Genomic DNA, 72,089 nt, shown 5'->3' with positions numbered 1-72,089 from the left:
CAAAGCCTGAGAGAAAGGCCCAGTGGGGAGTAGCTGCCACTCCAGCCCAGCAGGGTCAGAGTCCTCTCATATGGAAAGGCTGCATGGTAAACACTAAACAGTCAAATCTAGATGAACACAGAGACATGCACTTACTAAGCAGGCACAGGTCCTTTTCGACCTTCAGGGCCTGGCCTATACATAAAGCGTCTCAGCGTAGGAGTGCTGACTTAGGATCAGCCTCCCCCGTCCATATTAACATATCCATTATAATGTAAAAGTAAAAACTGATCCTAGATCAGCACTCCTACTCTGAGATGACAAAGTGTATAAGCTACGACTCCTACCTCCTCGGTCTGAACCTGCGAGGGAAAGCTACAACAGCCCTCCGCCGAGGCTCTCCGACTGTGCTGCTGGACACGCCGTTTGATGCTCGAGTTGTCGTTGACTAAAAAGGAAACAAAAGAGAACACGGAAAGGAAAAATATGACTTATCTGTCATATACAGTGTGCAGTAACAACTGGTTGAGAACCAGCCTCATTTTCAACACAAACAAAAATTGCCAGAGTGGAAAAAATTACCATTGGGGAAAAGTTTCACACGGATGCAGTGTTCCAATGTTCCAAGGTCACCTTAATATTTCACTGTGCAGGAGTTGGTTGGCCAGGCACAGTGTGCTTTATTAGCCTGACTGCCTGTGTGTGCTGCTTTCCTCCCCATGCTCATTTGTGACCGCCAGGCTCCCTCTCTCTCCTTCCTCTCAGAGGAGCTTTGCGGGCGGATTAATCTGCGAGGCCTGCTGTAATCCCCCTCTGGCAGACACAGGCAGGAGGCTCAGCCCAGATCTGCTGCCCCGCAGACCCTACAGCCTTCACTGCCAGAGAGTGAGGCTGCAAAGCCACATCCAGACACCCTCTACCACCTAGATACTTTTACATTTGTGTCACAAACATTATATATCGAAAATCATGATGTTGGCTGCATGAATTGTCCACTAGAGCTGTTGCCAGAGAATTGAACGTTCTTTTCTCTACCATAAGCCACCTCCACATTGTTTTATGTAATTTGGCAGTACGTCCAACCGGCATCACAACGTATAACCACCCTACCACAGGATCTCAACATCAGTCTTCCCCTGCGGGATCCTCTGAGACCAGCCACCCAGACAGCTGATGAATCTGTGGGTTTGCACAACCCGAAGAATTTCTGAACAAACTGCCAGAAACCATTTCATGGAAGCTCATCTGCGTGCTCGTCATCCTCACCAGTGTCTTGACCGGACCGCAGTTTGGCATCATAGCCGAGTTCAGTGGGCAAATGCTCACCTTTGATTGCCACTGGCATGCTGCAGAAGTGTGCTCTTCACGGATTAATCCTGGTTTCAACTGTAACGGATGGCAGACTGAGTGTATGGCATCATGTGGGCGAGTGGTTTTCTAATGTCAATGTTGTGAACAGAGTGCCCCACGGTGGCGGTTGGGTTATGATATGGGCAGGCATAAGCTAAGGACAACAAACACAACTGCATTTTATCAATGGCTACTTGAATGCACAGAGATACCGTGCCGAGATCCTGAGGCCCATTGTCGTGCCATTCCTCCGCTGCCATTCCCGCATGTTTCAACAGGATAATGCACGACCCCATGTAGCAAGGATCTGTTGTAGTAAACATGTCACCCATTGAGCATGTTTGAAATGCTCTGGATTGACGTTTACGACAGCGTGATCCAGTTCCCGCCAATATCAATGGTGATACAGGAAAGGGCCTTCCCCAAACTGTTGCCACAAAGTTGGAAGCATAGAATTGTCTAGAATGTCATTGTATATTGTAGCGTTAAGATCTCTTCACTGGAACTAAGGGAGCTAGCACGACCCATGAAAGACAGCCCCAGACCATTATGCCTCATCCACCAAACTTTACAGTTGTCACTATGCAGTCAGGCAGGTAGTGAATCTCCTGGCATCCGCCAAACCCAGATACATCCGTCGGACTGCCAGATGGTGAAGAGTGATTCATCACTCCAGAGAATGCATTTCCACTGCTCCAGAGTCCAATGATGGCGAGCTTTACACGACTCCAGCCAACACTTGGCATTGCGCATGGTGATCTTAGCCTTGTGTGCAGCTGCTCGGCCAGGGAAACCCATTTCACGAAGCACCGACTAAAAGTTACTGTGCGGACGTTGCTTGAAGAGGCAGTTTGGAACTCTGTAGTGAGAGTTGCAACTGATGAAAGACATTTTTTACGCGCTGCGCCCATCAACACTCGGTGGTCCCGTTCTGTGAGCTTGTGTGGACTACCACTTTGCGGCTAAGGCGTTATTGCTCCCGTACGTTTCCTCTTCACAATAACAGCACTTACAGTCGACCGGGGCAGCTCTAGCAGGGCAGAAATTTGATGAAATTACTTGTTGGAAAGGTGGCATCCAATAACGGTACCACGTTAAAAGTCATTGAGCTCTTCATTAAGGTCATTCTACTGCCAATGTTTGTCTATGGAGATTGCATGGTTGTGTACTCAATTATTTTTTTAAAATCTTATCAGCAACAGGTGGGGCTGAAATAGCAAAACTCCACTAACTTGAAGGGGTGTTTGCATACTTTTGTATATACAGTGCATTCGGAAAATAATGCGACCCCTTGACTTTTTCCAACAAAAAAAATCGTTACAGCCTTGTTCTAAAAATGGATTCAAGGATGTATTTGTTTATTATCTACACACAACCCATAATGACAAAGCAAAAACTGGTTTTTAGAAAGTTTTGCTCATTTATTAAAAGTAAAAACCCGAAATGCTTAATTTACATAAGTATTCAGAGCCTTTCCTATGAGACTCGAAATTGAGTTCAAGTGCATCTTGTTCCATTGATCATCATTCAGATGTTTCTACAACTTGACTGGAGTCACCTGTGGTGTATTCAATTGATTGGACATGATTTAGAGAAGGCACACACCTTGTCTATATAAGGTCCCACAATTATAAGTGCATGTCAGAGCAAAAACCAAACCATGAGGTTGAAGAAAGTGTCCGTAGAGCTCCGAGACAGGATTGTGTCGAGACACAGATCTGGTAAAGGGTACAAAAGAAATTCTGCAACATTGAAGGTCCCCAAGAACACAGTGGCCTCCATCATTCGTAAATGGAAAAGTTTGGAACCACCAAGACTCTTCCAAGAGCTGGCTGCTCTGCCAAACTGAGAAATCGGGGGAGAAGGGCCTTGGTCAGGGAAGTGACCAAGAACCCGATGGTCACTCTGACAGAGCTCTAGAGTTCCTCTGTGGAGATGGGAGAACCTCCCAGAAGAACAACCATCTCTGCAGCACTCCACCAATCAGGCCTTTATGGTAGAGTGGGTAGACGGAAGCCACTTCTCAGTAAAAGGCACAACAGCCCGCCAGGAGTTTGCCAAAAGGCACCGAAAGGGCTCTCAGACCATGAGAAACAAAATTCTCTGGTCTGATGAAACCAAGATTAAACTCTTTGGCCTGAATGCCAATCACCACACCTGGAAGAAACCTAGCACCATCCCTACAGTGAAGCATGGTGGTGGTGGCAGCATCATGCTGTGGGGATGTTTTTCAGTGGCAGGGACAGGGAGACTAGTCAGGATCGAGGGAAAGAAGAACTGAGCAAAGTACAGAGAGATCCTTGACGTAAACCTGCTCCAGAGCACTCAGGACCTCAGACTGGGGCGAACGTTCACCTTCCAACAGGACAACGACCTTAAGCACACAGCCAAAACAGTCTCTGAATGGCCTTGAGTGGCCCAGCCAGAGCCTGGACTTGAACCTGATCGAACATCTCTGTAGAGACCTGAAAATAGCTGTGCAGCAACGCTCCCCATCAAACCTGACAGCACTTGAGAGGAACTACAGTGAAGAATGGGAGAAACTCCCCAAATACAGGTTTGCCAAGATTGTAGTGTCATACCCAAGAAGACTCGCTGCCAAAGATGCTTCAACAAAGTACTGAGTAAAGGGTCTGAATACTTACGTAAATGTAATATTTCACTACATTTTTTTTTACATTAGCAAAAATGTTCAAACCTGTTTTTGCCTTGACATAGGGTTTTCTGTGTAGATTGAGGGGAAAAAAACAATTTTATCAATTTTAGAATAAGGTTGCATCGTAACAAAATGTGGAAGATGTCAAGGGGTCTGAATACACTATATCTGTGACCAACAGATGCTTATCTGTATACCAAGTCATCCATAGATTAGGGCCTAATCAATTTATTTAAACTGACCGATTTCCTTATATGAACTGTAACTCAGTAAAATCATAGAAATTGACTATATTTTTGTTCAGTGTCGCTACTTAATTGTTTGAAACCTGAACATTTTACTACATATTATGGAGACATGTTTAATCTTGCTTCAAAGTAGCCTAGGCAAATTCCGACCATATCCGTGGAGGCAATTATTTTATACAGACATCCATATGCTATTGGTTTTTTACTTTCTTTTGTTGTCCAGTGGCCAAATGCACATCCGAGCGTAGCCTACTGCCTTGTGCGTATTGCTGCGCTAAAAAAAGTTAAGAAATTATAGTTTATCAACATTTTAAGCTAAATGTTCTGATATGTTGCAGATTCATTGCTTCAACTTTTTTTGTTTGTTAATGTTGCCTAGGCTTACTGGTTATATGAATTTGGGATCTATCGTCCCATAGCCTTGTTTGTTTCTCGACAAGCTGACCAATAGAATAGGTAGACTTTTCTACAACGGGGGATAGTAGATTGGCATAGGCTCATATGCGGCACGTCTTCAAGGCTAGGGGAAGCTAAGCCTTCCCTTAGTAAACTGAATTAAATTGGCAAAATTATATAGCCTAATTAGCCTACTCCTGTCGATACATAAATAAAGACCATATGTCAAAATAGGTTACTAAAGCATGATTTGGTCACAGAGGATCATTAGCTTCTCCTAGCCGTAAAAAAAGAGACACTTTTTGGATTTTTAAGAATCGCATTGCCTACAGTCGGGAGGAAAGGCAACCCGCACAATTTTGGCAGCGTACACTGCAAATACCAAATAGATGGTTGTTGAGTTGTGACTGTCAGTGAAAAGTACAGACGCCCAGCCAGGCATATCACAATATTTCTACATTCAATCACAAGAAAACATAGCCATTTGCTTTCCAAACTATTGCTGTAAAGAAATGACAATGAAAAGACTAATCTGTCTTTTAGTTGAGAGAACAACAGGCCTATAGCCTATCATATTGGAACCAGCGGAGAGCAATAGCCATATCCCTGGTGCACACTGCACATTTTCACTCTATCATTGTTGGGTCAGTGCCACTTAAAAGTTTGTTTTTGGACAATAATTACCTCCTCCAGTTTAGATGGACTTCATATTCTAGTTGTGTATCCCCTTCTCATAGGCCTATTATATGGACAAGAAATGTTTTGATTGTCAGTGTTAGAGTAGGCTACCCTGTCATTTGTTTTATTTAACAAGATTCTGCTAATGTCTCCAGTCATATAAAGTTCAGTAGAATCGCAAGAAATGTGTTTCACGTGCAAAGAAAAAAGAAACGTACACGATATGGCCGATAGCCCAGGCCCCTACGCTATACGCGCTCAGCCATCCATTGAACGGTCTTTTTTTGTCAATAATGACAGAGTTATATTATTACCCTAAATTTTGACTATCCAATCTACTCATCACATTACGAATAGTAGGCTCTCTTACATAAGTCTGCAAATGTGATGATGCATGGAATGCTTTATTATAAAAGGTGCATTTGTATGGTGAAACGTTATTCTCCAAACTTGAAACTGCCATTCCGGCCAAAACATAAGCTAGCGATTTTGCTACTCGTTACTCATTTTGTCATCTTGAGGAAAATATAAATGTGGACAGTTCTTCGAACATCATCAAAGACACATCATTGCATCCTCGACTTGCATATTCCGGGAAGATTATCTACCATAATCTAAAATGTGACTTCTGTCATTCTCAGAACGGTGATTGGACACCCTAATCAGGTTATGCACCCAATGCACATGGGTCCGGTACATTACTCAAATGTCCTGTAAATTGAAATGCTGCCGGTCAAATGTCCGGCGCCACATTTTCATAACGGAAACCCTGAAATACAGTGAATGTAAGGGCACAGTGAATGTACCTGGGCTCTCTGGACAGGTGAGAATGATGCTCTCTACTTCTACTGGCTGGATCTGCTGCTGGGTGGTGCTGTACTCTTTTCTGCGGGAAAAAGGGCACAGTTTGGTCAGAAGCACAGCCATATATCTAGATATGTCTAAATCTATGGCTCTGGTCAGAAGCACAGGCAAACAAATACTTTGTTTGTCAACAGCCATAAATGAGGTAAACAACTCAAATCCGCAGTGGATCATTGGAGATAAGCAAAATATGCAATATGAAGTGTAGGAGCGCTAATGAAGCTATTTCACAATGGAGTAAGGCTATGATGAAACACATGACATGGGATATTCCATGCAAACAGACTTCAGTCAGTGCCCTACAGATCCAGACCAAAGGTGGGTGGATGCAGGTTGAGCAGGGTATTAAGTTAGCTAAAAAATTACAAATGCACATAGGCACAGGCACTACTGCTTTGACTACAGCATGACATGAAATGCAAAGTCAGAACAGGACAAAGAGATCAGACCATTCAGCTCACTACAAGTGGTTGCAGCACAAAGCATGGCTGAGAAAATCCACTGGGTTCAATGTCTTACCTTTCCTTTAAGTCAAGGTTGCTTAAGAAAGGAAAATGGAGAGAGTAAGTCTCGTCTACCAATACAATCAAGTCTAACACAATAATGGTGATGATCCGTGAATAAATGGGCTGCACCTCCAACTTGATGGCAATTAGCCAAACGGAATTGATCAAACCCTTACATAAAAAGGGAGAGTAACATGTTCTCTCGTCGATCGACTGGTAATGCAGCCCTACCCGGCAACTTGGGAGAAATCAAGCGTTCCGGCATACAAAACCACAGAGTCGCTTTCAATGCTTTGTTATGCAGTATGACTAGAGTGTGACTTCCGTGAGGGCTCATACCTTTGGACAGGTTTCCTCATTGCAGCAGGAACATGGTGGGTGTGCTGAAAGTGTCTCCCCTGTAGAACGACCCCTTGAGGCGTTGTTGGGCTACCGATTAAATAGTCTGTTCTGTTCGGCATTGGTGACGTCGTTGCTACCGGGTATGGGATTTCACTAGAGAGGAAAGCAGAGAAACAACATCCGCCGGGTTTCACTGAATACAGGTCGAATTGGTTCATTATGATATTTGCCATTGTCATCAAAACGTTCCAACTTGGACAGGAGAGATACTAGCAACAATGATGTGCCATACCTTAGCCTCTTGCCAGTTCCTAGTTTGTTTAGAGCCCTTATGTGATTATTTGTATTTGGCCTGTTTTCGTATGTTTTCAGGGGATCCGCAGAAGAGAAGTGCCTAAGAGCAGGGGACTGGTGGAGAGAGAGACAACAAAGAAGAGAATTAACAAAGAGGATCTGATTACATAAAGTATGTTGCAGTGCATTTAGAGAGCATACAGCATACATGCTGAGAGCATACAGTATATGCCTGAGTGATGCTGCATTAAACGCTGATACAACCCGGTAAAGTTATGGCAAAAACAGCACTGAGCTGATGTTCTTATTCACTGCTCAGTTGATACAAGAGAAACAGGTTTGGAATATTTAGTAATAATACCCCAAAATAATATCAAATTCACAATAAATTTCATCGGATTAAATGTTCTGTGGATTTTAACAGTGCAGTTTGCATCAAAATGTCACAACATTAACTTTTCACCAGCAGCAGCGCAAAACATTTTACTGGTACAAAGCTGGAGTCCTCTGGATGGCTTTGCCATACAAGATTTGACAGAGCAGGAGAGAAAGAAAAAGAAAGGAGAGAAAGAAAGAATTAGACAGAAAATAATAAGGACATATAAAAAGGGAGAGGTGAGACAGAACGGCAGAGGGCACCAACAGGACAGAGCAGAAAGCCTGTAGCCTGCTGCGAGCAACAATGCCATAAATGTGAGTAACGCAGAGGGGTGCAAGATAAGGCTTTCCTTAGTGAGGGAGGTAGCCTACAGTACCTTCTGCCCCTCTGGGGATGAGTGCTGCTGTCCATCCATCTCCTTCGTGGTCACCACTGATGTGCAGCTTAGGAAAAAAGAAGAGAAAAAGGGGTGGAAGAGCGTGGTTAGATAATGCCTTGGTTTTATGTCCACTTAGCTCAAACCATTGGATAAACATATTGGGTACTTCCTTAAGTTACTGGATTACATCAATTATTGAATTACAATGTCATATGATGTCATATATAACCGCATGATTCTGTGATACATGTAGTTTTACAGTAACATCACTGTCAGTTTGTATCCCTGGTGTAAAACACTTCTGCAGTCTACACACTTCTATTACAAAACAGACTCTGCATGTGCATGTGGCCATATCTGTATATTAAGCTGGTGGCAGGAGGCTCTCAGGTGGGAATACTAATAAACAGAACAGAAAGAATCTTTGGGTCTGTCAGTCTGGTGGATACGGCGGGTGGCAGGGTGAAATTGATGCAATGCAGCGATGCTGAGTGCTGAAATGAGGTCCGGAGGAGAAATGCTTACTCATGTCTCCTCTCCTCTTCACTGCCTTCAGAAAGAGAAAAGCTCCAGTTCTGCTTGTACCCTCCATCTCGCCTGGCCTCTGATCTATCCAGAGCTTGAATATAATAAACCACAACTTGCATGAGTTCAGTTATACGACGGGAAAGTGAGGGCATCAGTTGAAACGATCATGTGCACTTCTAGGAGTTGCAGTAATCATTTCAACACTGCTTGTATTAGCACCACATGCATAATTCAAATCATCAAAGAGAACTTGGATTCATGAGTAATCCTAAAACTAGATAATGAATCTGATGTTAAGATGAAGCCAAATAGCCTCAACCTAAAGTCAAGTCAACAAAGAAATAACTGAAAACCCCTTTTATGTTCTTTGATGAATAAAGCTTAAATCGTGTCTGCGATAAAACTGTAAGCAGAGGAGACACAGCGGCAGCTGACAACAGAGCAGGTGTTTGCCAAGGAGCTACTCCCCCCTCTCTGTGGACGACAAGACTAATTTCCTATGGTGACTCTCATCATAAATGTGTAACAGGCTTAGAGGCGTAGCACCATGCTGCTCGAAAATGAGACACGGTGGAGTCGTAATATCTCACGACAATCACAATAGCTGGTTTAGAGACGACAAAAACAGATTTTGGATGGCGGTATTTCACAAAAAGTTATTTGCATGATGCTTTGAGTAGGTGTGTTTTGTGCAATCACATAACTGTAGGCCTCTCCATATCAACATCTGAGGATAGACATTTCACCACTGTAGGAAACCATTTCAAGGAAGCACTTAAAATGTTTTCCAATAAATACTATGTGGCACAGCAGCAGGGTACGCAGTGAAGCTGTGGATGTGGCAGTTAGCCAAAGGGTCTATATTTTGCTGTCAAAAACTGTCACTAAGTGTTTAGGCTAACAGTTAGATCCGGTATAGATACATTTCTTAGTACACCAACTGTAGCCTAGATAATTAGGTCATGGCTTGACCACTGAGCTCATTCCATTTTCACCCGACTAGCTATGATTTGATTTCTTAACACTGTAGGCTATCCTTACAGTGTTATGAAATCAAGGCTTCCCCCCTACATGTGTTAGCCCACCTTCTTCATAACACCATCAGTAGTCTAAATGAATGAGGCTGGTCAGTCATAGATAGGCACAGCAGTTGAAGGATTGCTTTGAGTCTGGCTCAGTGGTTCAAACCCATGGCTCAATGACAGTCACTGCAGCTTTGTTCCCTTCTCAACACTGTGGGCACTGTTGCCAGACAGACTGCAGCAAGACAGCCCATGCTAGGTACAGCAAGATATTTCCCACTTAGCTGACCCACTGTAGGCACTTAAAGTTATTTATAATTGAAGATTTTCATGTTTATTTTTGCGTTTTCTAGAATTACAATTAGACTCCCTTTAGAATCTGTCTATAAAGCTAGTAATTTAGTATAGAAATAACTAATAAACAAAGTTATTCCAGGGGTTGCCTTTATCAATATGCCTTTGGGTTGCATACTGTCCTCATTAACTACTTCCTTGCTCCAGTCTGTGGCACAGGCAATGACTAACTTAGGCCTATTACTTAATTGGTCATGACTACGAGTGTTAACCGCAAAATATATTTAAAGTGTTGGTCTTGTTAAGAGTTATGTGCAGATGATATACCGTAGCTATACCTATAGCCTCAACTCCCCCACCCCCAACACACTGAATTTGGAGACACCACATTCCACACTGGCATGGTGCTTACAGAAGTGTTCCCTTCCTTGTTTTTGAGCTAGTTAGCACTTTGATATAAGCATGCATATTATAACGCATATGGTTTGTCCTTATTGGGTTGCTGGCTATTTACATGAACACCATCAGACTAGCTACTTTGTTATGCGCTGTCTGAAATGGAAACTGACAACCCTTCTCTGAGCTTTAAGACCTTGAAAAGCAGAAATAATGTATTGTTTATAACTAACGTCAACTTGATTGCTAACCAACAAATAACGTTAGGTTGATCCACTGTTAAATATTATCAAATGAAAAACAAAAGGACATGTAAAAGTATAGCTGACATGAAGGCCTGTCAACAATTATGTCTATGTAGCTAACGTTAGCCAGCTAGGCCTTGCTGTCTGACTGTTCAATCTTGACCATTATCTACAGTACATACGTCCACAAGTAAGTTACAACTTCACCCCACGGCACAGCAAGCTATAATTTATGTAAACAAATTACTCCTGTAAAATACTGCGCAAACTTATGTCAGTAAAACCGTGTCCCATTTCCTACATTTGAGGGTAGTTAGTTTAGCTAGTAGGTAGTCAGCTAGCTTCTAGGTAGCTAGTCAGACATACACGGGCTAGCTAGCTTAGTAGCTAGCATAACTACAGACGGCGTTCAGTAAAGCAACGTGACTTGGATAATTCCATTTTAATCGTGCCTATTATGTCGTTTTTGTTTCTGAAATGTCCATTCACGGTGAACAATGTAGCTTCAGATGTAAGTTATGTGAATAAATGTTAGCCAGCTAGTTCCGCAGGGAATAGCTCACTTTAGCTCGCTAGCTAATTGCTAGCGCTCTCGAACAGGATTGAAACCAAATTTGAGGCACGCGCGCTGGATCCGACGTCTTATTTAGAGACACGGGAATGCGATCGCTAACAAACATTGCCGCCTTGCCTTTACAATTAGCTAGGGTTTTTTTTAAGTCTCACTTTACCTTCAAAAAAGCTTATGTTGTGTGCCATGTTTAGTCCATGTTCCCTTTCTCTTTCAGATGGTGTTTGCTGCTCACCAGCGACCCAATCTCGCAGAGGGCTCGCGAGTTGGCTTTTGTGGTTCTACGCACAACGCAGAATGTGTCAATTACCTTTTTTTCAGCCAACAAACAGTTAAGTTGCCAAATGTACGGTAATGGTCTCAGAATAATTGTGCTAGCTCTACCACACATTGTGCCCATTCGATTGTTACAAAGTACCTAGCTAGTTGTAAATGGGGCAAGAATAATTTGTTCGAAAAGCCCAACGTTATTGATTTGCCTATTACTCAGCGGTGCTAGGTAAAAACATTTATCAAAACAGTACATGTGGGTCTACTTCGGCACCTCTGCTGCTGTTGCCTCATTGTAGTATTATTGACCTGTGAATGTAAGGGTTGGCTAAACAACTGCAAGTAAGTTGAACCACGGTTACAATCATATAATGTGATAAGCTGCTTGAAACTAAGTGCTTATGTGCGAAGTGACAAAATATGATGTATTGACGAAGACAAGAAAAAAGCTATCTTCCCATCCCTACTATTCAGCAGTGTTCGCATAACTGATTTCATTCAGAAATACCACCTCCCTAAATTCCCATTCCCAAACCACAGAGAACTGCTAGGTGGCGACAACTCTCCAGTAGAAGCTGAACCATCTCTGAGTACAACACCCTCTCATCATGTCACATAGCCGACTCACTTCTCAGTGCTGTATTGTTGCTCTGAATGAAATCATTATACCCCAGAATAAAAGAGCTGCTGTACAAATATATGTAATAACTTTCCATTTCTTTTTTTTTAAGTATGCATTTATCTTAAATAATCAGATACACATTTGTAAAGTGGCATGCCCTGAAATGCCTCCTGGTTGTTGTAATTGGATGCAGCCATTTCTCCAATGCATAGGCCTACTATATCATATGCTCCCACTGTAAAAACCCAAAGTCAAGTAGCCTATTCATTGTCTCCACCGAAACTCCATTATGGTAAAGCCAGTGGCATGAAAACACAATTAAATATTCATAGCCTAACAGCCTGTACCATTGACGTGTGATATTAACTGAAAGGGTCCTATGTTCCCCATAATACAAAACAGATGAGGGCTTTCATACATAAGGCTAAATAGACTAATGTAAAGGGGGGGTCTCCTTATTTAATGCACAAATCTCAGCTAATGTGTTATTACTGAAGCTCCACTACTACTAACGGATGATTAATGATTTCCCGAAACAAATTTTGTGTGTTGCAAAATCTAACTCCACTGCTCTAGCCAGCTCCGCACAAGCTAGACATTACACATATCGGAAACATTATGTTACATTATGTTGCAGCTCAATAGGATATTATTTTGTTTGGCACGTTATGGTGCGCTAATGACATTAGCATGAAATCGCTCACCAGAAGAACTGCAAAACAGATGTTGCATAATTTATATTTTGCAATAAAGAGGACAGAGATCTAGCCTTTAATGGAAGTCACAAAACATCTGTTTCCAGACACCTAGAACGAACCGTGTAAATGTGTAAATAATTTGATACAATTTTCCTTTGCCAAATGTGACACGCTACAGATGCTGAACCCATCTCTTGTGAAGATAGATATATGTAATCTACAGAGGGCAAAATATCATTATGAACCTCTGAATACCCATGGGGGAAAAACCTAATATCTAAAACAAGTGTTGAACCTCATCCAAATACGTAGGATTCAGTACAGTGTATCCAATGTTGCTTTGATTTTACTTGCCAATAAAAAATGACATGGACCTTGATTTTACAAGCACATTTTTTAAAAACCTTTATTTAACTAGGCAAGTCAGTTAAGAACAAATTCTTATTTTCAATGACAGCCTAGGAACAGTGAATTAACTGCCTGTTCAGGGGCAGAACGACAGATGTGTACCTTGTCAGCTCGGGGATTTGAACTTACAACCTTGCGGTTACTAGTCCAACGCTGGATTGTGTATGTGTGCCAATCAGAGGGTTACAAGCACATTTAAACACCTCCCCAAAATAGGTCTGGGTTGCTATGTGACAGAGAGCTGCCTTGCTGCCTATTTGCTCATCCTGCCTTACCGTGGATGAGTCTGTTGAGGGCCGTATCAAATTCTACACTTAGCATTTCTCACAATGGAACACACCAATGTATCTATTAGCTAGATTGAATGACAGAGCTTATTTCAATGCACCTTGCAGTTTGATTTGGCTTGATTACAAAGAGATCGTGGAGAGTTATACACATACATTTCTAAATGTATTGTCAATGGTAACGACATGAATCGCTCACTGTATTTCTTTGATTGATCAGAGGAACTGTACAGTTGCAAATGATAAGATCTTGAGCAAAGGTATTGGGTCCATACAAAAAGCGAAGGGCTCTTACGTTGGATAAGGTAGACCAATATTTTGAAAATTACTTCAAAAGGCACTGACTTGATCAGTATCTTAGTAACCCCAGATGAAATGCCCAACAGAGAGGTCCTGACCATGATAACCATCTCGGAGCATTAGGGAGCAGAGAGAAGGAGAGGCCCTGACTCAATTGTCAGTAATGTGCAGTGCTTTGGTTTCCGGCTCCCTGTGCATTAGGAGAGAATGGAAGACTGTAACCATAGACACAGTTATGATCACACCATCACCCTTTGAGTTCCAGAAAGATTTAAAAGAATTATACAATAAACTTTCAGTTGTCATTTTACTGTTGTTATGGTACATGTCAGGATGAAGATCGAATGTGGACATAATAATTAGGAAGGATATTAGGATAGAATTGTAGGGAAACAGCCCCCCTTTTGCCCTCAGAACAGCCTCATTTTGTCGGGGCGTGGACTCTACCATACCCAGTTCAAAGGCATTTTTTGTCTTGCCCATTCACCCTCTGATTGGCACACATACACAATCCATGTCTCAATTGTCTCAAGGCTTAAAAATCCTTCATTAACTTGTCTCCTCCCCTTTATCTACACTGATTGAAGTGGATTTAACAAGTGTCATCAGTAAGGGATCATAGTTTTCACCTGGATTCACGTGGTCAGTCTATGTTATGGAAAGAGCAGATGTTCATATTGTTTTGTATACTCAGTGTATGTCATCTACACAGAAGAATTATCTCTAACCACTAGATTACTTAATAAAATACTTAGACTTTGAAACAGTTTGGTCACTTTCACAGCCATGTCTCAAGTGACTCATGTTATCCACAAGTGCAACACTGAATCTTAATGACCACCATCAGCTCTGGGCTAAAAATATAGAAGGATCCATGTTTTAAAACAACAACATCTCCTCTCACACCAACTTTATGACTTCATTGGGGCGTGTGGTTCAAGTATAATGAGTTGTGCATTAATAAGACCTCTGTGTGAACATATACTGTACATCTGTTTCTGAGGTATTGAATAGCATTAGGGGCTGCGTCCCAAATGGAACCTTATTCCCAATGTAGTGCACTACTTTTGACCAGAACCCTATGGGCCCTGGTCAAAAGTAGTGCACTACATAGGAAATAGGTTGCCATTTGGGAGACAGACAGACTAGATACCATATTTCAACAAGGAGACCTAGCAACTTAGCACCTGTCTGAAGTTCCAGCTTTCATGTGTCATTATAGAACCGACTTGATTGATTGACCTTTAGGCTAGTTTTATTGGAAAGAGTTGACAAAAGGTTGGGATTACTCCTTTCTATATCAATGGTGACTGGTAATTCTGCTGGAGTTACTCTCACAACGAAGGCTTATGTTTCTTAAATGCCATCACTTTAAAGAAAGACGTGTTGTTCAAGTGGCTCCGGTGCGAGAGCCATTGTCAATTACAGCGTGAACAAGGTCATACAACCTTAGACAATGACATTTACAACACTTTGGTGTCAACAGAGCCTGTTTGTTAAGGCTAGATGTCACGCTTGTAACACTACCGCAGCAGAAGTCTCACAGGAGTGTATCACTGCTTCTCATTTGTAATGCTTTGTTTTGACTTGGTTTTATTGGGAACAAATGTTCTCACATTTATGGCTCTCAATAAATCATTTTTGTTTGAAAAGGTTAACTTGGCCCCTGTACAGTATCAGTGGTCTAATCCTTCTAGGAAAAAAATGCTGAGCAAGCAAATGGGATGCATGAAGTGGAACCACCTTTACACAAAAACAATAAACTAACTTCTCATACTCAAATGATTGAAGGCAAACTGGTGATCTTATATTATTTACCTGCGATTTTCTCATTTGCTTCTTAGAAAAGATGACTGTGAATTGACTAACCAGGCAGAGACTGAGCCCTCCTTGCAAACCCTGCCTCTGCTCTGGCGGGAGTGGTGGAGCTGGACTTCCCCTGCCTGCTTCAGAGTGGGATAGTTCAGCTGTCAGAGGGGCTTGGGAAAGCTTCCCTCAATCTGCTCAGCTGCTAACAGCCATGAGTGACTGAGAACACTTGTTAAATATAGCCCAGGCAGACTCTGCTACACTCAAAGCTCTACACTCTCCTGCCCAGGAACAAAAGGGAAAAGGCAGGGTCCTGGCACCTGACAAAGGCTATATTCCACATTTCTACCCTCCTCTCCATCTTACTTTGGATATCTCCATTTGAAGGAAAATCAGACTTTTCAGACAAAAGCAGCTCTGACCACCTCCTCTTGCTTGCTGGTCTCTCTCTCTCTCTCTCTCTCGCTTTTCTCTCTCATCCTCTCAGTTTGTGAAAGACTCTGCCGGCCCAAACTTCTGGAGAGGACAAAGCTTGGTGTTCATCTTCAGACGCCTCTTGCATTGCCTCTGTTGCCTTGACAGGAGAAAAGAGGGGAAACAAGTTATTAAAAGAGAAAAGTAAGAGGTGAGAGTATAGATCATCTACATTTGATGTCTCTTTTTGACACACACAGTCAAGGTAACTGAAGAACACAGACATTGAGGAGAGACTTTTTACTCTGGGACTTGATTCTCAGTAACTGAGATATTCCTTTTTGACCTGTCGTCACCTGTGATGTGGTACCATTGAGAACAGGTAAGGGGAAATGATTCTGCTATTCTTCATAGATTTGAAAAGCTTTTCTTTTCCTCGCAAAAATGAACTTGTATGGACTAAATTTTGGGACATTTAGATGTCCAATTATATGGTTTCTAGTTCGTAAAGTGGAACACATTGTGAATCAGTGAGTTGGGAAAGAACATTAGTTGCTGCCATCAGACGTCCGGTCCAGACTCAATTGAGGAAATGGTACATTAGGAGGCATTCATTGATTACATCTTTTACCAGAAGAACGCTTTAGCTCTCTCTCTAGAGGATATATTAAATGTACTAATAGCTGAGTAACAACACAGGGAATGTAGAGAAAATTACACAATAATACAATGATAAATCTGGGTCTAACATACTGTAGTTGCTCAACTTTCTTTGGACTGTGAGATTTGTATCTAAACATGTCAACTTGTTAACATTGGATGAAAGTTGAAATTTGGACAAGGTAAGTTGAAGTAATTAACATTAAAGAATGTCTCTCTTATTAATAAGTCTGTATGGCTCAGCTGGTATGGCATGGTGCTTGCACTGCCAGGGCTGTGGGTTCAATTCCCAGGGCCACCCAAATTTACTATGTACGCAAGCATGACTTAGTCAATTTGGATAAAAGTGTCTGCTAAATGGCTGATATTATCACTACCATGTCTGTCCACTTTGACGTTTTCTCATGTCAAAACAATAGATGTTGCCAATGGGTTTTATTCTGATAAGAGGTTCCATGAGAGACCCCACTGTTTGAAGGCACACAGTAAACAGCGATGCTATCCCATCCTCTCACTGTTATTCCAGTGGAAGCCATTAGATGTGTCCTCTGCCAGCCTGTGGTACCACACATACATACTCAGGCAGCACATGTGGGTGGCACCTTAATTGGGGAGGACTGGTTTCATGGTAATGGCTGGAGCAGAATCAGTGGAATGGTATCAAATACATTAAACACATGTGTTTGATACCATTCCATTTACTCCCTTCCAGCCATTATTATGAGTCGTCCTCCCCTCTGCAGTGTCCCCGTGCCAGGCAGTCACATCCCTAGGGACTAGGGAACGTTCCATTAATAACTTACAATAAAAACAGTGGAAAAAGTTATTTTTAATCCGATCAAAAGATTTTTCCCTCTGTGATGAAACAATAAATGTCTGCTGTCCGTGTGGGTAAGGGAGGGCTTCAGTGGCGTTTGCATCATCAAGCCATTGTCATCGGCTTTAGGAACTCCACATAGCTATCCTGTGTGTTATGTGGAGGATGATCAAGGGTTTAAAAAAATATTGTCTTTTGTAATGGACAGGTCAGAGGTCAGTTTGTTTAGAAATATTTTGGACAATGCCGATAGCGTTCAGAACAACTGAAGGCATAGTGAGGTCCCGTTGCATATCAATGACCATTTCTCAAAGGGCAATTTATACGGATATTATTCTTGGACACTTTTATACTTCCTCCTTAACCTCTATTAACAAGCCTGAATTACTTTAATGGAGTATACCTTTCTGGACAGATTATTGACAGGTTGGGTAGTTATCAGGTATTATGTATGAGAAACTAAATTACTGCCTGCGGAGTCTCTCTTTTGTCCTCCCCTCCAGTCTGTAACTCAAATGATCACACTGCATTCCCTGGTGCTCTTGTAAGTTTCTCTGGCAGCGGTTGTCTTTAAATCATCTGCTTCAGTTTGTGCCTGTGGCATTACTTCACCGGCAGCCAAGGCCCAAGTGATAAGACAGTGAACCATGAGATCACTTAGCTAATTCAGCTCAGCAATCTCCCATGGAGGGAAACAGCAGGGTCTGCCCTCATGTTTTGTTTCATAACAACAGCTCCGCTGTTCCCATGACAGCAAAATAAGGGACGAGAGAGAGATGGATTACATTTGTTTGGGTGCTTTGCCTTGTTGACGTTTTTGGGATGAGTCTTTTCCTGGAGGCAGAACTGAGCGATTTTCGCTAGCTGCAAAATCTAAATTGCCGATATTGTACAAATTCATGAAAACAAAAATGTCCTTCATGGTCTTAATTTAAGGTTAGGGTTAGCAGTACGGTTAAGGTTAGGTTTAACATCAGATTTTATGGCTGTGTCAGCTAGTGACCACTCCCGAACTGCCTCCAGAACAAGATTCATGACGAAAAACACTAACCTGCTTGCCAGATGATGACACAAAAAACACTGGCTGAGATCGCTAAATATTGTGAATTAAATAATACTATATATCATCTCTACCACAGATCGTTATGTGCACTTCATAAAAATAGTATATCATGAAAAATATTGAATGGAGATTACAGATGAACTTGTTTGACTGAATAACCCATTGTCAGCATTATGCTCTGGGTGCTTTTACATCCCACAAGGGTGTGTCTCTTTTAAAACGACCAAGGGTAACCATGCATTACCACTATGCTATTTAACATTCCATATAAGCCCACACTTAGTGAAATCATCCAGCCTGCCCACACACTGAAGTAGAGCTGAAGGTGTGGTGCATGGGATGGACAGCATGCATGCTCACACACACACACACACACACACACACACACACACACACACACACACACACACACACACACACACACACACACACACACACACACACACACACACACACACACACACACACACACACACACACACACACACACACACACACACACACACACACACAGATTTGGAGTGGCGCTGGCCTCACACAATGTCTCTAGATTATTCTCTCATTATCAGCTTGAACAGCTGCATCTGAAGCACCCCACATCATTCCCAGCCCTTGCTATTGTACTGCTCCTAACAAGGGGAATCAAAGGATTTCAAATGATAGCTGGTCAGCTGGTTTACATAATTCAGCATTGTAAGAGCAGATGTACTGTATGTATTTAATCCCAAATGCTCACCCCAATGGAGGACCATTTGTGATTTGGGTTCAGAACATAACACGTCTCTCAACTCATCTTTACTGATATAAAGCCTTTAAAGCATGTTTACTGTAAGATAAGGCTGATCTACCTACAGACTGTTCTGTGAGCTGTCTTTTTTTCTAATTGTTTGTCCTGACTTTCCTAGATGTTATGACAGCATGTGTTTTCTGGGAAACTGATGACAAACAAATAGTTGAGTGGTTCAGGCTCAGGGAGAAAATAGTCTGTAAAAATCAAAATAATAAAACACAGTCAGCATTAAATCTCTTCCCTCTCTCATAGGGTCTCAAACTCTCACACGTTCTTCTCTCTCTCTCTCTCTCTCTTCCCCCTCTCTCTCGCTCTTCGCTGTCTCTTTGTCTCTGGCTTTATGAGGGAAGTGACTTCATCGTCATTCCACCAGAAAGGCATTTGGGACTGGCCAGCTTGAGAACTACATCTGGCTAATGGTGTCAGTTTGCTGGATCCATAACCACTGATTCGGACTCAGCACAGAGGCTTGTGAAGATAGAAGCCAACCTGCCATATCTTTTGCTCATTCATTTTCACTGCTGATTGAACATGTCAGACTGAGGATTGACTCGGACTGTGAGAGTTTTGATGAGGACAGGGAAGTCAAGTCACGGCCAATCTTCAAGACACCCTATTAGGCTTGGCAATGGAAATAGGACTATTGAAATAACGCCACAGTTATAACAAGTTATAGTGGTATTTAAATAAGTGTCCTATATTCCATTTCCTTTTATGATAGCAATAGTTTTGAATGAAACATTCCCTTTCAGCACTGTGCCTCTTTTAGACTCACGTCACATTGTGATTTGTTATTCGGCTTTAACATGTAGCCCAAGGCTTTGGATTGACCTTGCAGCCGAACCTCCTCTTTTCAAGTAAGATCCACTCATGTGGCTTTAGTCCTGGATCCAGTCTGGTTTCTGAGAAGCCCGAACCCAGGCCTGCTTTCTGCTAAAAAACCTAATAAAAAAAACCTGGCCTGGCTTCTTTGTTGTGTGCAACTTTGAACTTGCTCAAAAGTCTGATTTCTATTTTTATACCAGCTTTCACATGAACCTTGCTGCTCACTCATTTGTCTGACTTCAGATACCCTTGTAAGGTGGCAGATAATGATGTCATGTAATGTTGCCAAAGGATGTGGGTCACTGACTCAAATGTAAAGACACTAAACCCCTCTACTATATGAATCTCAGGTGTCCCTTCTATGACTCAGACGGCCAGATAGCTTTCTTATGCCTTGCTCATTCAAGGCTATCTTGACAACCAAGACATTTTAGGAACCATTAATCTTCCTATTTGATTTTCGGATAAAAGTAAAGAATATATTCTAACTCCAGCGTTGGAAGCCGTACATATCATTTTAGAGGTATATGTATGAGTGTGTGTGGGGGTCCAACCCTAGCAGGTGGGTTCTGCATGTGCCACGGGCCAGGGGGGGAAGTTGTCAGTAACGAGGTTACATTAAGATTGCTATATTTATGTCATCTGCATGAAATACTACAGATCGGAACCCGACACGGTGATATTCCACTCTCGGCTGTATACGTACGTCAGCACTTGAGGCAGTAAATGTTTGATATTAATAGTGGACGTTGTACAGTACAGTGAGGTCTGTAATATTACATTTACACAGTGGTAAGATGTCCATACAGGTTTAGTCAAATGTGTATCAGTGGTCGGGAATGTTTTATTTGGTGTTGGAGCTAGGAACACAAGCATTTCGCTACACCCGCAATAACATCTGCTTAATATGTGTATGCGACCAATAAAACTGGATTGGATTTGATTTGAAATTTTATAGCCTCTGTGAATAGAACTGCATGGCCATCTGGTTATATGCATTTGTTTAGGTTACATGTACTGTATCGTTTACTGCTATGGTTTGTTATGTGGAATAACACCAAATAAAACATTCCCGACCACTGATACACATTTGACTAAACCTGTATGGACATCTTACCACTGTGTAAATGTAATATTACAGACCTCACTGTACTGTACAACGTCCACTATTAATATCAAACATTTACTGCCTCAAGTGCTGACGTACGTATACAGCCGAGAGTGGAATATCACCGTGTCGGGTTCCGATCTGTAGTATTTCATGCAGATGACATAAATATAGCAATCTTAATGGAACCTCGTTACTGACAACTTCACCCCCTGGCCCGTGGCACATGCAGAACCCACCTGCTAGTGTTGGACCCCCACACACACTCATACATATACCTCTAAAATGATATGTACGGCTTCCAACGCTGGAGTTAGAATATATTCTTCACTTTTATCAGAAAATCAAATAGGAAGATTAAATGGTTTCTAAAATGTCTGGGTTGTCAAGATAGCTTTCTTATACAGTGCTAATTCAAGTCTATCTGGTAGTCTGAGTCACGGAAGAGACTCCTGTGATTCATAGACTAGAGGGGTTTTGTATCTTTACTTTTGAGTCAGTGACCCACAAAAATATTGTGATCAGATTACAGATACTTTTGAAAAACTAAGATGATTACTTCAAGGATTACTGTTAATTCAGAAAGGATATTTGCGAAATAAAATCTTCTCGATGACATTCAAATCAGCATAGAAAAAAGCTGCACATTTAAATTTGTTCAACGTGAGCGAGTCTGACTTAAGTCAGAGACCACTATGATGACACACCAAATGTGTTTGATGGATCGCGGGAAAAGAGCAGGAATAGGCTTTTGTAGGCTACAGTCCAAGCTACAGTGCCTTTTTCCTATTTTGTTGCATTACAACCTGTAATTTAAATGGATTTTTATTTGGATTTCATGTAATGGACATACACAAAATAGTCCAAATTGGTTAAGTGAAATTTTAAAAATAACTTGTTTTAAAAAATTATAAAAAATAAAAAACAGAAAAGTGGTGCGTGCATATGTATTCACCCCCTTTGCTATGAAGCCCCTAAATAAGATCCAAGCAACCAATTACCTTCAGAAGTCACGTAATTAGTTAAATAAAGTCCACCTGTGTGAAATCTAAGTGTCACATGATCTGTTACATGATCTCAGTTTATATACACCTGTTCTGAAAGGCCCCAGAGTTTGCAACACCACTAAGCAAGGGGCACCACCAAGCAAGCAGCACTATGAAGACCAAGGAGCTCTCCAAACAGGTCAGGGACAAATTTGTGGAGAAGTACAGATCAGGGTTGGGTTATAAAAAATATCAGAAACTTTGAACATCCCACAGAGAACCATTAAATCCATTATTAAAAAATGGAAAGAATATGGCACCACAACAAACCTGCCAAGAGAGGGCCGCCCACCAAAACTCATGGACCAGGCAAGGAGGGCATTAATCAGAGAGGCAACAAAGAGCAAAGATAACCCTGAAGGAGCTGCAAAGCTCCGCAGCGGAGATTGGAGTATCTGTCCATAGGACCACTTTAAGCCGTTGATGCAACAGAGCTGGGCATTACAGAAGAGTGTCCAGAAAAAAAAGAATCAAACATGTTTGGTGTTTGCCAAGGCATGTGGGAGACTCCCCAAACAAATGGAAGAAGGTACTCTGTTCAGATGAGACTAAAATTGAGCTTTTTGGCCATCAAGTAAAACACTATGTCTGGCGCAAACCCAACACCTCTCATCAGCCCGAGAACATCATCCCCACAGTGAAACATGGTGGTGGCAGCATCATGCTGTGGAGATGTTTTTCATCAGCAGGGACTGGGAAACTGGTCAGAATTGAAGGAATGATGGATGACACTAAATACAGGGAAATTCTTGAGGGAAACCTGTTTCAGTCTTCCAGAGATTTGAGACTGGGACGGAGGTTCACCTTCCAGCAGAACAATGACCCTAAGCATACGGCTAAAGCAACACTCGAGGGGTTTAAGGGGGACATTTAAATGTCTTGGAATGGCCTAATCAAAGCCCAGACCTCAATCCAATTGAGAATCTGTGGTATGACTTAAAGATGTAAAGATTGCTGTACATCAGCGGAACCCATCCAACTTGAAGGAGCTGGAGCAGTTTTGCCTTAAAGAATGGGAAAAAATCCAAGTTGGCTAGATGTGCCAAGCTCATAGAGACATACCCCTAGAGACTTGCAGTTGTAATTTCTGCAAAAGGTGGCTCTACAAAGATTTGACTTTGGGGGTTGAATAGTTATGCACGCTCAAGTTTTCTGTTTTTTCTGTCTTATTTCCTGTTTGTCTCACAGTAAAAAATATTTTGCATCTTCAAAATGGTAGGCATGTTGTGTAAATCAAATGATACAAACCCCCCAAAAATCCATTTTAATTCCAGGTTGTAAGGCAACAAAATAGGCAAAATGCCAAGGGGAGTGAATACTTTCGCAAGCCACTGTATGTCTTCCAATGGTGCGACTGCTGTCGGCATCCAAAGATTATCCAATTTGAATAAACGCTTGGAGGTAAGGATGGCAGCAGTGGTGAAGTCTACGGCGATACGGATATCACTTATTATTGATATCTACATAGCGCATTGACATGAATCACACTGCTGCTCTCTTATTTAGCTATTTGCACCGTACGGATTGTGGATGGCTGTTCACAAATCTAAATGTGTATTTGAACCCAATAATGGTTGAATTCAAGAAGTTTAAGCTGCCTATCAATCATTATTTTTTAAACCAGTGGACAGCCAGTGAAAAATGCGCTCTTGCAAGAGCTGCAGTGTGGATCCCAGCCTATGGAATAAAAGTGAGGCTTTTATTGCTCAATCTAATTCATGCTGATAAAAAAAATATCCATAGGCCTAATGGACACATGCTCAAACTCACACACTTCTGATAGACTTGAAGGGGCAATCTGTAGTTGCTACATCCAAGAAGGAAAGATATTCCACAAATTAACTTTTAGCAAGGCACACCTGTTAATTTCAATGCATTCCAAGTGACTACCTCATGAAGCTGGTTGAGAGAATGCCAAGAGTGTGCAAAGCTGTCATCAAGGCAGCTTTGCTGTGGCTACTTTGAAGAATCTCAAATATAAAATATATTTTGATTTGTTACACACTTGTTTGGTTACTAAATGATTCCATGTGTTATTTCATAGTTTTGAGGTCTTCACTATTATTCTACAATGTAAAATATAGAAAAATCCTTGAATGAGTAGGTGTGTCCAAACCTTTGACTAGTACTGTGTATATATATCAATTCATTCTTGAAGAATATAACTTAGAAATGCGCCTCATGAGCTTAGTTTAACTGTCACACTCCATGAGAACCCAAAATATAAACTTGTTTTCCTCCAATGTTTGTAAACATTGTAAATGTAAACAAACATTGTATAGCCTCATAACATGGTTAAACCAATCATTTGCATCCATAGCTCTGTCTATTAATCTGAGAGTGGTTACATTTTCCAGGCCCATCCCTCAGCTTTTTACCAAAACAGAGGCAGGGCGGCCATTTTGTTATTGATTCATCTGTGGATTTTCCCTTTAAACAGCTGCATATTATCAAGATATCAAAGTGTCACCAACAAAAAGGTAAACAATAGGCCTATAGCAAATGCAGCACATGGTATTTATTTTTCACATGTAAATAGCACTTTTCAGTAGTGCACAAAGCATGCCATTCCATGAGCGCAGCATTTATTTTTCAACTTGTATCAATGAGCCCAATCAGTCCTCCATGAAAATAAAATCATAAACAACAGAGTAGGACTGGCTTATAAATCCTTAGTTTAGGGGTTATGCTCAGGTAAAACAATTTAGCTAATCTATACTTCCATATTTCCAAGTCCTATTCTTGAAGATCAAGTGGTATACCATTTATTGGCATGACTGGAATTCTGATGGACTTTGGTTTTTAATGTAAAGATATAATTTAATCGCATTATTATATGTAGTAGAAAGCAATGGGTTAGAAGAAGCCTACATAACCAACCCATAAAGTAAAATTTAACATCCATATATGGCCAGCTATGTAAACTTTAACATTGATTCATCCTGCAATAGATGTTGTTCAACTGGTAACATAATTTGTCTTCTTCTAATACCTCTTAAGGGGGAAGTAATCTAAAAGTAACTGAATCTAATCAGATTACGTTACTGAGTTGGGGTAATCCAAAAGTTATGTTACTGATTACATTTGACAGGTAACTAGTAACTGTAACAGATTACATTTAGAAAGTAACCTACCCAACCCTGGCTCTGAGTGACTGAACCCTTGTAGACAGTTTTCCTTCCTGTTTCACAGAGTTTTGTTTTACCACCCTGATCTGAACCCCCCCCAGTCACCTTTGACCCTACCCTGACCTTTTGTCACAAACTTGTCTGGGTTGGTAGGTAGCAATGGTAGGAGACTTCAGGAAGTGCCTGTTTTCCAATGAATTTACAGAGAGCTGTGACATTGAAAAGACAGATTGACCTCCTCCTGAACCTATAAACTCTCAGTGGTATTCACCTTACAGTGGGAGACTGAATATAATATACTGTAGCTAATCACAGGCTACCCAGAGGTAACTGAGGTTTGGAATACACACAGTGTCTCTCACTGACAGAGTCATAGGGGTTTGAATTGAGTGGTATTTCATTAGAGTTGACATCAGAACTTTCTTTTAGTTTTTATAGCTTTGTTTGGATTGTTTTGTCCCTTGGTTTTTACCGACAGTGGCAGCTGAACTCATGAATACAGCATGGTGTGAAGCAGACTCCCAGAGGAAGATTACTCAATCGTCTGATAAACGAAGTGCAAAGCTGCATTAAGTTCTGATATTGCACACAGCTCTCTCTACTGTCTACCCCATACATGGTTGCCAAGACAACCACAGCATAATATTTTGCTTTTGGAAATGAGGTGAAATCTACTCAGCATATTGTCACCAGTAAAATTCTCAGGAGTATAGATGTGGCAAGTGTATGGTCCCGTTACACAAGTCGGGTTATGCTGCTTTTTCTTCCCTTTACTCTGAGTGAGTTGCTGCAGCAGGATAGGATTTTTGGTTTTCAAAATCCTATCCCCTATGTTCGTCTTCCCATATTTAGTCACATTGAGAGTCTTTAGACGCATGCATGACTGAATTGAAATTCTATTTCAAAAGGGACATTTTTGAAGAGCTACAAAATCAAGTAGTGGGGGATTTGGACAGCTGCCGGCACCTGCCAGTACCTCGTTTTACTGGGGCTAAGTTGGCTAGTCTCTGAGACCGTCCACAGGGAGCCTTCACCACATTCAAGTAGCCTTGATTGGACGAGACAATGTGTCAGAGCTTCCTCTGTAACTATACAGGAACCAAATTAACCAAAGAGTACATCTGAAAGGTGTTGTGTTGCAAAAGGAAGTGTTGGACGAGCTGAGAGCAGACACGCTTGAAGTTAAGCATGTGTATCCTAATCCGCATTCTAAAAAATATCTTAAACCTTCCATAAATCACTCGGGCCGGCCCCCATTGATAGAGGGCCGTAGTAGGGTACTCCCATAATGGGCATGAATATTAGGAAGCCCGGTAAACACTCTCCCTTTCACTGCATTATGTGGTAATGCACCGTGAGAGAAACTAGCAGGTGGACCTGCCATAATACCAAGATGTGATGCTGTCAGCCTGCCAGAGAGATGTTTATACATATCATATAACATATCAATTATGAGAGTCATTGCTGACTGCCTAGGCCAACACCACCAGTCTTTGTTTCCCTGATTAGCTGCGCTGTCGTTATGCCCATGGAGGAGTGTGTTGTTAGAGAAGGCAAGAAATGATATCAATATCCGCCATTTTATTTCTATAAATAGCAGCGGTCTTTGAATATCAAAGGATGTTGCATACCTCTCGAAAAAATGTGTGCAGAGGATCGTAGGAACGAATGAGCAACTGTGTGATGTGGATGTACTGGCGTGTGTGAAAACCTACAGCTGTGGAGTAAAATAGAAGTACTGACAGCTGATTAGAATGCTGATGGCTTATAAAGTGATCACCTTCTGGCATTTCCACTTCTGGGTCCCACTGCACAATTTGAGGGACGGGGCTCCTATAAATACTCACTGAAAACTTCACCAGCAGACAGCTGTGCATGCCGCCTGGCCAAAGGCCCAGCTCAAAAATAGGGACCCTGCCCTTATTTACCTTCCTATTTTCATGGGCAGAGAATTCACATAGGGCGCATGCCAAAGTGCAGCCTATTCCTTATGGGCCCTAGTCTAAAGTTGTGCACTGTGTAAGAAATAGGGCTCCATTTGTGATGCGCTTATGCTCTACCATCAGCTATGGGCCACAGCTGTCCCAGGTTTTAGCAAGGCTCAAGTGTAAGTTGAGGAGACCAGCCTGGCACGATCACATCCCCAGAAATATTTGTGATGATCAACATGTGATATTGGGCAACAGGAAAGTTGTGCCTTGTAGCATAGTCATTAGTAATAAGGGAAAGTGTGATTCAATGTGTGAACTGATACCATGTTTATAGTGAGGCTTTGCGTATTAGCCTACCATTGGATAGTGCCTGTGAATCAGTGGAGGCTGCTGAGGGGAGAACGACTCATGATTATGGCTGCAACGGAGCGAATGGAATGGCAGCAAACACATGGAAACCATGTGTTTGATACCATTCCACTATTCCGCTCCAGCCATTACCACGACCCCAGCCTTCCCAATTAAGGGGCCACCAACCTCCTGTCCTGTGAATCCACATTTAAAGGGAGTTGTGAACAACAGTATTACCAACCACCATTTTTGTTTTCTGTTCTAAGTTTACTGTTATTGAAGGGTGGGCATGAGACCGAGAAGAACATGTACAGTAACTTGTAGTGGGTGACTTTATATGGCATGAATCCACTTCAGAATATCATCGTAAATATTATTGCCACTCTTTCCCCTGAGCCCGTTTTGAGATATTCCATACAGAACCTTTAGGTAAACATTCCAATGTAATATTCTGCCTGCTGTTACCCTGGGCTTGTCATGGCTTTATTTTCTTATACACAACTCTTCGTTTTGGTTCGAATCAAACTGACACTCAAAATGAAGACAGCTCCATGGCTGCACCCGATGGAGTGCTTGGCTTCTCCCCTGAAACAACTATTAATAACGCCCAACACTAAAGTGGCTGCTACCATTTGGCTGCCAGGATTCTCTCAGCCTGAGTCACACGCTGCTTTCATCAGAGACTGTGCAACCTTGGGGAACTTTGGCCCCATTCATATGCAATGGCCTCATCGTGTTCTTTTCCTGAGCACCCCCGCCGTGTCGCTCCCTCCCTCCAAGGTTATGGATCCCCTGTGTCTGTGTCTTCTGCCTGGGCTGTTGTGTTGATGATGTGACCATCGTCATAACTGGCATTGTCCCAAAGCTCGACCCCTGATATGAGAGCAAATTATTTTGATTCACACAGAACAAATCAGTTATCTATCATCCAAATTCAATTAAAATTGCCCATCTGTTATGACTATATTCTGGGATCTGCAATTTCACAGCATATCGGCTTTGATTATGATGCTTCTGATGGCGATGCAGACTTATTACAGACATAGACAACAAACATTGGTCTGATCAATGTCCAAACAAGGCCAGCCAGGCCAGGCATACTGTAGCAGCTCCGCTGGTGTGACATGATGGAAAGCGTGACTCTGTCTCTATAGATTCTAGGACAATGGAAACAATGGATCTGATTTGGCACAGTAGGAGGTGAGAGCTCTTGGCCAGGAAACATCCTCCCTCTAGTAAAAGCAGTAACTAACCCACTCCATATACTGTAGTTAGAACTATGCTAACCTCATCCCTAGTCTAACTGCACATAGCGAGGAAGTGTATGGTGAAAGAGGTTACAAGTTACACTAGAATACTAAAAAAGTCATGGTAGTCATGTATTTGTATACGTTAGTTCACATAGCCTACCATTCAAAGTCACACATGTTTTTTGATGCATTAACGTCACACTGAATATATTTGTTTATCCAGGTTAGAATAACACAGTTGCTATTATAGCTACTTGCGTTATAATATTCCTTTGATTCCAGATGTTTTTAAAAAGTCCCTATGAGAACATTCATCTAGACCATTCTCACTCCCAGAGTTGGGTCCCACACCTAAGTATAGCAATTTAAGAAACAGAATAAGGGAGCAGTGTGAAATACAAGTACAGCGGGAATGACATAGGCCAAAGGGCATTAGTTAGAGGTGAGAGGTTAAGTTATGTGAGATCACAGGGGAAATTCTGAACACGTCGCTTTTCTGCTATTGATTACAAGTCTTGAGGTCATATTTAAATGTGGCTGAAATGACAGAAATGTTATTTACTCTCTATTGTACAAGCTTTCTTGCTGGTCTATGTTGTATGCATGGCCGAGGGAGATCTCCACTGAGAAATGTTAGCAACACTTTCAACTTGTTCAAAACATATGCCATGAAGGACATAGGCATATACTTAATGCTCAGAGAATATTAATTTAACAAAAACATTATTCTAGGGAAGTGTTATATAAGGTTTTGAATAATTTCAGCCAGTGGCTTAGAAAATAGCACTAACGAGCTACAAAACGGGTCCCTGGAAATTGTGCACTATTGTGTACAATGTCATCCATTTTGTATGACATGTTACGATTTCCAATTCGTACAATAGGTTACAAATTTGTAAGTGCTTAAGTACCCGTCACTGTCTTTAAGAAGTGATCTCATGGCATATTATTTGTCATTCAATACTGTCAAATGATTATGTTGCTCTGCAGAGATAATGACACACTACATGACTCAGGCTTTGTAAACAAAACATGATCCTGTTATGCCAGGAGTGGAGGAGCCACTGACTATTACCTCCCCAATGGCCACTGTGATCAAAATAGCTGCTATCCAAAGCCAGGGAAGGAAACTGATAGAATCCTCATCGTCTCTAAAGAATTTACAGCCACCAAGAGGGCAATTTCAAGTTATTTCTTTGGATAACATAGTGTGAACTATTTGGGCTGTGGATTCAGTGTCCCTGTTGTCTGTCTCCGCCCTGCAGGTGAGAATGCGGTCCAGGTGCAGCACAGCCATGGAGGGCCCAGACGACGGACAGATAAACCATGTCACCCAGCCCACCAAATCCTTCCCAAAAGAGGAGGGGGAGAACACACCAGAGCTGGTGAAGAGGAAAATGAAGGTCCAGCGAGAAGAGAAAGAGGTGAAGTCAGTGGTGTCTGGATCAGCGAAAAGGCCCCAGACAACCACAGAGAGCAGCAGAGGACAAAAGAAGGCAGCGGGGCTGACAGATCTCTCTAAGGAGGACCTTCTCCGTCTGCTGGGAGTCATGGAAGGAGAGGTGCAGGTGAGAGGTTCTCCACTAACACTGTGCTGCTGTGCCCTGGTCAAAAGTAGTGCAATATATGCAGTGGCATAAAGTACTTAATAAGTACTTTAAAGTATTTTTACTTAAGTTTTTATTTTTACTTATTTTTACTTCGTTTTTTGGGAGTATCTGTACTTTACTATTTAGATTTTTGGTAACTTTTACTTCACTACATTCCTAAAGAAAATAATGTACTTTCTACTCCATACATTTTTTTCTGACACCCAAAAGTTTGACAGGAAAATGGTCCAAATCACACACTTATCAAGAGAACATCCCTGGTCATCCCTACTGCCTCTGATCTGGCAGACTCACTAACTCACTAACAACAAATGCTTTGTTTGTCATTTATGTCTGAGTGTTGGAGTGTGCCCCTGGATATATGTAAATAATATAGAAACAAGAAAATTGTGCATTCTGGTTTGCTTAATATAAGTTGAAATGATTTATACTTTTGACTCTTAAGTACATTTTAGCAATTCCATTTACTTTTGATTCTTAAGTATATTTAAAACCAAATACTTTTAGACTTTTACTCAAGTAGTATTTTACTGGGTGACTTCCACTTTTACTTGAGCCATTTTCTATTAAGGTATCTTTACTTTTACTCAAGTACGACAATTGAGTACTTTTTCCACCACTGTATAGGGAATAGGGTGCCATTTGGGATGCAGTCAGAGAGTTTCTCCACTGACACTGTGCTGCTGTGTGCTAGGTAACAGCTAACATTGTGGTAAGTGGTTTGTGTTATATTTGGCAGGTGGTAACATTTCAGCCTCATCATCTCAGTCTATGTGTCTGGCTTGACATGTTACTGTGACCAGGAGTGCGTAACCCAAGAGTCATGATGCTGACTCACTGCTGTTGAGAGTCAACCTCAGCATCAGCAGCTATTAACTCTGGTACCTTCCCACGCTGCCCCATTCTGTGTGTCCTAATGAAAGTGTTAAGCCTGCTGTTCATTATTTTCTTAATGGAGTTCCATTTATAATCAAGCCTCAATAGAGTACCACAGTATGAGTCATAAAACCCACAAAACCTAGTGGTCAAACAGGGAAATGGTTCCAATCGTTTTTCCACTATTCATTTTTCCAATAGGGGATTTTAGAAACACTTACAATAAGGGCTGTGTTTTGTGTAGGCTCACCCTAGCGTGACGTTTTGATAACCGTGTAAATCTCTCTTGAATTTGATCAATATATTCGGCTGTATTTCCCCCAAATGAGGCTATCATGCAGAACTAGAAATACCACGATGATCTGCACGAGACTGCCGACTCGAGGCAAAGGTAAGTATCTCTGGATTAACTATCTAATGTTAGCTCAATGTAGTAATTAATAAATGGGCTACATTTCTTTAAATGGACAATTCTGTTAACTGTCTTGGGCAAATTTTAAAATACACAATACCTGTTAGCAAAGATGTCAGCTAAAGCAGACGTGCAGGAGCTTGCTGGGATTTGCAGCCTTGCAGCATGATGTCTACTTTGATGCTAATTATCATTTTCAAATCTGAGAAAAAAAATAGAGCCGAATATATTGATAAATCACCGTGTCCGAGAGATTTACATGGTTATGAAAACGTCACACCGGGTTGCGGTTCAATCTCATAAAAGACACACCCTCGTCCACTAACCCTCACCTTATGACCTTGGGGGAATCCCCGTCAACATATTGGTGGACGGTCCAAATGATTAGCCAAGCAAGTGAAGTTTGCGATGTAAACCCACGTTTTTAGTCAAGTTTGCGAGTGGACAAAAATTTAAACCTCAACATTTGGAGTCAACATACAAGTGTAAGTAAAAACGAATGTAAATAAGTTCGAAATTGTGCTACTAATGCACATGACGGCTCAAACACGTCTCGTAAAAGTAATGATGTTTTTGTTTGGTTAGCTTTTGGAAATTGTAGAAATTAAACATTTTCCTTCAGAAGTTCCAGCTAGGCAGGCTAACATTATTTAGCATTTGCTAGCCATTATACAGTAGGTGTATATTCATAATTATATATTTAATGTAAGTAGACATGCAATCATAATTGACTGTAGTGCATATAAAGCACCGACAAGCTACTGGTGGCTGAAAACACAATCATCGCGGGATGAATGAGTGCCGAATTTCCGGGCATTCCTTCCTCCTTCGCCCCTTTTTATTATGAATTTATTTTATTCATAATACAAAAATCTCCTCTTTGCCCCTTGCCCTGAAAGTGTATACTCGTCAGACGTCATGAGACGTCATCAGAAGTGTCCAATTAATTTGAGGGCTGAGGGGATAGGGTGTCTTTTGTGTTTTGACTGCAAGCCTACACAAAATACAGCCATTTATTAAGTGTTTCTAAAATCCCCTATGGGAAAAATGAATGGGGGGGAAAAACAATTGGAACCATTTCCGTGTTTGGTAGCTAGGTTTTTATGACAACTACTGTGGGGCTCTATGGAGGGAGTGATGCTGCCATCATCTCTTTCTACATCCAGTTTATTTGTTTAGACATGTTGACTTTGCAAAGTTGCAACTTGGGCTAAACACACGTCCTCCTTTTACACCTTATGTTGAAATCCAACCCTGAACATGTTGAAATCCAACATGCTCTGAATGTATTAACACTCAAGGTCTTGTGAACAGAATGGTCTTGTTCATACTAAATTACTTGTTAATGATATTCTAGAACAGTGGTACGGCAATAATTAAACTCTATTAATCATTTATAAGGAGCGAGATAAAGAAGGGTCTTGTCCTTCAGGAATGTATAATGCTGTCCCAAATGGCAGCCTATTCCCTAGTGCACTACTCCAACCTGGGCATATGGGGTCGGTTGAGAGAACTTTTGGATTGCATTTGTATGAGGGGAGACACTCAGGGGTCTAGCTAAGGAGAACAGCACCCCCCTGTGGGGAGAGTTGAGCTCACAGTGCAGGAAAACCACTGAATGTGCTGTTTATTTTAAATAGTTGACCCACCCTTGGTCACTTAAATATTACAATGATCATACTTCAAAATAGTTGTATAGGGTCACCCATGTATATTCTCCAACCCTAATCTAGCACACCTGACTCTAATAATTAGCTGGTTGATAAACTGAACCAGGTTAGTTATCTGAGGTTGGAGCGAAAACCTACAGAAGGGTCTCTCCCCAGGAACAGGGTTGGTGAGCAAAACAGAACTTTTACCAATAGTTTCCTTTGACTGAGCTGGCCGTCACGCCATACAGAAGTTAAATAAAACTGAAAAGTTATCAAAAAATGTATAAATATTTATTAAAAACAGATCAGAGGATAAAATATAGAACATACAACAAAAAGGCTACAAAAAGAATAACACTTGAACCTTAAGCTACATCGCATGTCTAGCCTCTTACCACATTGTCAAGAACTCCCCAAACTCTTCTCAACCTCCATTTTTTTAAAGGAGAAATGCAATCAGGTGTGGGCAATAACCAATTAGGGGTGTGGCCCACAAACCTGCATACAATTAACTGACCAAACAAACTGAAGGACATGTAGTTGAAAGATTAAGTGGACTTACATGGATAAAAGTATGGAATACTGATAAACCTAGGCCCAGTTCAACAAATGCAGTTCTCACAACACATTTAAAACAGTTAAAGGGGGAAGTAGTATCTTCACTAGGACACAAGCTTCACATTTCCCAACTCAAAAACAAAAGCAACCTCCAAGTGTCACTACTCACAACAACAAAGCCACATCCGTCAATTTGAAGTGGTTCAATTGTCATAGAGAATAAAGAAGGTAAAAATAATGTTATTGTCTTTGTCCCTGTGTGAATGGTTCTTAGGTGACCTAACGTGTCCCCCCTGCTCCTTCTGTCCGTAGGCCAGAGAGGATATCATCCACATGCTGAAGTCAGAGCGTCCGCGACCCAAAGCCCTGGAGGCCCATTACGGCTCAGCTGCCCCCATCAAACCCCTCCAGGCCTTGCAGAGAGACAGCCTTCTGACCAACACTACAATGCTTGGGGATAACGTCTATGAGATGCCCATGCAAGAGGTGAGTACCACTATAGACAGTTTGGTCTCATAGACGAGATATAACATAGTAAATGTAAATCTGGGACACTCACATTTGTATTATGTTTGGTATGCTTACATAAGGCAATCTCATCACAGATGATTTTAGCTAATTCGCAACTACGTATTACTTTTTAGCTACTTTGCAACTACTTAGCATGTTAGCCTACCCTTCCTCTAACCTTAACCTAATTCCTAACCTTAACCCATACCCTAGCTATGTTACGTTTACCCCAGAGTCCAGGTTGCTATAGAAGTTAATATCAAAATAAATATAGATGAACTATAATTCGCTATACAGTGTTGATAAAAAGGTAAATGTTTTTAATGACTATACTGGATAGATAAGTGTTTGAATGACTCAGACATGGTGTGTGCTCCAAATGGCACACTCTTCCCTAATAGCGAATTATTTTTTATCATATGGGCCCAGGTCAAAAATAGTACACTATATAGGGTGAAATTTGGAATGAAAACATGGTGGATGTCATTTGAAAACCTTCTAATATGTTGATCAGTTGGACCGGCTGGAGGACAAGCATCGCGAGACGTACAGGCGTATGCTGGAGCAGCTGCTGCTGGCCGAGAAGTGTCACCGCCGCACGGTTAATGAGCTGGATAGCGAGAAACGCAAACACACAGACTTCATGAACAAGAGTGATGACTTCACCAACCTGCTGGAGCAGGAGAGGGAGAGGTGAGAGAGAGTTGCATGTTTCTTATTCCATGTGTGTAAGTAAGTAGTGGCGTACTGCAGTTTTGCTAACTTTCTGCAATTCTACATATATTGCCATGGGGCAGAGAAATGTACAGTTTTATAGCTTAGCTCATGCTATTCTACATGTTTTGCAATGAGGCTAAGAGAATTTAGAATTTAAAGCTAATTTCCTGCAATTTTACACTGCCATGAACTTTTGCAGTTTTATAGCTAATCTCATGCTATTCTACACATTTTGCCATAAGTCAGAGAAAATGTTCCTGTTTTAAAGCTAATTTCCTGCAACACATATTGCTATGTTTTGCCATGACTATTTTACACATTTTCCAATGGCTTATGGTTTGTTTATATATTTGAGGTTTGGGGCCCCTGCCCCCCACCTTGTGGTAGCTGCAGTACGCAAATGAGTAATTACATCATGTTACAATTGGTTGTGTATCTGTCACTGCACTCTGCAAAACACAAGGCCAGCATTGCTCTAAAGTGCAACCATTTTGATCTCATATACTCCTGACATTTTATTTTGGTAGCACCAGTGCGACCAGGAAAGAAATCACCCAGATAATATTTGTTGTAATGATGGGCTTCACTGTGCAGTTGTTTCTGAGTGCCCTTGAGAGAGAACCTAGTGCAGATTCATACAATGTCTGTCTACCACTTTGTGTCGCCGGTTAGCTAAAGGCTTTCCCCTAAAACAAGTTAATGTTAACTGCAAAGTAGGCTTACCTGGAAGAATTGTATGATGATTTGTATCAATCGGGTGGTGTTTTGTTTTGCAAACTCTGCTATTGCGCATGCAGTACAGAAACACTGCCGGCCAAACACCAGTCTCTTGAGGTGCTCAATTGAAATTAAAGAGCAACTATACCCTTCAAAATAACATTTTATTTTTTTCCCCAGACCTCAGAAGGTCTCCTGATGTGGTTTAAGCATTGTTGTCCTTTTATAACAATGAAAAGGTGATTTTTTTTTATTTTTATTTTTTTTTTTTAAATTTGAGAGGGAGAACCTGAAAAAAAAGGGGGAAATCAGGGGTTACAAATCTGAGTGCTGGTGGACCAAAAAGGTAATTCTTTAGGCCCTGTTCATAAGCCATGTCACAGGTCATTACAAAACCAATCAGGGGCATTTGTTAAAACCTTATCCAGTCATGATACCTCATTAGCTAACTAACAACCAGGTTACTTTACCGGTATACTGTATCGAAACATTTGGGGGCACAGAAAGAAAGGGATAGCTTCTTTAGAAGACCAATGATCATAGCAATGAATGACTGATCTCTTGCATGTCATCGCTCACAACTTGACGCTCTTAAAGAGAGAGTGCAGCATTTAATGTAACGCATCTCCATATGTAGTACTTTTACACAATGTAGAAACCTAATATTCCATGAATTACTTTGTAAATTTCATGACAGGTTTTTGTATCAACATTTTTATACAGCGTTATTAGTTTATAGAGCATAACATGCTTCAAAGGTAGCTAGAATTCATATAGGTTCAATATGCTAAATCTCATTCCCAAAGCATATGTTCTGGTGCTCCTAGATTTTGTTGTGCTCCTAACCTTAAGTTGGGAGCACCAGTAAATGTTTTTAATTTAGAGCACACGGGGAAGCAAGCCCAAACAATACCAGACAAAGACCCAGGGACTAAGAGACGCTGAGGCAGTTTCAAAGAGCCCTGATGTAGCGTGTAGCCACCCAAGCTAGAGAACCCCTCAAAAGAGCTTGAACAGAGTCGAGGCTCAATAGAGTGATGAATTGACTCAACCAAAGAGAAAATTAGTGCCACTCTGTTAGTTAAGTGTCCTCACATTAGACCACAATGACGTAACAATTGTTATTGAACACAGCACATATGTAGAAGAGGTACTGACATGAAGTATACATTGTTACAACTATGATTTCCAGTAATATGGCAGTATTACATAGAATATATCATTATTTTATGGCATTGCTGTTAAAAAGTTGACACCCATTTGCCTTCATAGATATATAACTGTCACAAGCTGCGATTTACCCATTAAATCATTTTAGCTTCCTTTGATACCAACAGTTTGACTATGGCTTTAAAACAAGGATGATGAAGAGATTATTATTTTATTTTTTTATCCGATACCAGCAAGATGTTCCCAGGTGGAATTTATGAGGCTCATAACAGAGGTGGTATCCAGATGTCAAATCTAACCTGGCCCCCAGTACAGTGCTTCAGTGGTACCCAATTCCCCATGTAGTGCACTCCTTTCTACCAGGGCCCGTACGCCATGGTCAAAAGCATTGCACTATGTAGGCAATAGGGTGCCATTTGGGACACAGAACTGTCTGACAGTACCTCAAGACCTGCAAGTCAGGACGGAACACTGACATCATCTCTACCCAACACTAGAGACGGATCCTTATCAGATTACTATCTGATCATCCATGACGATGAATGGTTCCTCACCATCAGAACACTGCTAGCTCACACAGTACTATGCTATTTCTACTCCAGGTGTAAAACATTCCCCAATTGAAAGACCTCATGCCTCACTGAACCATTTACCCACAACATGAAAATATCGTAGAGTGTTTTGACAGTGGGTTGCATGCTAATTAATTAGTAGTCTTTTATGTAAGGAACAGATGGATGTTCCTATTTGAGGAACAAATGTTGTGTGTGTGACCTCGTCCATGAGCGAAAACCTGCCCAGCATTGCCAAATTAATCGCTGTGTATGCAAATAATTTCTGGCACTTATAATTGACCTTGTTTTACTTGTGCTAGAATTAATTGGCTGTTCATATGTTGTTAAGGACATTAACATACAAATGTGACCACTGAAGGTATCTGGGCAATTCCATGGTAAAGTTAAACAAACCATACAACTCTATACACAATTACTATATTTCCAAAATGTACACTGAGAATTTTACAAACACAGTGCCTTCAGAAAGTTTTCACACCCCTTGATTTTTTTTCTATATTTAGTTACAGCTGGAATATAAATCTGATTACATTTATATTTTGTGTCACTGGCCTATACACAATACTCCATAATGTCAAAGTGGAATTATGTTTTTAGACATTTTTATTCAACCCCTTTGTTATGGCAAGCCTAAAGTTCAGGAGTAAAGATTTCCTTAACAAGTCACATGTACTCAGTCTGTGTTCAATAACAGTGTTTAACATGATTTTTGAATGACTACTTCATCTCTGTACCCCACACATACAATTATCTGAAAGTTCCCTTAGTCGAGTAGTGAATTTCAAACACAGATTCAACCACAGACCAGGGAGGTTTTCCAATGCCTCTCAAAGAAAGGCACCTATTGGTAGATGGGTAAAAAAAAAAGCAGCCATTGAATATCCCTTTGAGCATGGTGAAGTTATTCATTACACTTGATGGTGTATCAATACACCCAGTCACTACAAAGATACAAGCGTCCTTCCTAACTCAGTTACCTGAAAGGAAGGAAACTGCTCAGTTTTCACCATGAGGCCAATGGTGCTTACAGCATTTAATGGCTGTTGACTGTGATTACAACTGAGGATTGATCAACAACGTAGCAATTAACTATGTCCTGAATTCAAAGCGTTATGTTTGGGGCAAATCCAACACATCACCGAGTACCACTCTTAATTTTTTTCAAGCATGGTGGTGGCTGCATCATGTTATGGGTATGCTTGTCATCGGCAAGGACTAGGGAGTTTGATAAAAATAAACGGAATAGCGCTAAGCACAGGCAAAATCCTAGAGGAAAACCTGGTTGTCTGCTTTCCAACAGACACTGGAAGACAAATTCACATTTAGGCAGGACAATAACCTAAAACACAATTAAGTGATAATGCCCGAGAAGCCAGTGTTTGGAAGCTATTGGCATGGGTGTTGTGCTCTCTTATTAGGACACTGTTCAGAGGAGCTAACTAACAACACAGCTAACACAACTTCAAACTGAAGCTGGAAAGACTGCAAACTAGCTGTTTTCAATTGACATTTTTCTATATGTCCATAAAAATTATGCCATCTGATTCATGATTTCGACTGGCTGAGAAACGCTGCCTGTCTTTCTGTCACATCCCGACTCCTGACCCCTACATGTTCATTACTATGGGATAGTTGGAGATCGAATTTGAATATTGAAACAATGTTACAAATGTCGGAGAGACCTACAGCAAGGTTTATACAAAGCTCTGCTGTTAAACTAAATGTTAGTCGAAAAGAAATGTGAGAATGTCTAGATGCTTTTTATAGTGGAGATTACGTTTAGAACTTCCCTGCCTGGGCTGATGAGACAGTGGATTGCGCAGTCAGATGGAACAGAATAAATAGGCATTTTAACATCATAGCCGGTGGTAACTTGTGGAATAGACACAGGCTGGAATGCTCTTTCAACCAATCAGCATTCAGGATTAGACCCGGACCGTTGTATAAGGCCAAACATACACTGCAGTTGCTTACCAAGAAGATGTTGAATGTTCCCAAGTGGCCTAGTTACAGTTTTGACTTAAAATAGGCTTGAAAATCTATGGCAAGACTAGCTGTCTAGCAATTATCAACAACCAACTTGGCAGAGCTTTAATAGTTATTTTAAGAATGTGAACATTTTGTACAATCCAGGTGTGCAAATCTCTTAGACTTACCCAGAAAGACTCAAAGTTGTAATCGCTGCCAAAGGTGATTCTTACATCTATTGACTCAGGGGTGTGAATACTTATGTAAATGAGATATTTCTGTATATCATTTAACATAATTTAGCAAAACATTTTAGAAACATGTTTTCACTTTGTCATTATGGGTTATTGTATGTAGATGGTTGAGGAAAAAATTGATTTTGAATCCAGGCTGTAACAACAATGTTGAATAAATTCACACCTGATGACCTGTTCATCCTCTCCCTGTGCCTCAACATGGGTGGCGCTCTCACTCTCTCGGACCTCTGCCATGACAATCAAATGAAATCAGAATGCAGGCAACAACTGTAGAGATGAGGAATTTAACTGATAGTGTCCTTAACTCAAATTCTCACATGATGACTTGTTCGTTTTTTTTACCCTGCCTCAACACGGGCAGGGCTTTCTCTCTCTCTCCACTGTCTTTGAACCCTGCAATAATCATGACCAAATACCATTATCATATGACACACGTCTGGCCTTAACAATGATGGGGTTAGCTCATTAACATGAATTAAGTTCTGCTTTCATTAGATAAATTATTGATTTACTGTCGGGAAATATAGCTGACTACATAGTACCAGTCTATTATAAATTGTTCCATGTAACTAGCTAGCTATTTAGCCATTCATTTATTTACTTAGTCCTCTGCACTCCCCCCAAAAATCTTATGTCCTGTATTTTTCTCTTCTTTGTCATTGACATCTCTACTAGCTACTTTTTCACAAAGGCAAACACTGACTCGCTGAGTGCTGTTCATCTGAAGCTGCAGTTGAAAAGGGGAAGATCCAGATGCAGTGATAGCTAGCTAATGTTAGTCTAGATAAAATAGCCAACCTAGCATTAAATCACTCGGTATAAAACCATTTTTAGTATCTCATAACCAATAGTTTGCTAGTTACACAACATGGCAATACATTTATAAAATGTTCATAAACTTTTACTAATTTTCAACATTCAAAACATGTATGCACTTGTGAATATAGATGCCCAGGGCTTGAGAATAACTTTTTTCATCACCATCCCAGAATTGTCCCGAAGTGCAATTTTCAACTATCCCAAACTGAAGATGAACATCCCAAATTAAAATACTTTGTTTATTTTAGTTTTGATTTGCCAACGTGTCTACTCTAGACCCTAGGTCATTCAGTGACTTAAAAGGCAAATAAGAGTACTACTGAAATAAATAGGACTGTCAACGGAGCCAGAAATTCACACACATGTGCCTCTAAAAAGGCCAATTAGAATAACATTCAAATCTATTTTTTAACTGACAAAATTAAAGGAAAACTTGAGGAAATGAGGGATACAAAGTATATTGAAAGCGGGTGTGGTTCCTGAGTTAATTAAGCGATTATGCTAAGGGTCATGTATAAAAAGCTTTCAAACACTTGTAGAATCTATGCCAAGGCACTTTGTTGGTGTTTCCTTTATTTTGGCAGTTAGCTGTACAACAATTAAAGTGTAGCCTAGGTGATGTCCACACCGATACTGATATGAGGGAGGTGCCAGGAAATATAGCCACACGTTAAGGCTTTTAATTACATAAAGGCTAAACTGCAGTAATGTTTGACAAATATAATGTAGGATTATTAACATTAGCATTTAATGGCTAAATTCTGACATGCGAGGCATGGTTAGTTCACAAGAGTGGAAAGGCAGGCCACTGGCCAGTGCATGTTGCACACTGCACACATGACCCACCCTGTGATATGAGCAGAGGCAGTCAACATTTTTGAAAACTATTTAACCATAAACTTGATTGGATATAACTTGGAAGTTCTATGCAATTTTATGAAACATGTCTTACCTTGTTTGAGTACACCTAGCCAAAATCAGACCATAGAAATGTTAAGGGAATTATTAAACCAGCATTTGTATCAAGTTCTATTGGTTTTCAAATCAACCTTCTTTCATTGTCCAGCAGCCAAAGAGACAATCCGAATCATATTAACAAACCATGCTAGTTGTTGCATCTTTAGATCTCCCCTCTTTCTAAAATTCTAACATATTTTCATCTCTGTCACAGGAAACCACTGGCATATGCAGTGTGCTTTCCAGAACAGTGTGTTCCCGCTAATTGCGTTTTGGAACAATGCACACACGGCGTAGCCTACTGCACTTATATTACCATTACTGCACTTATAACATGAAGAAATAGTTTATCAAAATTATTTTGCTAAATGTTCTGATCTGTTGCATCAGTCTCATTGCTTTAAAATGTATCAGTAAGAACAAATTTAAACAACATGCAACAATTTCAAAGACTTTGAGTAACAGTTCATATAAGAATAAGTCAATTTAAATAAATTCATTAGGACCTAATCTATGGATTTCACATGACTCGTCACAGATACCTTAAAAAATGTAGGGGGGTGGATCAGAAAACCAGTCAGTATCTGGTGTGACCACCATTTTTGCTTCATGCAACGCGTCACAGCTCCTTCGCATAGAGTTGATCAGACTGTTGATCGTGGCCTGTAGAATGTTGTCCGATTCCTTTTCAATAGCTGGATATTGGCGGGAACTGGAAACCGCTGCCGCATCGCCGCAGGAAGAATTTTGGGGACGTGGGAGCTGAGAATATTTTGGCCCACGCTACAGATGTCTACAGTATCAGTCCACTAATAGAGGACCAGTAAAGGCCTTAGTGAACTACTTTGGTTCGTCTTTTTTTTTCACGAGGAAAAGCATTCCTCATAAAGCTGGTTGAGAGAATGCCAAAAGTGTGCAATGTTGTCATCAAGAAAAAGGGTGGCTACTTTGAAGAATCTAAAATCTCATCGTCTGGGTTAGATGAGGGTTTGGCCAGGTGGGATGTCCTTGTCCCATCACACTCTAACGACTCCTTGTGGCGGCCAGGCGCATGCACGCTGACTTCTGTCTCCAGCTGTACGGTGTTACCGCCAACAAATTGGTGCGGCTGGCTTCCGGGTGTGTCAAGAAGCGGTGCGGCTTGGCGGGGTCATGTTTCGGAGGACGCATGGCTCTCGACCTTCCTCTCCCAAGTCCGTACGGGAGTTGCAGCGATGGGACAAGACTAACTCCCAATTGAATATCATGAAATTGGGGAGAAAAACAGGGTAAAAAGTACCAAAAATGAATAAATAAATGCTCGCATACACGCTGTCTGCCATCTGCCCAGTACAATTGAATTCTCCAGCGTGCCAGTGGCCATCAAAGGTGAGCATTTGCCCACTGAAGTCTGTTACGATGCCAAATTGCAATCAGGTCAAGACTATTTTGAGGACAATGAGCACGCAGATGAGCTTCCCTAAGATGGTTTTTGACAGTTTGTGCAGAGAATCTTTTGTTGTGCTAGCCCACAGTTTCATCAGCTATCTGGGTGGCTGGTCTCAGATGATCCCACAGGTGAAGAAGTGGAGGCCCTGGGCTAGCATGGTTACACGTGGTCTGGTTGTGAGGCCCGATGGATGTCCTGCCAAATTCTCTAAAATGATGCTGGTGGTGGCTTATGGTAGAGAAATTAACATTTAAAATTCTGGCAATAGCTCTGGTGGACATTCCTGCAGTCAGCATGACAATTGCACTCTATTGTGTGACAAAACTGTAGATTTTAAAGTGGCCTTTTATTGTCCCTAGCACAAGGTGCACCTGTGTTTAGGAGAAATGCTCACTAACATGGATGTAAACAAATGTGTGGCCAGTTTGAGAGAAATAAGCTTTATGTGCATATGGGGAAACTTAATAGATCTTTTATTTCAGCTCATGAAACATGGGACCAACACTTTGTTGCGTTTTATATTTCTGTTCAGTGTAATTGGTAGGTCAACCTTTTACTTGCGGACGTGATCTACACTGCCAGACAGTAAATCCTAACTTTAACCATTAGTGGGGGAAAATGCAGAACTGACCCACGATCAGCATCTAAGGGCAATGTCACCCTACTCCTGTTCTCAACCTGAGATTCACTTTGTTTTTCTGTGCTGAGGAGATGTAGAATGGCTGGTTCAGTGAACTGGTGAATGAATCGAGGTTTAGCGGTCTGTCGGACGTAGCATGGAGATGAAGGCCGATGACCTCAGTCATATTACCTTGTTGAAATGGCCAGTATCAAGCAAGTTGGGAACATCGAGCTGACCATCAACCGTACGTACATTTAGTTAAAGCCTTTAGCTAGGTTTATGTGGATGGAGCTTCTAGCAAATAGTAGAGGGAGTGTTGAAAATATGAAATGTTGTAATATTAGATTTGGAGGTTTTAATATTCATATTTTGTTTGAGTGGGTCACATTCAGAAACATGTGAAATGAGACTTGTGACCTCTGCACAATTCCAATGCATGCCAATTATTATAATCCACCTCCAAATGTAGTCCCCTCAAATGCATTACTTATTTGGTTAGTAGATGTCCATCTCCGGTTTTCTAAGATTTTGAAAGGTTTTTATAAAGTAGCGTTCTACTTTATAAATTCGAGCTTTGTCTGTGTGAGTCTGTAGCAAGCTATATACTTGCATGCTCTTGTGCTCGCTGATGCACAGATTTCCAGTTGCCCCCCGTCACCGATGACCTCCCCCCGCTCTGCTTGCAGCACCATGTGATAACACATTCCTCCCAGCTGCAGTCATCTCAGAGATTCCCTGCAGGTGATGTCATAGTGGACAACCCTGAGCACCTGTGATAGGATGCCAGTCAGTCCACAGGAGGGAGAGAACTTTGCTAAGCCACTTAGATCTTTGTTTGCATTTCATTCACCATGGCGGAACCTCTCCCGCTCCTTTTCTATGAGTTCTTTCAGTCAGTCGTTCTTCTTACGAGGAAATGGATACTGTATATTTTCTGAATTAAAATATATTGATATCACCATATCTGTTAATTAAACTGAAACAAAAAAAATCCAACAAGCTAATTCTGTTCCAGATGAAAAAAGTATTCCAATTAGAGTAGTTATTTTCAAATGTGACTTCCTTTCTGTTTGAAGATTCATTATAGTGATCGTTATAGTAACTGTAATTGGTATGACATTAGTTCAGTCTCTGCTGTGGGCTTAGCTTGGCCACAGACATGTTTTGGACATTCTTTGCCGTCACTGATAGGCCTCTGTCAACAGAGTGACTATGAATAGCCCTGACCACCAGGAAACATGCTGGTCACCTGCTAAAGGACTTATTCATAATGCCACGATAATCAGTGAAGTGACACCTGGCTCATATTCTTAACACTATCATCACCACTGAGAACGGGGGGAATAAAGGGAGTATCTTGTTGCAGAACTATATGTCATATCATAATTGGGCCTATGGGCTCTGGTCAGAAGTAGTGTACTATAAAGAGGAAAAACGTACCATTAGGAATGCAAACCAGATTATCTGGATACCTTGAAGTATGCCTGTATACTCTTTCCTGAAATGCTGGGGTAGCTAATTTGAAATATTTTTCGGTGGGTCATGCAACCTTTGACTCCTGTATTGCTGTTAATCTGGAGTATTTTCTACTTGACAAGCTGCCAGGCAGATTGTGTGAGGGCCACCCTGGACCTTGTGACACAGGTTTTATGACCAGTGACATCATCCGTGTGGTATTTGCATGATTCCACTTTAACAAGACCACAAGTGTTGCTCTCAGCCAGGAGTTATGGTCTGTGTCTGGAATGACACCCTAATTCCCTAAATAGTGCACTACTTTTCATCAGGGCCCATAGGGGTGGGTGAGAGCGCTGTTCTTTTAATTTTTTAAACCTGCAGTGCTGTAAATATCTGAAACCACTCTAGGATTGGGCTTCTGGTGCAGCAAATTCATCCTGTTGTGAAAATGTACAAGTCTTAATCTTAATTATTACAGTTTCATTTTTTTATTTAACCAGGTAGGCCAGTTGAGAACAAGTTCTCATTTACAACTGCGACTGTAATATGGATGTAGCATCCTACAAAGATCGAAATGTGGATTTACTTCTCTTTGCATTCAAGGGGCAGACAATTATGAACTAGTCTGGCACTAGTGTGACATTGTTCCCAAAACAACAACTTTCCCCTTGCATTGTTGCCTTGTTTCTATGGGAACATGGTTGGTTGCAAGATGGACAAGAAAAAATTGGGTCAGGCAAGACAACAGTTTGTGTTGGAAGGGGAAAGAAGCCCTGCTAACGTAGTATAATTCTATATACATTTACCTTTGGTCTAAAAGGCTGCTGCAAATCTACTGAAAATCTCACATACAATTCCCCTTCTCTGTTGGAGGAGAAAGGGGGAGAAAAGAGAGCAGGGGAACAGGAAAGATAGTGTGAAAAGCCTCCCCCCTGTCTTGAACCCCTCTGTGGCCAAACAAGGGCAGCACCATTCTGTGGCATAAATGGGAGGAGGGATGACATCACCACCAGCTAGTGGAGCAGGGATAATTTTACACAATTCACCTTTCACTGTCCATCGATGACATGTTTGGAATTTGATGGCCATTTCCTTGTGGATTGGGGGCCTTCTCACGACACAGTGAGAGGGAGCAGATGCCTGCCTGAATACAGCTCAGCACTATCTAAAGCACGCTAGGCAAGGACCTAGTTAATCCATCCCGACCAGTACTGGGTGAGTTTGAGCTGTTGAAACTTTAAGAAACAGTGTAGTCTGGCTGTTACAGTATCATGTGCATTGTTAGACCAGCTGCTGGTGGAAAATTTGTTTGTAATGCAAAGCAACAGCGGACAATGATCCGGACTCGCTCCTGATTATGCACTGAGTTTCTAGTGTGGTTGTGTGAGAACCATATGGAAGGGACCTGTTGCAGGCAGCAGACACTCTATAGCAGTTGCACAGAGAGGGACTCCCGCAGAGATTAGTTAAACATCTACTCACATTATTCCGTTAAGGTTCACTCCGTGTTAAGGACACTGGTTGTGTTTTTTTTTTAACAGTTCAGCTAGCATGTCTCTGATATTGTGGTACTTTGCTCAGTGTGAAGGGCAGTGTTGCCCCTGTTGGGGAGAATCATATGAGGGTTCAGGCTTCTAATCTGCCCCCCACCCCCTCCTTTGTTTCCTCTTCTATCATGCCTTTGCCATTTATTCTGCTTGCCTACCTCCCATCTGGGATCTCACCACTGCCCATGGGGTTTTGGGCTGGGGATAAGGAACTCATTCTGAGTCTGGTCAGGCTCCTCTACTCTGGGAAATGTTACTTAACTTTGGAGATTTGTGAGACATTGTAAGAGTTATAATACTTTTGTATTTTTATTGAAATGCTTTTTTTCCAGACTATTTGTAGTTTACGAACTCAAAGGTTCAATATTTGTAAGTACTATGTAGCAGTGTACAGGAACAGGCCTACATTGTTCCTGTACACTGTAATTACATCAGCAGGAACAATGTAGTAGATACAGTTTCACGGCCTCCTCATACAGAGGGGGATTTATTATTATTATTATCATCATCAGGTGAAACATCTGAATAAAGCCTATCAAATTGAAATGTAAATTCTCAATCACACTTCATCGCTCTCTGTCTGTCACTTTCTCCACCTCCCCTCTTCTCGCTCTCTCCCAGATTAAAGAGGCTGCTGGAGCAGGAGAAGGCGTACCAGGCTCGTAAAGACAAAGATCACAGCAGGAGGCTAGAGAAGGTCCGTGAGGAGCTGGTCAAACTCAAGTCCTTTGCCCTGATGCTGGTGGATGAGCGGCAGCTCCACATTGAGCAAATCGACCAGCAGAGCCAGAAGGTCCAGGACCTCAGCAGCAAGCTCCAGGAGCGAGAACAGCGTCTGGCCGCTGTACGCGGCACTGCCAAGGAAGACGGCCAGAAGGTCCTCAGGCTAGAGGCGGAGCTGGAGTGCAAAGCTGCCAAGTTCACCCAGGAGCATGAGGAGATGACTGCCAAGCTGGCCAACCAGGAGTCCCAGAGCCGTCAGCTCCGCCTGAAGCTGTCAGGCCTGGCCCACCGGATCGAGGAGCTGGAGGAAAACAACAAGGCACTACAGAAGTCAGAGGAGGACCTCCTCGAGCTAAGGGACAAGATCAGCAAGGGGGAGTGTGGGAACTCCAGCCTCATGGCGGAGCTGGAGACCCTGCGCAAGAGAGTCCTGGAGATGGAGGGCAAGGATGAGGAGATCACCAAGACGGAGAGCCAAGCCAGAGAGTTAAGGAAAAGGCTGCAGGACGAGGAGACCACCAGCCGGGAGCTGAGGCTGGAGGTGGAGAAACTGCAGAAGAGAATGGTGGATCTGGAGAAACTGGAGAGGGCTTTCAACACGAGCAAATCAGAGTGTGCAACACTTCATATTAACCTAGAAAGAGAGAAAGGACTGGCAAAGGACTTGGTTGGTGAGCTGGACATGGTGAAAAACCGTGTGAAAGAACTGGAGAACTCTGAGTCAAGATTTGAGAAGGCAGAGATGGGCCTAAAGGATGACCTGATGAAGCTGAAGTCATTTACAGTGATACTAGTGGATGAGAGAAGGAACATGACTGAGAGAATAAAACAGGAGGAGCAAAAGAGCGATGATTTAAATAAAATGTTCAAAACTGAGCAGAGTAAAGTTATGGAGGTCACAGAAAAGTTGATTGAGGAGAGCAAAAAGCTCCTCAGACTGAAATCAGAAATGGAGGTAAAAGTGACATCTCTTACTAAAGAGAAAGATGAACTGAAAAGTAAACTAGCAAGTGAAGAGGAAAAGTGCAGGGATCTTAGCTCCAAGGTCGGTGTAATGAAAAAACGAATGGATGGGCTAGAGGAGGCAGAAAAGGTATTGTTAAAAATCAGAGCCAATAAGGACAGCAAGAGACCCCCAGACGAGGAAAACAAATTCAAGGAGCTAACGCAGGAAATTGAAAGGCTAAAAAACCGCCTCAAACAGCTTGAGGTGGTGGAAGGTGACCTGATGAAGACAGAGGACGAGTACGACTTACTGGAGAAGAAGTTTCGAATGGAGCAGGACAAGGCTAATGCCCTCTCTCAGTTGCTGGAGGAAATGAAGAGTCAGACTGCCAGGAACAAAGCCATAGAGAAGGGAGAGGCGGTGAGCCAGGAGGCTGAGCTGAGGATGCGCTGCAAGATGGAGGAGGCAAAGACCAGAGACCTGCAGGCAGATGTCCAGGCCCTCAAAGAGAAGATCCACGAGCTGATGAACAAGGAGGACCAGCTCTCCCAGTTGCAAGTGGACTACTCCCTACTCCAGCAGAGATTCCTGGAGGAGGAGGACAAGAAGAAGAGCTTGAGCCAGGAAGTGATCAACCTCGCCAAAGAGCTGGAGGTCACCAAGCGCTACAGCCGCGCCTTGCGTCCCAGTATGAATGGAAGGAGGATAGTTGACGTCCCTGTCACCTCCACCGCAGTCCAGACAGACGTGGTGGTCAGTGAACCTGTCGAGGAGGACACACCTGCAGTGTTCATCAGGAAATCTGTCCTGGAGGAGAACCATATCATGAGCAACCTGAGGCAGTGGGGTCTGAAAAAGCCTGTAACTGTGCTGGAGCGCTACCCCCCAGCAACCACTGAGCTGAGCATGAGAAAATCATGGATCCCCTGGATGAAGAAGAAGGATGCAGTGACGATCACTCAGACCACCCCAGAGAAGACCCCAAACCCTCAGGACAACGGGGACTCCTCCCCTCGTCCACCAGAGCTGTCCATGTCACAAAAGCCAGGCCAGCCGTTGCATATTCGAGTAACCCCCGATCACGAGAACAGCACTGCCACTTTGGAGATCACCGGCCCTCGTGCTGAGGACTTCTTCTCCAGTGCCACCATCATCCCCACATTGGGCCTGCAGAGGCCTCGCATCACCATTGTTCCCAAACCCACTACCGTGTTCTCAAAGAGCAAGCCGGGTGAGGGCGTAATGGGGGGGCCTGAGCGGTGCAAGTCTCCAGTCACCATCACCACCATCTCCAGGGCCAAGTCCCCAGATAGGAGTAAGGGCTCCTCCTACTCAGACTCGAACAGACCCCTCTCCCCCGTCTCCATCATTACAGTGAGCACCACTCCTGTGACGGAGGCCTTTGCCTCCGCATCCCCAGAGCCCCATGACATGAGCACCATGGGCCGGGCTGTGTTCAAAGTGACCCCAGAGAAGCAGGCATTGCCTATGCCCGTCAGAAAATACAACTCCAACGCCAGCATAATCACCACCACGGAGGACAACAAGATCCACATCCACCTGGGACCTCAGTTCAAGAGGCCATCAGATGTCAGCAGTAGCAGCCCCACAGTGACGGTCAGGCCCCTTAGTGTGAGCACAGAGAGCAAGGAGGCACCCCCAGGTACGGTGCTGCGCTCCCCGCGTCACCCCAACAACATCACCACCGCTCCTGGGAAGACCACCCCCAACAAATTGACCAGCAGCATCACCATCACCCCCATCACCTTGGCACCGACCAGGCCAACTCAGTCTGTGGTGAGTATTCAAAATCTAGTATATTTACATAAGTTCTTTCTGCCGTTCAGCTCTCCCTTTTATGATGATATGAACATCGGCTGTCTCACTAACAGAGAAGCTTTGTATTTGTATATTTTATGTAACCATTTTCAGCTGGTATGCTGAATACATTCTATATTGTTGTTAGTAATAGTTTTTCAATTACGTGACTTTCTTTTCAGACAAACCATCTAAATGATATCCAATCTCTTATATTTCAGTTGCTTCTGAAATGTTTCAAAATGATATCAGGTGGTGTCTGCTCCCTAGATAGCACTCTTTCCAGGTATACCAAAATCAAATGTACTCCTTTTACCGATGACCAATACTAACACTGGAATGAATTGACACGCATATCCCCACCTTAAAAAGGCCCCTCTCAAAGGGTCTTGTGTTGACACACCTGTTTCTACTGGCACAAACTGACATGTTCCTCCCTTTTAACTGAAAATGGACCAGTGATGACCAATTTGGATGTTTGACTTCTAAAGTGGGCTGACCCACACATCAGCAATATGAACAGCATACTGTAATGTTTAATCAATCTCCTCTCCCAAGTTCTGTTAACTCAATGTAAATCATTTATGTGACGCTAGCTTTGAAATGCTCTTTCTTAATGCTGTGAAGGGTTAAAGGTGAGCTATGGTAACATTGTGGTTTTTCATACAGCTAGATTTAAAGAGGCTCTGTATGCATGGGACCTTTTTGAAGGATAAGAAATGGAGCACTTTAATTCTAATCACAATCGATATCCAATATGGCCAACTCTTGTCATCCCTCTTGAACCTGTTTAAATTGATTTCTTTAATGTACATGTAATTCTGCACCACTGTTCTAACAAGTGTTAACTTTTTTTATTAGTAGTTTTATATATTTATTTTTTACTTCTGTTTATTTAGTAAATATTTTATAAACTCTTTCTTGAACTGCATTGTTGGTTAATTAAGGGCTTGTAAGAAAGCATTTCATGGTAAGGTCCACACCTGTTAAATTCGGCGCATGTGACAAAAATTTGATAACAAATTCAGGATGGCAAGCTTTCACCAAATGTACACTAAGTAAATCATTTTTTTTGTGCTAGTTTACGATAATACTTTAAAAAACCTTTTCTGTCTGCACTTGTGTCTTATGTTGTGTGATTCCTTTCAGCCCGGGGCGGATGTGCAGTCAACTCGTGCCGCAGCCACACGAATCCCTATGTCAAAAGGTATGAAAACAGGCAAGGCAGTTGTGACAGGTGTCTCCACTGTGACACGGTTAGAGTCGCGAGCCGAGTGCCAGTCAATGAAAATTGAACTGAGGAGGTCGACAGTCTGCAGCTCTACCTCCACAGGGGGAGGGAAGTGCTGAGGGCCACACGCTGCCATGGAAATGTGGCCCCGCTTATCTGTCTATGGACTCAGTCACCCATCATTCAATTCTGACCAGTCTGTTGCCAGCCAAAAACATATAGAATAGGATAGGTGTTGCAGGCACCTTAATCTGCTCAGATACAAACAGGAACACAGAATAGCTATATCAGACATGTCCCTTTCCTCCTTTTTAAACATTGGGGTAAAAAGCATTGAAATTGTATTGTAATTATGAATGTTTTCCCAAAAAATATTTTTATATCCATGTTGAAATGCTTTTTGTTTTGATTGACATGTTACTAATCCCTCACCTGGGTTGTTGTCACACTGAGTTGTTGATATTTCATAATTCATGTTAATTTCACAATTTCTTATGGAGGTTTCCGAATACGGTCGCTCTAATGGGTTTTGCATATAAAATACATTTAAGTTGTCATCAACGTCACTAATTTGTGGCACCAAATTTAAAAATGAATAAACATTATTTGGAATAAAGTATGACACTGTTTGTTTGTTATTCATGTAGAGAAATGACAATGCAAAATCTTCTTGATGTTCACTAAACAAAGAATTTAGTGAATGCAGGCGAGTAACAATCATGGAAACTTCCATAGTGCTTTATCCATACTGCTTTGTAGAGTCCTACATCTATAAAATTGCTTACTGCATGTTTGGCATACTAAGCAAAAGAAACAAAAGCCTAATCTGTAATCTTGCTTGTTCCTAATACTAGTACTGTATATCCATACAAAAGGAATGAAATAGTTAATCAGAATAAAAATGTGAACTAGACTTTTCATACCTGATATTTTGGAGTAGGCTTTCATTTACTAATGTAAAGGTTTCCACACAGTTCACAGCTGCAGAGCCACAATCTGTGGAAGTACATAAAATCCATCACAAATCAAAGGTTTGATTACCTAACGAGCAAATACAATTAAAAACAAAAGTGACCTGCACTTCAAACCGTTTGATTGCGGAGTCATGCAGAGGTGCTAATGGCTTTTCCTTGTTGAGTCATTGAACTTTACTCAGTGACTGCATCCCAAATGGCAACCTATTATCTACACTGAGTGTACAACACATTAAGGCCACCTGCTCTTTCCATGACAGACTGACCAGGTGAAAGCTATGATCCCTTATTGATGTCACTAAATGCACTTCAAATCAGTGTAGATGAAGACACTGATCTGGGGAAGGGTACCTAAAAATGTCTGCAGCACAAAGTCCTCAAAACCATAGTGCCCTCTGTCTTTCTTAAATGGAAGAAGTTTTGAACCACCAAGACTCTTCCTAGAGCAGGCCGCCCAGCCAAACTGAGCAATCGGGGGGAGAAGGGCCTTGGTCAAGGGAGGTGAATGTCCTGCAGGGAGCTCGCCCCCAATGATGTATTTGGCTATCCACACCAACTTCTGTAGAGCCTTGTGGTTGAGGGCAGTGCAGTTGCCATACCAAGCGGTGACGCAACCTGTCAAGATGCTCTCGATGGTGCAGCTGTTGAACTTCTTGAGGATCTGAGGCTCCATGCCGGAGGTTGAAGGGGGAGTTGTGCTTTTTACACCATGGTGTCAGTGAGATTGGTCCATGTCAGCTCCTCTGACGTGCACAATGAGGAACTTAAAAGCTTTTGTCCCTCTCCACTGCAGCCCAGTCGACACAGATAGTTCTGCTGGCTTAAGATATGTTCTGATGTTGGACTATAGCTCCCTCACCTGGACAACAGCTTTATCTGAAATTGCAGAATTGGCGAGTCAAAAATAACTGAGCAGTCTTTCTGATCACTAGATGTAATGTAGTTTCTATGGTAAATGATTCATGAAGTCTACATTTACCTTGACTATGGACTTACAGTAAGGTCCACTACATTTGGCTAGCGACCATTGAGGCCTGCAGTATTTCCTCCAAATGGCTCCTGTTCCAAAAACTAATTAAACAAGGATGTGAAAAGGAAGCGCTGAGGGAAAGCAGGTCACAGGTCTGGATCTCATAGCTATGCACCACTTGATTAAACACCCTCTAGACTAGAGCAATTAAGAAATACTTATTTTTAACAAGCAGCCTTCCACTCTCTAAACCGATAATACAAACCACAGCCTACCACTCCCATGGGAACACATCCTACTATCCTAATGAGCGGATGAACAAAGGTTTACATAAGTGAAATGAGGCAGGAAGCAAAATAACTTGCTTATGTCATGGTGCATGGGAGGGCATTCCTGAATATTCTGTAGAGCCAGCTACAGATGGAGGGTGATGGGTACCAGACCCAGCTCCACCTTCTCTGTGGGGATGTCCCAAATGGCACCCTATTCCCTGTATAGTGCACTACTTTTGACCAGGGCCCATAAGGCTCTGGTCAAAAGAAGTGCACTACATAGGGAATAGGGTGCCATTTGGGACACCCACACAGAGAAGAGAAGGTGGAGTTGGGTTCATGTAGGGTCTCCCTCCGAAGAGAAGCATCTGGAAACCAGGCCAGGGACAGTAAACATGAGATAGCTGAAACACAGATTCACAAGTGAATTCCACTTTCACTCAGCTGCATCCTGATCCTGCAAATGGTCGGCTGCCTTCACTCCCCTGGGGTTGTTTGATTGACAGATTTTGGTGGATCAAAGTGTGGATGAATCTAATTTTGCACATACAAAAATCAGTCATGTTTATAAAATGTGTTATTAAAAAAACAAAGCTAAACAATGCTCTAATTGTATCGGTTGATCGACAAACTCATTCTTGTCGCTGCATCCCAAATGGCACCCTATTCCCTATATAGTGCACTAATTTTGACCGGAACCCTATGGGCCTTGGTCAAAAGTTGTACACCACTGTATATAGGGAATAGGTTGCAATTTGGGATGTAACTCTTACCTCTATTTGAATAATGTCTCATAATCTCATGTCTTCATTGGTTGGTCTGAGTGAGGATGCAATGGCACAGTATCACTCATGGTCCTTTTATTGATTTCTTGTCCCCACAGGAAATATTGTGCACCATGTGATAGTTGAGCCCAGATGATGAGACTGTAATGTGGAACTCCTTCCTTCACCTATGACAAGTGCCCTGCATCCCTACTCTACTCTTACAGTGTGCCACCGCAACCATAGGGCCAAGCCAACAGACGACAACCATCGGAAAACAGTCAGAACTCCGCATGCAGACTGTCATGGAGATTTCTAACCTCAGGGCACCTAACAAGGCTCTCTTCTCAATTCTGTGGGCTTTCGAATAGTATTACCTCTTGATTCTGGCTTACATCACTATGCGAAATAGCCACATGGAGTTGTATAAAAGGGGTATGCAGCGTGTACTCTACAGTAGCTCTGGTTCAGGCTGTTACGTGCGGCTTGAGCGTTCTTCAATGGAAGTCTTGAAGACTCAAGCCGCATGTGACGCCCTTGACCCGAGCTAACGCTGCAGCGGTTTGTGTGAGAGGACAGATGCATACCGTACCAGTCAAAAGTTTGGAAACATCTACTCGTTCAAGGGTTTTTCTTTATGTTATTTTACAATTTTCTACATTGTAGAATAATAGTGAAGACATCAAAAGTGTTACACAACTGTTATACTCTCCCTGCCTCCTCTGTGTTTGTGCTTTTACTTGCAGATTGGGGACAGGTGGAGCTAATTGGTCGTTAAGGTGACATGTTTCAACTGGGTTTGGGTTCAACTAGGAGATAAAAGTTCCTGGTGCCCAGTCCTGGCTCTCTCTCTCCACAAGCACCATTTTGTTTTGTGATCTGGTTAATAATGTTTTTTGATTAGGTGCACCCTTTAACACTTACACACATTTTACCTTCATCCATGCATCTTCATTACACCCCTACTTTCATACTTCACAGGTTAGTTTGGTGGAGAGAAGACCATGAAGTCTCTTTGTCCTGTATTGTCTAGAGACACTTTGTTCTGTTCCTTGTTGGGTCATCAGATTATGGTGGTGAGTTGTCTTTGCAATGTATGACGGTGAGAAGTTGAGGCAGACATAACTCATTGCCCAGAGATATGGTCTTTCCCCCTGTTAGATATAGCGGTATGTTCACACTGGGGGCAAGTTGTCGTTTGTTATTTTTGTGTGGCGACAGAGGTTAAAGCAGTTGTCTCTGGAGTACATCTGTGGTTCAAGGTTGGTTACTAGCAAGCTGGTTTCTCCTTCGTGCCAGCGGGCTCTAGTGCATCAATACCTGCTGCAAAGCCAGCGACGACTAGGGTTAAGTTTAACAATAGGATTTGTGAAAACTCAAGTAATATTCATCTGTTTTTGCTATTTACTAATCTGTTCATTTGGTAGTAGCATTATGGCTTCTATTGCGGATTTTGTCCCGTGTTCCTTCTGAGTTGCTTATGCAGTTTACGAAGGAGCTTTTGAAGTTGAGTGAGTATTATGAGCTCAGTGACAAATGTCTCAAGGATCCAGTAAGGTCTATTCTGTCAGCTAATTTGCTTTCAGCTGGTATTTTCAAGGCAGAATTGAGTGAACCAGCTGTTTTGGCTGTACCAATTGCGTCTAGTGCTGGTTTGACATTTGAGCAGAAAAATGAGTTCCCTTTATTGCAGCTAAATCATGACAAAGATCTGGAATTGTTTAAACAGCTAAAATAACTTGATTTGAAAGGTTGAAGCAGGATACAGAGCAAGCTAAACTGCGGTTGCAACATCAACGGTTAGAACTTGTCAGAGGAGGCAAGCTTTCAGGTGAATTTTCTTTTGAGAATGAAGCTACAGTGTTTTGACCAGTAGGGCTCACTCATCTCTTAGCGCTACAGATAGCGATGATTACTTAAAGGTTAAGTATGCAGGACAGCAGTTTTATGAGTTGGTCCCTGAAGTGTATTGACAGCTTTTCAGAATGTTGAAGAAAGGTGAAAAACAGTCCCATGTTGAGTTTTCACAGGATTTGTTAACTCCATTCAATCTTTGGTCTACTAGTTTTGAAGCTTTGTACAAGCTGGTTGTCCTCGAACAATTTAGTCTGTCCCTTATCGTCTTGCTACCTATATAAATGAACATAAAGTACGGACTGAAGCTACTGTTTTGGCAAATGCCTACGTACTGACCCCCAAAGGCTGTTCCCCAGAGGAACAGTTCAAGTGGATTTCGTTCAGCAAATTCCTTTGTTCTGGTAATGACGCATTTTCATCTAGATCCGAACGTGTTGCATGTGGACAGAATGATGTTAGTAATAACTGTAATTATTATGGTAAAGGCCACTGGAAGAGCTAATGTCCTGTCCTTGGTAAAAAGGTCAGCAGATTGGCCAGCACAAATGTAAAACCTGTTGCTGAGCCTGTTCATGCTAATCCTGTTGCTCAAGAATTGTCCAAGTCTTTGTATTTATTATTCGCCATTTGTCAGAGGGTTATGTTTCACTATTGGGACGTGACTTGCCAGTAGAGATTCTGCGAGACATGTGCCTCTGAATTGTTTGTTTTGCAGTCTGCCTTTTTCTCTGGACATGGATACAGGAACCAGTGTCCTGATTCAAGGGATAGATTTGAATACTATTGTCTGTACCCTTGCATGAAGTCAAACTTATATCTGACCTAATGCAAGGTGATGTTTCCCTTGGGGTGGGTCCTTTCTGCCCGTTAACTTGTGTTCATGTGATTTGGGTAACAACTTAGCCGGTTGTCGTGTCTGGTGTGACATCTCCTCAGGTGGTTTCTCATAACCCGCTTAAAACCTACAGAGATTCCCGGAGGTATTCTCTGCATGCACTGTGACTCGTGCTATGAGCTGAGCTGACACTAGGGTCAAAACGGAACTTACACAACACATAGTTGAACAGTTTGATAATCGTTTAAGTAGTGCTGCCTAGGGGTACTACATTCAAGATCAGTTGTTGGTGAGGAAATGGACACCTCACAGCAAAAGTTGTAGGTGACGCTTTTGTTCAGATCGTGGTTCCTTCTAAGCTTCGAGATCAAATTGAGAACTTCTCATGACATTTCTTGTCACTTATGGGTTAGTAAAACTTATGATTGAGTTTTGGGTCATTTTTATTGGCCTTGTAATCGGAAATGTCTTTTTTTAAACATCTAAATATGCCATGTTTTTCAGCTGACTGGGAAGCCTAATCAGATTAAGGCCAGTCCCGCAACATACAACCTATTCCTGTTACAGGCCAGCCATTTGTGCATTTGATTATTGATGGTGTTGGACCCTTACCCTGTTCTAAAGCTGGTAGCACCTACATGTGAACTGATTTGTCAGGCTACACGATATCCTGCAGCCTATCCACTGTCTGTTGTGAAAGCTTTGTCACAGTTCACCTCAATTTTTTTGGAATACTTAAGGTGATTGGGAGCGATCATGGTTCCAACTTCACTTCGCACATATTTGCACATGTCTTGCAACAAATGCATATAAAACATAATCAGGCCAGTGCTTTTCATGTGCAGAGTCAAGGGGCCCTTGAGCGTTTAATAGAATTTGAAGTCGCTGTCACGTGAGTACTGCACTGAATTAGAACGTGACTGGGATGAGGGGTTACCCTGGTTGCTGCTCACTGTTAGAAGTATCACGAGGGCACGGGGTTCAGTCCTAATGACCCTGTTTTTGGTCATACTGTGCGTGGTCCCCTTGCTGTAATAAAGGAGGATTGGAAGGTGGTTGAGCGTCCCCCAAATTTGTCATGTTAATGGTTTCTGACACAGGTTGTACATGGCTTGTGAAATAGCTAAAGAAAAACTGGCATCCTCCCAGGTGAGGGGGAAAAAAGGTTTTGACCGGTGAGTTGCGCTGCGACTATTTATTTAGTCCAGGGGACCAGGTTCTGGCCCTGCTGCCCGTTATCGGTTCTCCTTTTCAGGCCAAATTCAGCGGCCCATACACAGTTCAGATCGAACAATTGCCGAACCACAATCTGATTGCTACCCCTGAGCGCAGAAAGGCGAATCCGCTCTGCCATGTCAATTTGCTAAAGCCCTATTATACTGGTTTTTCTTCTGAATTGACTAAATCATAACTGTGCTAAAACTGACGTGGTTAGTTCTGTTCTTTTGGTGGAATCTGTTGATCTGAGGAGAGCCACTCCACCTTCACATACAGTGGCAGTGTGAGGAAGAGGGGATGCCGGGCCCTGATGGTATTTTGCAGCGTAGGTTGACGATTTCAGAGTTTCTTTGCAAACTTTGAGTTTGTTGGGTCACCTGCCTTATTGTCAAGCAGCGTTAACTGATTTGATCACTGATTTTCAGTCTGTTTGCTGACACCTTCTCGTACACATTTGGCAGTGCACGATATTGATGTTGGGGATGCTGTCCCTATTAAACAATGTTTGTGTCATGTCTCATTGGAAAAGCTATGTCACTTAAATACATGCTAGTTAATAATATCGCTGTACCATCATTCTTCAGTTGGGCCTCCCTGTGTCTCTTGGTGCGCAAGCCAGATGGTTCTCTTAGATTTTGCACTGACTACTGGAAGGTTAGTGTGACACAACCTGACTGTTACCCACTCCCACGGATTGTTGTCATGGGCATCCGGTGGGCCTCTATGGTTTGTATAGTATTTGTCTGAACCTTTTAGTTATGGTTTTTGATCTGTTGTATTTGTGTGGTTTTCTTTTTGGGTCGTTGTTAGTGTCCAATTTTTATGGGGGGGGGACGCCCCCCTCGCTCTCCCTGCCTCCTGTGTTTGTGCTTTTATTTGCTGATTGGGTCATTAAGGTGACAAGTTTCAACTGGGTTTGGGATCAACTAGGAGAAGTTCCTGGTGCCCAGTCCTGGCTCTCTCTCCACAAGCACCATTTTGTTTTGATCTGCTTGATTGTTTTTTGATTAGGTGCACCCTTTAACACTTACACACATTTTTACCTTCATCCATGCATCTTCATTACACCCCTCACATGCCTACTCTCATACTTCACAGGTTAGTTTTCCTTTTTTAGTTTTATACTTAATTATTTAAATATTTTTGTTACTACTTAACTGCCAATGTATGGACTCCCTTTGTCACCAGGTTGTGACAACTCAATTTTAGATTCTTCAAAGTAGCCACCCTTTGCCTTGATGACAGGTTGCACGCACTCTTCCAACATATGCTGAGCACTTGTTCGCTGCTTTTCCTTCACTCTGCGGTCCAACTCATCCCAAACCATCTCAATTGGGTTGAGGTCGGGTGATTTGTGGAGGCTAGGTCATCTGATGCAGCACTCCATCGCTCTCCTTGGTCAAATAGCCCTTACACAGCCTGGAGGTGTGTTGGGTCATTGTCCTGTTGAAAAACAAATGATAGTGGGACTAGGTGCAAACCAGATGGGATGGCGATTCGCTGCAGAATGCTGTGGTAGTCATGCTGGTTAAGTGTGATTTATTTAGAATGCAAGGCAGTGCCCCCACCAAAGCACCATCACACCGCCTCCACCATGCTTCCCAGTAGGAACCACACATGCGGAGATCATCCAGTCACCTACTCTGCGTCTCACATAGACATGGCAGTTCGAACCAAAAATCTCATTTGGACTCATCAGACCAAAGGACAGATTTCCACCGGTTTAATGTCCATTGCTTGTGTTTCTTGGCCCAACCAAGTCTCTTCTTATTGGTGTCCTCTCATGGTGGTTTATTTACAGCAATTTGACCATGAAGGCCTGAATCAGTCTCTGAACAGTTGATGTTGGCGTGTCTGTTACTTGAACTCTGAAGCATTTATTTGACCTGCAATTTCTGAGGCTGGTAACTCTAATGAACTTTTCCTCTGCAGCAGAGAACTCGGAGGGAAGCAGCTTCATCATAGCGCTTGATAATTTTTGAGAAGTTCTTAATGTTCTGTATTGACTGACCTTCACGTCTTAAAGTAATGATGGACTGTCATTTCTCTAGGGCTATATTCTGTATACCACCCGAACCTTGTCACAACACAACTGATTGGCTCAAATGCATTAAGGATAGAAATTCCACATGTTAACTAAAGGCACACCTGTTAATTGAAATGCATTCCAGGTGACTACCTCATGAAGCTGGTTGAGAGTGCCACTTTGTTTACTACATGATTCCATATGTGTTAATAGTTTGACTTCGCTATTATTATACAATGTGGAAACGAGTAAAAAATAAAGTTAAAACCCTGGAATGAAATGAGTAGGTGTCCAAACATTGGACTGGTACTGTACATATTGGGACCATCTTAACGACTGCATTCAGACTACTCCAAAAGTTGCATTGAATGCGTGCCACTAACTTTCTCATCATAAAACCAGAACAGTGAATCATTCTAATAAATTTGTTTTTCATAAGATTTTATGAAAAACAAGCACTGTAAATGTTTTAAGAAATACATTTAAAATGGAACTATATAAAAAAAGATGACATTGCTGTTGAACCGGACTAGGTTATAGTAGGCCTAGAGTAAGGGTAGCTTACAGAGGGCTTGGGTTTTAAGAATGTGAAATGGGGAAAATAAAAAATTGTTACAGGAGAATAAATTCTAAATACGAGGTTCACCGGTATTCACAGAAGCTCTCATTTCATGATGGGCATGTAAACCTACATCATGGAAGGGGTTTTACGCATGTCCAAAGCATAGCTAAAATAATTTAGGCCTGCTTATAATGGATTAAAAGGGAGCGTCAGCTCACTGTTTTGCTCCTCACAAACTTGATATTTGAATAAAGCTTTGGTGATTAAGATTCATTTCCAAGCGGCCTCGAGCCAAACACTTTATCGATGGGTTTGACAGGACGAAAAGGACTTAACCTTTCCCACCATTTGTTTTATTTGATTATGTTTATAAATCTGAAGTATACAAGCTCCAAATCACATGTTCCTTGCGTGTCACAGCTGGATAAGTTGTGACTGCTGTCAAAATGTATGCCATAACCAACTGTTACTGTTTGACAGGTACATTGTCAAACCTGGCATTAGGGCTGGAAAATAAGGAAGTCCTGAGCGGACAAAAATATATATATTCCCTCGTTAATGTCTATCACTAAATAACAAAAGTAATTTTGTCGATCACAAGATAGCTTGTTACATAAAACAGGCATCGAGGCATTCAGTTACTTTTCGATTGAATGTTAAAATGGGCTAAACGAGTGCCCTAAGCGACAGTGTGTTTTGATCGTTGGTGCCAGGCGTGCTGGATCCAGTATCTCAAACGGCCGCCCTCCTGGGCTTTTCCACTCATGACAGTGTCTAGGGTTTACCGAGAATGGTGCAACAAACACAAAACATCAGCACCAACCTGGGGGTGACAACAGCTTGTTGTTGAGGGAGGTCGAAGAAGGGCAAGTATCGTGTAAGCTAACAGATGGGCCACAAACAGACACTGACGCAGTACAACAGTGGTGTGATCCTGGTCATGGATGGGGTATTGCAGCATTAGACCACACCGGGTTCAACTCCTATCCGCTAAAAACAAGAAGCGGCTCCAGTGGGCACACGATCATCAACTCTGGATAATTGAGGAGTGGAAAAACTTTAACTGGACCATGACAGCGAGTTCCGTTTACATGAGTCCCCAGGGCAATAGAGCATCTTTGGGATGAGATGGAATGGGCGGTTCGCAGCATGAATGTACCACCGTCCAATCTGCAGCAATTGCGTGATGCCATCACATTAGCATGAACCAACATCCCTGTGGAACCTTTCAGGCTGTTCTGGAGGGAAATGGGGGTCTGACCCGGTACTAGACGGGTGTACCTAATAAACTGGCCAGTGAGTGCATCTTTCTATTACGTGTGGGAGTACTTTGGAACAGAATTCTAAAATTAAATTGGAGCTGATTTGCTGGTGTTTGTACAGTATTTAATGCCCCAAATAAATTAACTTCGAGGTGCTAATATCAATCAAATTCCACCTGCAGTCTGCCATTTGGGGAACTCTGCATTATGCCCTAACTGGTAATTTATGGTTATTTATCAGCTGGTTATTTGTTTGCAACAATTAACCTGACAATTCAAATGGATTGTCATTATTGGAGAGTTCATAAATATATCTCCTACTAGACCGATAAATGGGTTTGGTTTAATTCAGGTCAGGGAAAATATTCAATATCAATTTATTGGGGAAAAACATGAGAATAATCATTCATTGACTTAATCTCCTGAATTGAATCAGACATTAGCTATAGTTTGAAACGTTTCTTTGTGGCTAATATTATCATATGTTATGTAATCACTTATTTTCGCTTCGCAGTAAGAACTTCCTGACTTGGGTTGTCGGGCAAGCCATCTTAATATAAAACAGTTATATATGGAGAAATAACATTTATAAAACTAGCACATATATCAGAGCGTTTTCTCAGACTTGCCTCAGCTAAACTGTTAGCTTCTTCAGCTTCAGGGAGGCGACCTAAAATAGCTGACACACTGGTTGTTTTCGGTCAGAAACCATGATGGCGTCGAGCTACAACGCGCAAGAGGAAGACTGTTACATCGCCGTACCTGTGGGACCATCAATAATAAAAAGCCCGGTAACAGAGTTTAAACAACGATTACCTGCTTGGCAACCCATTCTGACAGCGGGCACAGTTCTCCCAGCCTTCTTCGTTATCTGGTTTATCGTCATCCCCATTGGTATCGGACTCTACATCACGTCTAACATCAAGGAGTTTTGAGGTAAGGGGGCAGGTTCACTAGTTCCCACTATTCTGGGTACCAGTCTTTAGCTAACATTCCACTCCTTGCCAAGGTGACTCACTTCGGCAAACTCAACGTGCAGCTTGATTTACGGCGGAGTAGGTTGTTGGAAATAACATTTAAAGTAATATTTTCCATGACCACATGTGGAGCCTCGAAATTAGAATTATAAGTGAAAAACATTTAGCTGTAAGCAAGTCGTTGTTTTTTGATGCTTAAAGTGGAACTGACAGCCTAAACTTCTTTGCAGATATGAAACAATCATATCAGTCAAATATCAAATTCTCAGTATGCTTAAACCAACTTTATAAGCGGTTTAAAAAATGGATGGATTCAAAATGGCATTATATAGAGTAAGCCGTTGGCAGAATCTATGGATGCAGTTAAATGCATGATTAATATAATTGATCAATGCATTTCTTGGTAGTCCAATAAATATTGCTATCGGGTTCTAAATCACAGCTGGCCTGGTACATTGTTTGCTGCCTCCACCCATTTAGGATGCACTGTTTCAGTTTCAATTACATTTTATTTTATAAAAACACGGTTTTAACGGTCACTGGAAATGTCAATGCGATGATCGCAAATCAGTCATAACGTGGCTAATGGGCTAGCGCACATGTGTCAAACACAAGGCCCGCGGGGCGAATAGGACACAAGCGTAAATGAGTAATCTACTTTATGTAATTACAGCCTGATGCGCTCACGTAGGTGAAAGTAGCTGACAAACATCTAAATTCTCAACCTAAATACATACTGCAATTACAAACACAAAACCGCCATGCTTTGATTTTTAAAGTAGAACTGATAACATTTTAGCAACATGAAATCTTATAAAAATCTGTTCATATACACCCCCAGGAAGAATGACACCCTTTTTAAAGTCTTCTAACGAGAGGACTTAGATATGGTCATTTTCACGTTTCATAGAATGTTTGGGAATTACTATTAGTAAGGCATTAGTGAAGATTATATAGTAATATAGAGTGAGAAAGTGGCCATGCTTTCGCAAAATGAAGACACTTCAGTAAATAAAACCTGTCTTGTCCAGGGCCGGACTCTACGCAGACCGGTGACCCATAGCCAAGCAGAGCTTCAGTAGGCCCATATGCAAATAATCAATTTGCTACACCAGCCTGACATTCACTTTTGAACTGGACTGTGTTAACAGGCATTAGCAACAGCGCAACTTTAGAATGTATTCGCTAAAAGTCACCTCAATTATTTCTGCAAATATGTATATACCACGGGAGTCCTCTTATATTTGGGAACTTCAGTCCTATTGATTATAAAAACATGTAGGCGTCTCCCTCAGTTGCCTATACACATTAACAACTAATGCTAGCCAAAGTGAGATCTTCTAAAAATCTAAAAAGGGATAATTCGATAAGCGCTCAAGCTAACTAGTTCGCCGTCAGTTGCACTGAAACGATTGGGAATAATAGCCTGCTTGTCCTTCTGCATTCTTGCCTTGCAATGCATTCTTGTTCCAACCCACGTTTTGACAACTGAATGAGAACTTGCCTGCCTGACCATTTGATCAATGCCAAATACATTTGATTGACAACTAAGAGGTATGCTAACTATGGATAACAGTCGTTCAAGTTCAGCATCGCTAGCAAAGCGATTCACATTTCTTGCTAGCTAACCAAATGACACCTGCATCTCTAGCTGTAGCCAACGAAAACACACGAGGGGAAAAAGTTGGTCACTCACCAACTCTTCAAATAACATCCTCCCAGCAGCTAGCTAACTAAAGTTAAACTCTGTTAAAAGCTTGCTAAATAAATAGCTAGCTACATAAATAGGCTAGCTCAGGGGGTGTCGAACTCAATCTATCAGCGCACAGGCATATTGGAAAAAAACAAAAACAGAATTCGCGGGCCAGATATAGCCTATTTGTTTTTGGTTCGTGCAACTGCGACCCAAACTGGCCATTGATTTATTAGAAATTATATGGCCCTTTTATAATGTCCACTTATGTACATACGATACTGTATATAGCATATTAAAACAAACTAAATAATACTGGCTGCTATGCTTGCAGATGTGCATAATATTTATTTATTTTACTTTACCTTTATTTAACTAGGTAAGTCAGTTAAGAACAAAATCTTATTTTCAATGACGGCCTAGGAACAGTGAATTTAACTGCCTGTTCATGGGCAGAACAGATTTGTACGTTGTCAGCTCGGGGATTTGAACTTGCAACATTCCTGTTACCAGCCCCACGCTCTAACCACTGGGCTACCCTGCCGCCCCAATATTCTGCGACCCTAATCAAAAAGTATTTCATTCCAAATAACAAAAACATAGCAATAGTTGTAATATTAACTTAAAACATGTTTTAAAAAATGTTTGCACTGCATGGATCACCGGTGCAGTTGAATCGCTGCCTGCCTAAGTTACTGCTCAAATATTACTGTAAAAGGCCTACATGTTGCTCCTTTTTATGGTGTTTTGTTGCAGGTTTAGTTTTGGTTGATTGTCAAGCTTTAAAATATCTCACACTGCAACATTTTAGTAGCCTGGCTAGGACTGCATTTGTCTGTACACTTTCCCCTCCACTGCATGCACGCACGAAAGTTGTGCAATTGAAGTTGAATCTGGTTACCACTGTTCTCAAGCTCATCATTATTATTATAGAATGTTCATATTTGGAAATGGCAGAAAGGCAAGTCTGTTTGGCAATGAAAAGGAGTGGAATGTTAGCTAAAGAGACTGGTATGTAACTTTTGGGCAACCTGACAATTCACATTGACAGATCTATAACATGCATTTCTTTCTCATTGAAAGCATGTTCAACTGTAAATCTGTTCTATGGGCGCTATTTCTATGCTTCCCATTATGTTTAGATATTGCGTCTTACTTTTGGTTTTGTACACCAGCTGAAAATACATTTTTGGTTATGGAAAATATTTCACAGCTGTTTGATGGACAATGATTCTCTACACATGTTTAGTGTAGAGATTTGTTGCTGCAACCTGATTGACTGAATGCGATACGCAACATCCGGGACTAGCATTCCTAGGCATTATCCTCTCTAGCATGGTGGTGGAAAATGGTGTTTCATAAAGAAAACATATTTTCCCCAGTTCCCCCTCACCATTAAATATAGTTTAGGAGGACATTGAAACCTTTGCAGCCTGAATGGAGAATGTTTTAGGTATGAACCGGTCCACCAGGGATATGAGCGTATTGCCTGCTGCATACAATGCGTTTGGACTGTAAAATGAAACAACTCATTATCGCCATCTGCCGGCCTTTGGGATAACCAGCAACCTGCTCCTATGTGGAGCAAGCTAGCTACTTAACAAGCCCAAAGGGAAGGGGTCCCAAACTAGCTACAGATTGTAACACCAGAATTTCATTTAACCAAGAACATTTGGTATCCATTATCCTGGGAGTTACAGGTTAGGTACTGTTTGGTGTAGCAAAGCACATGTTCGACCAACCTTAAGTCGATGATACAGTCTTCGTCCTCGAGTCGTGGAAACGGTCTAATAAAATGTCTGTCCAATTGCATGGGTTCTGTTTTGAGTTTGGAAAATGCTCCATTATTAAAATAAATGAAACATTTGCTCCCATGAAGTAATCCAACAATGTGTACGCTGCCATCTTTAGGGTGGACCCACCTGTCTCAATTGATGAGAGTAGACTTCAAATAGACAAGATTGCGCCGTGCACAGTCTGATTACTTCATGGAGCAAAACTTTTTTTTTTTTGACATATTTGCTTGTTTGAACCTTCACCACTTGTATATATGCTTCTACCACTGTCATTTTAAATGATTGGTATCAATAAAGAATATGAACTTGAACAAGTCCTATCAAGGTTATGTATTTGATGCCAGGTGCACCATTAAAATAATGTTAATGGCTCTTCTTCTCCGTCATTCTCTTCTCTAGTGCCAGGAAATACAATGACATTGTTAAAGGAGTCCAAATATTTAGTAGGAAACCACTTTTCCAGCATTATCATGTCGTCAAATTTACTTTAGACCGATGACCGTGTAGTCATTAGCTAGCAAAGTTTGTCAAAAATAGCTAGCAATGCTTATACTGCGTATAAAGTCAATCTGGCGACATCAAAATGTTTTTCCTACTAGTTATGTCTCCTTTTGAATGTCATAGTTCCAAGCCGCTGTAATGCGCTCAGAAATCTTCATCAGCGCTCATTGATGCATTGCGCAGAATGCTCAGTTGGACATCAGTCCAAAATGAACAATATTGTTCTGTACCAATAACATTTTGACACTGTGCATTCCTGAATATCTGCAGTGACTTTTGACTGATCATCAGCATTGCATGTTCAGTTATTTGACATATCCCTCAAATTGTCAAGATGTCATGTTCTGTGCTATGACCTACATGAAACATTACCCGTCTGCTTGTAATGTCCACAGAACCCTAGTAAGGAGTGTGAACCTTACGCTTGTAATGAAAACATGCCCATTGTGCCGTCGCCAACAGCATTTTTTTTAGGTCAGAATTACAAGGATTGAAATAAGAGCAGCTCCGTTTAATCAGGATCTTTATCCTCACACTTTGGCGCTGTGTTACATTGACCCTAATGGCACAAGAATCCAAATACCTCTGAAGGGCATCGCTTGGTGGACAGACAAGCATGTGAAGTTCAGTAACCCAGGAGGCAGCCCCAACCTCACAAGTGTTTTCCAAGGTAAGCAAGCATTCAGAAGAATTGTTACCGTTGATAAGGAGTCTCACTGTCTTTTCCTAGGAAACTCACGGTCACCACTTCCTCCCCCTGGAATAACCAAGCCGATCAACTGGCGCAAGCCTGTCTATGAGCTGGACACAGACGCTGAAAATAATGACTTCATCAATGAGGACTTTATTGTGTGGATGCGCACAGCTGCCTTCCCCATCTTCTGTAAGCTGTACTGTATTATCCAGAAGAACGTGACGCCGACTCTTCCCCGGGGCAACTACACCCTGGAAGTCACCTACAGTATCCTTTCACAGGCAGCTGTTCAAATGATACAGCTGTACAGGAAGTTTGGGTTTGTGGAATGATGGCTTGTGTTGTAGTATTATTATTTTTTTCAAATCAGTCATTGTCAGACAGACCAGGTCGATGTCCAGCCGTGTGCAGTAGGTGGCCGTTCCTTCACTTGCTATAACAATAGATACCACCTGCTGGATGTAGATGAATGCTGTCTTTCTTTGTCGTTTCCACTAATATAAACTAACATATTCATAATGAGTCCACATTTTTTTTTGTATGATGCGTTAAGATCATTATTGCTACAGAGTTCTTCGGTTAGTCAGATGTTAAATGCTTCTGAAGTTTAACATTTTTCAACCTTAATGAGTTGATCCCAGACTATCCTGTTCGTAGCTTTGAAGGGTGGAAGCGTGTGATCCTGAGCACCGTCTCCTAGATGGGGGGGCAAGAACCCTTTCCTGGGCGTCGCCTACATCACTGTGGGCTTCGTCTGCTTCTTCCTGGGGGTGGTCCTCATCCACCACAAATATGGTAGCCGCAACCACAGCGCTGATGTCCTATAGGTATGTTGCATGCTGGCTAGCAGAGGATGCGGACATAGCCAGTGGCTAATTACAAGCTCTGGTGGTACGCTTGTACCTGGCTTGTGTACTGTATGTAAGAATGGCCTTGTCAAAAGTGCTGTGCAAGTATTGGATGAGTAGATGTCGGGGAAAAGTTACGATAAAGTGAAAGTTCTCTCGTATTTATTTTTCATGGTCAGGAAGTGATGTAGTTATGGACTGTAGGCAGTTTTGCTGTCAAGTCGTTAGTGGCAGTAAGTTGAAATAGAATTCTCACGTCGATGTAGCGTCATTCAATCACATCATTTTTATTGCAGAAATATGTGCATGTCAGTCATAGATGTTTACGTCTCTGAATAAGTTATTTAAAATAACGTTTGCATATTGCCAAGCAAATCTGAACAGTCTGTTAGGCTAGAATTGCTTCAAGAATCAAGGCTATAGACGTTTTGTTTTCATACAAGTAGGTTGTGTGTTACTGTACAGTAGTTTGAGGCACATTTTTCTGGGGTTTTTACTCTGCAGATGGGGGTCTAGCTTGTACAAGGATGTGCACTCATTTTCGGGGCAAGTGTTATGGATTGCTTGCGTTGTATCTATTTCTACTCTCAGTAGATACAGTAATGATGTTTAGCTGCCTGGAATGTGCAGAGCTTGAGTCAAGTTTGTCATATTACACAACCTTGAAAATGACTTTCTCAGGGACCAAAGCTTTATTCATGTACACCAGCCTGGGTGCCAGGCTCCTTGCTCTCTTGCCAACTCCCTATGGAATTGTCATGCCAAACATGTTTGGCTTGGCAATGGAGTAGGGAAGAGCACAAACGGATCTGGGACCAGGCTACTGTTCATGTTAGTCTATGTAAAAACCTCCATTTGTTTTCTTACTAAGACTGCAGCAAATTGAAATATGTTTTGCACTTTAGAGTTGCCATGGATTTATTACCTGGAGATTCTCTATTGCTTCACAAATAAAATGTCTGAACAACTCATTTTAGTCACCTGCTTTTATTTAGAAATGTTTTGAGATGTACCTTTTGTTGCGAAATGGAAAAAGTGAATATGTATACAAATTTGTGAGGATCTTAAGGCTTTTTTTTTATAGCTCAAATGGCGAGAATGGTGGCTCATGTGTTGGCTACTCTCCAAGTACCCACTCCTGACCATTATGTGGCAGCATGCACAAGTGTTCGTGATGCGTCAGTAAATCCTTTCAAAGAAGAAAATAGTGGATAAGCAGTCTTCCGGTGTCCTTGTACGACCATACGACGACTGACGTGGAGCTATGTACCGACACATTCAAGTAAGATGCGGTTTAGCATGGTTTTGAGTAGAGTTCTTAATATAATTGTATTCCATGCCATCGGTCTGCCTTTTTTGTTAATGCATTCTAAAAGGTCACGAGAAGCCAGCATCACGAGCCTTTAGCGGGCATGTGAGGACATATCCTATCAGACTTGCGTTGGGTGCCCGTAGCTTCTCTATAGTTTACGTTCTGACAAGTCTTTATGGCAGACTAGCTAATTTGTTGAATATTCAGATAGACAGCGGCCTATTCCAAACCAGCGTTGATCTTAAAATCTCCAGATCTGTGAAACTGCGATGCTGGTGTGGGGCTTAGAAATGGATGCCTCTTTTCCGTTAATTGACAGGCGCTCCAGCAGGTGTCGCGGCGGACACTGAGCACCAGTGCGCGCAGGCAGGTGGAGAACAAGGTCCCACATAAACAGAAGCATTTCCAGGTAATTGGCAGTTTACACTTAAAATGTCTATTTCAAGCTCAACATTAAAAACGTATTCTGATTTCAGTTCAATGTCAAGGAAAATGTCGTTTCAAATCAATTACAATGTGATGTGTTTAAATGACTGGTGACATGTCTGCGCCTGTAATTTCTTTTTACACGATGAAGCCTGAGATGCGTATAGTTGACAGATAAATACATCTGAAAGACAGCTCACTGGGTTGGCGTTACTTATTTGCATGTAGAGTAAGTGTGGCTCCTGGTCAAAAGTAGTGCATTAAATAGGGAATAGCGTGCCTTTCGGGACATAGACCATGAGATGAGAAACCCATGATCAAGGGAGGGTGATGCGACTGCCTCATTGGCTGCTTTTCAATAACTGCAAACTGTTGCTGTAAATGCGTTCTAAAACAGGTGCATTGCAGATCTTGCTGTCAATAATGAAAATGGCAACATGTTGCATTCTGTGGCTATCTAGACTGGTCCATTTTGGGGGTATTAATGACCACTCAACCACCTAGAACAGAGTTAGCAGTAGATGCACCATTGAGGCCTTTTGTGCCACTAGAAGCTGAAAGGAATGTCAAATAAGTCGATGTCCACTCGGCAAATACCACAGCTTTGGTGCTCTTAAAGGAAGTAGGATGCTTATACTGCATGTTGCTGTGCATGACATGAGTTTGATACAGTATGTTTTTCTTCACCAGGAGGACAATGGGATTCCAATTCATTTGAAAGGGGGTGTCAGCGACGCCATCCTGTACAGAGCAACAATGGCACTCACCATCCTAGGTGAGTACGGATGGAATCAATGGTAAAACATTTAATTAATTTTTTTAATCCATGGAGACACCAGACCTTGGTATATAGTCTGGTTGTGAATTACCACTAAGTTGTTCAACGTCTTTGTAATAACACTATTTAATTAGTAATGATGTTTTATGTTATTGCAGGATCTGCATATGTCGTATATGAACTGGTTTGTGCCGCTTTCCCCAAGAAGAAGGAGTGACTCCAGCTGCTGGGCTTACCTGTTCTACATGACACCCTATTAGTTGTAAAAAGTTGTCTCTGTGTCATCGGGGTTGATTTGGCATGTCATAATGGCTTTTGTTTCATGTTCATGGGATCAATATTTATTTATTTAATTGTTTTATTTATAACTGAGGATGATTAAATATGCCTCTCATTACCAAGTGGTCTATGTTTGTTTTGTGTGTAAATTTTATATTTTAAGTACGGGACACCATTAACGTCAGTAGGATGGCTGCGCACTATCGCCTCTGACCACAGAACATTGGTTGTCATTTTCTGTTAATGTGCCAACAATTTTGCATGTGGTATCGCCACCGTTTGTTGAAACCCAGCAGGTGATCTACTGGGCATGGCTGAAGTTTGTTTATTCAGTGTAGTTTAAAGGACAAGAGAAACCATGTTCACAATAGTCTGTATGGAGAAATGTTGGTGGTAGCCTACATCTGGATATCTGGTAAGTGTTCATTATCATCAATGCAGCCAGAGGAAGAAAGGCGTTAACAATGTTGTTAATCTGGTTTGCTACTGACTTTCTCGTGATGGGAATTATTATCCGTGCTGTGAATGGAAAGTAATCTTGTTTTAGAAATTATACACACAGATCTTAT

The 72,089-nt window shown here is 41.8% G+C and overlaps 3 protein-coding genes and 1 long non-coding RNA gene across 13 annotated transcripts in view; 2 read left to right on the top strand and 2 right to left on the bottom strand.

Annotated features, from left to right (window-relative positions):
* The window catches only part of LOC112217482 (sentrin-specific protease 6), a 19,912-nt gene extending 8,480 nt beyond the window's left edge, over positions 1 to 11,432 (bottom strand). For 2 of the 4 annotated variants that reach the window (XM_024377791.2, XM_024377792.2), the window contains exons 1-8: positions 11,288 to 11,432; positions 8,597 to 8,690; positions 8,069 to 8,135; positions 7,312 to 7,427; positions 7,017 to 7,172; positions 6,691 to 6,711; positions 6,114 to 6,193; positions 327 to 427 (exon numbers count right to left, since the gene is read on the bottom strand). In XM_024377791.2, the coding sequence (XP_024233559.1) occupies positions 327 to 427; positions 6,114 to 6,193; positions 6,691 to 6,711; positions 7,017 to 7,172; positions 7,312 to 7,427; positions 8,069 to 8,135; positions 8,597 to 8,690; positions 11,288 to 11,315 (663 nt within the window). In that variant the 5' untranslated portion in view covers positions 11,316 to 11,432. The remainder of the gene's footprint in view (positions 1 to 326; positions 428 to 6,113; positions 6,194 to 6,690; positions 6,712 to 7,016; positions 7,173 to 7,311; positions 7,428 to 8,068; positions 8,136 to 8,596; positions 8,691 to 11,287) is intronic. The other 2 variants (XM_024377793.2, XM_024377794.2) reach the window with 2 other exon arrangements.
* Positions 11,433 to 15,968: 4,536 nt separating this feature from the next.
* Positions 15,969 to 63,110, bottom strand: LOC112217487. Its single transcript, XR_002948472.2, has 3 exons — positions 63,033 to 63,110; positions 52,400 to 52,472; positions 15,969 to 16,095 (listed from the first exon to the last, which is right to left on the bottom strand). It is a non-coding gene; the product is annotated as an uncharacterized LOC112217487 (long non-coding RNA).
* Positions 16,063 to 59,668, top strand: LOC112217480 (filamin-A-interacting protein 1). Of its 7 annotated transcripts, XM_024377786.2 has the most exons (8): positions 16,090 to 16,317; positions 30,170 to 30,472; positions 34,325 to 34,498; positions 35,037 to 35,215; positions 47,380 to 50,224; positions 50,467 to 50,531; positions 51,395 to 51,452; positions 54,576 to 59,668. In XM_024377786.2, the coding sequence occupies exons 2-8, from the start codon at positions 30,176 to 30,178 to the stop codon at positions 54,594 to 54,596; spliced, it is 3,639 nt and encodes a 1,212-aa protein (XP_024233554.1). In that variant the 5' UTR covers positions 16,090 to 16,317; positions 30,170 to 30,175; the 3' UTR covers positions 54,597 to 59,668. The 7 variants fall into 7 exon arrangements, with proteins under 7 accessions (XP_024233553.1, XP_024233554.1, XP_024233556.1 ...); XM_024377788.2 differs by lacking the exon at positions 50,467 to 50,531; XM_024377785.1 differs by lacking the exons at positions 50,467 to 50,531; positions 54,576 to 59,668 and having other exon boundaries at positions 16,063 to 16,146; positions 51,395 to 52,403.
* Positions 63,023 to 71,638, top strand: LOC112217485 (cytochrome c oxidase subunit 7A2, mitochondrial). The gene is made up of 6 exons (XM_024377798.2): positions 63,023 to 63,152; positions 67,914 to 68,144; positions 68,519 to 70,007; positions 70,357 to 70,446; positions 71,154 to 71,238; positions 71,400 to 71,638. The coding sequence occupies exons 3-6, from the start codon at positions 69,990 to 69,992 to the stop codon at positions 71,456 to 71,458; spliced, it is 252 nt and encodes an 83-aa protein (XP_024233566.1). The 5' UTR covers positions 63,023 to 63,152; positions 67,914 to 68,144; positions 68,519 to 69,989; the 3' UTR covers positions 71,459 to 71,638.
* The last annotated feature ends 451 nt before the right edge of the window (positions 71,639 to 72,089 follow it).

This window comes from Oncorhynchus tshawytscha, linkage group LG18 (genome assembly GCF_018296145.1).
Source record: "Oncorhynchus tshawytscha isolate Ot180627B linkage group LG18, Otsh_v2.0, whole genome shotgun sequence".
NCBI classification, from domain to species: domain Eukaryota; kingdom Metazoa; phylum Chordata; class Actinopteri; order Salmoniformes; family Salmonidae; genus Oncorhynchus; species Oncorhynchus tshawytscha.
This window is presented reverse-complemented; position numbering and strand designations above follow the sequence as displayed.

Excerpts from the sequence above, each read along its gene's own strand:
- LOC112217480 (XM_024377785.1), top strand. The coding sequence starts at position 30,176 with ATGCGGTCCAGGTGCAGCACAGCCATGGAGGGCCCAGACGACGGACAG. Across the intron at positions 30,473-34,324 it reads TCATGGAAGGAGAGGTGCAG|GCCAGAGAGGATATCATCCA; the intron begins GTGAGAGGTTCT and ends TTCTGTCCGTAG. Across the intron at positions 50,225-51,394 it reads CCAGGCCAACTCAGTCTGTG|CCCGGGGCGGATGTGCAGTC; the intron begins GTGAGTATTCAA and ends GATTCCTTTCAG.
- LOC112217485 (XM_024377798.2), top strand. Across the intron at positions 70,447-71,153 it reads ATAAACAGAAGCATTTCCAG|GAGGACAATGGGATTCCAAT; the intron begins GTAATTGGCAGT and ends TTTCTTCACCAG. Across the intron at positions 71,239-71,399 it reads AATGGCACTCACCATCCTAG|GATCTGCATATGTCGTATAT; the intron begins GTGAGTACGGAT and ends ATGTTATTGCAG.